The sequence below is a fragment of the Mixophyes fleayi genome, chromosome 4 (assembly GCF_038048845.1).
Source record: "Mixophyes fleayi isolate aMixFle1 chromosome 4, aMixFle1.hap1, whole genome shotgun sequence".
NCBI classification, from domain to species: Eukaryota; Metazoa; Chordata; class Amphibia; order Anura; family Limnodynastidae; genus Mixophyes; species Mixophyes fleayi.
Genome location: NC_134405.1, coordinates 343,757,968 through 343,830,056, shown reverse-complemented (window position 1 = coordinate 343,830,056; position 72,089 = coordinate 343,757,968). Strand labels below are relative to the sequence as shown.

The 72,089-nt window shown below is 44.4% G+C and overlaps 1 protein-coding gene across 1 annotated transcript; it reads right to left on the bottom strand.

Moving 5' to 3' along the window:
* Nucleotides 1-34,992: 34,992 nt before the first annotated feature.
* On the bottom strand, nucleotides 34,993-65,114 carry ST8SIA1 (ST8 alpha-N-acetyl-neuraminide alpha-2,8-sialyltransferase 1). Its single transcript, XM_075210787.1, has 5 exons — nucleotides 64,687-65,114; nucleotides 47,195-47,339; nucleotides 42,359-42,468; nucleotides 41,654-41,746; nucleotides 34,993-36,137 (listed from the first exon to the last, which is right to left on the bottom strand). The coding sequence occupies exons 1-5, from the start codon at nucleotides 64,866-64,868 to the stop codon at nucleotides 35,654-35,656; spliced, it is 1,014 nt and encodes a 337-aa protein (XP_075066888.1). The 5' UTR covers nucleotides 64,869-65,114; the 3' UTR covers nucleotides 34,993-35,653.
* Nucleotides 65,115-72,089: the final 6,975 nt, after the last annotated feature.

Genomic DNA, 72,089 nt, shown 5'->3' with positions numbered 1-72,089 from the left:
TTTATATAATGTAACAGGTAATATCATATAATTAAAAACCATTGTGAAGGGGGAGCAAACATGTAAATATCTAACTGTACAGATGTGGGATATCTTATCCAAGGGCTGGGATTTAGGGTTTTCTGGTGTTGGAGCGTATATATCCCTTAAATACATTTATCATAGATTAGGTTTATTTGTTTATTTCTATAAATGAATTTGAAAACATATATACATAACTATGTAACAATAACCTTAACCCCTGCAGTTTGTGTGATCGCTGGTACCAGCCGCTCCGCTCTTCCGTGGATAGTGAATATTTATTGTACATGTTATTTTGTTGGATTTACAAACATACTGGTAGGTTAATTGGCTGCTATCTAAATTGACCCAATCTCTGTGTCTATATTAGGGAATTTAGACTGTGAGCTCCAATGGGGCAGGGACTGATGTGAGTGAGTTCTCTGTACAGCGCTGCGGAATTTGTGGCGCTATATAAATAAGCATTGTTACCTGGACCAATATGTAATATGTATCACTTACCCTCATGTATCAGACTCACATTGTCCTATAGACTTACTGGCTATATAGATCCTGGAGGGCGGAAGAGGGCGGGGCACAGCGAATGGCATCATTTTGGTCTACCCCCACGACAAAAGTGTTGTTTTGTTGAAGGGGGGGGGGGCAAAATGACGCGATTTACCGCAAATCGCACCATTGAGGCTTTCATCAGGCAGGATGCAGGAGAATTGCCTACTCTCCCAGGAGTCTGGAAGACCTATCCGGAATTCGGGAGTCTCCCAGACATTCCAGAAGAGTAGGCAAGTATGCCTATAGATTGTAAGCTGCAGGCAGGACCCTCTTACCTCTCTGTCTATCTGTAATACCCAGTGTTGTTATATTACTGTTTGTTCCCAATTGTAAAGCGCTACAGAATCTGCAGGCGCGATATAAATAAATGATGATGATGATGATGATGAAGGATAAAGAATACATTGTAAACCTACATATGTGCACAATACGAGGGTCTTGGTTTGTCACAAAATAGATGTATTTGACATATTATAATCAGGTTTAATTTCTATTTATTTATCTCCCTTCACCAATAAAATCCAGCAGAATGAAACTATAGACACAATATCCTGGAGGAAATACGTGAGACTTGGGTACACAAAAAGTTATAGTTTCAGCTGAGAATGATAACTATCCGGTGTCACTAAGTGTAGGAAACCTCAAAGAGGGCAACATAGTGAGTTACATAACATCTATTATCTTTCCTGCTCTGCAATGTGTCCAATGTTCTTCATTAAGAAGTTTCATTCTGTGTGACGTGCCTTGTGGTCACCACTAGAGGGAGCTAGTTATATAAGAAATGAATGGGACTGGTGCTGTAACAGAGCATAATATGTAAAGTCTGCATTGCGGTGTCTGACAACTGGAAACATCATGAACAGGACAAACTTTCTACAGTCATTGGTGACTAAATATGTGTCCTGCAGTTCTGTAACATTTCTACCATCACCCAAAATGCCCTTTAAATGTCAGAAGGTATTTATGATATTGAGGGTGTCCTGCAATCAGTCTGCAGAACATTGCTCTGTTCCATCTACCCCCTGACAGATACATAGTGATATATTCTGCAGATTATTACATTACTGACCTCTCCAGAGATCTGCAGAACATTACTCTGTTCCATCTACCCCCTGACAGATACATAGTGATATATTCTGCAGATTATTACATTACTGATCTCTCTAAAGATCTGCAGAACATTACTCTGTTCCATCTACCCCCTGACAGATACATAGTGATATATTCTGCAGATTATTACATTACTGATCTCTCTAAAGATCTGCAGAACATTACTCTGTTTCATCTACCCCCTGACAGATACATAGTGATATATTCTGCAGATTATTACATTACTGACGTCTCTAAGAACAGAGGGCTGGATATAAGCTCGAGGGATAATAAAAGCTAAGGCTGTGTTGAACTGTATTGGACTCTGGGGGTTAAATGGGGTGGTCTGATCAGGAAGTCCGGATGAGTCACGGGGAGGAGTTACGGAGGTTATATATGGGATAGGTGGAGAAGAATCCATCTCTTACACTGCTGGACGTTACCCACCCTCCCTCCCTATGCATCAACAAAGATGGTCATCTGCGGTGATCCGGGACCGGTACAGTTTGGCGGTGGTGGTTATCTTGGAGTAACAGTGGCCGGAAATCGCAGTACAGTCGACGGCCAGTGGTAAGGGCACATGATGGTATCGGGCACGCTTAACCCACCTGTTTTCAAATGGAATAGGCTATTAGTCTCGGTCCAAGTACTTCCCGACCGGGTTGACTTGTGGTTGCTTCCGTTAGCCTAGAAAAGGGGAGGGTTCTGTAGTGCCCGGGGCGGTAGCCCCGTTTAGGTAGATATGTGCGCCTTGGGGTGTGTGGTTGTCCCCCGTTTGCGGATGCCCCCTGGAAGGCTTGGGGCATCCTGGTTGGCCTGGCGGATGTCGACTCGGACTGCTCCTTTCTCCACCACCATACCTGGCAATAAATCCCGTGTTACTTTCCTCATATTTAAGTTGTCGTGTCTTTATTATGGTTATGGTTAAAACGATAAGAGAATAATGTAAGGAAAGGTATCAGCCATTAAGCATTTTATAAGAACAGAGGGCTGGATATAAGCCCGAGGGATAATAAAAGCTAAGGCTGTGTTGAACTGTATTGGACTCTGGGGGATTAAAGGGGCTGGTCTGATCAGGACGTCCGGATGAGTCATGGGGAGGAGTTACGGAGGTTATATATGGGATAGGTGGAGAAGAATCCATCTCTTACACTGCTGGACGTTACCCACCCTCCCTCCCTATGCATCAACAAAGATGGTCATCTGCGGTGATCGGGGACCGGTACAGTTGGCGGTGGTGGTTATCATGGAATAACAGGGCCGGAAATCGCAGTACAGTCGACGGCCAGTGGTAAGGGCACATGATGGTATCGGGCACGCTTAACCCACCTGTTTTCAAATGGAATAGGCTATTAGTCTCGGTCCAAGTACTTCCCGACCGGGTTGACTTGTGGTTGCTTCCGTTAGCCTAGAAAAGGGGAGGGTTCTGTAGTGCCCGGGGCGGTAGCCCCGTTTAGGTAGATATGTGCGCCTTGGGGTGTGTGGTTGTCCCCCGTTTGCGGATGCCCCCTGGAAGGCTTGGGGCATCCTGGTTGGCCTGGCGGATGTCGACTCGGACTGCTCCTTTCTCCACCACCATACCTGGCAATAAATCCTGTGTTACTTTCCTCATATTTAAGTTGTCGTGTCTTTATTATGGTTATGGTTAAAACGATAAGAGAATAATGTAAGGAAAGGTATCAGCCGTTAAGCATTTTATAGAGATCTGCAGAACATTGCTCTGTCCCATCTACCCCCTGACAGATACATAGTGATATATTCTGCAGATTATTACATTACTGACATCTCTAGAGATCTGCAGAACATTGCTCTGTCCCATCTACCCCCTGACAGATACATAGTGATATATTCTGCAGATTATTACATTACTGACCTCTCTAGAGATCTGCAGAACATTGCTCCCTACGTGTTGCGGTGATCTATCGTCCCCCTGGAGCACACCAACAATTTATTGAGGATTTCTCTGCATGGCTCCCTCACTTCTTATCTTCAGACATCCCCACCATCATCATGGGTGACTTCAACATCCCCATTGATAACCCACCTTCCAAAGCTGCTTCCAAACTACTCTCTCTAACATCCTCACTTGACCTCTCCCAGTGGATTGAATCATCTACTCATAAGGATGGCCACTGCCTTGATCTTGTTTTCTCTAGACTATGCTCAGTTTCTAATTTTATTAATATACCCTTCCCCCTCTCGGATCATCACCTTATCAGCTACACTCTCACCCCCACTGCTCTAACCTCTCTACTGTCTAACTCAACCAAGCCTCCTCATACTCGTAGAAATCTTAATTCTATTAATCTTCAACAATTTTCCACCTCTCTCCAACACCTTCTCTCCCCTATCTCTACATTCTCATCCCCTGAGATGGCAGTACCTCATTTTCACCTAACCTTAGCAACGGCCCTTGATCAAGTGGCTCCAGCGACACTTCATACTACACGTCGACTTCGATGTCAACCGTGGCACACCAAAGCAACACGAAATCTTCAAAAACTGTCCCGTAAAGCAGAACGTCACTGGCGTAAATCTCGAAGCTCTAATGACTTCTTCACATATACTTCTGTCTACCACTCCTATCGAAATGCTCTGGACACTGCAAAACAAACATACTTTCAATCTCTTATCTATGCTCAGGCTTCTAACCCCAAACGCCTTTTCAATACATTTAATCATCTTCTCAATCCTCCCACCCCGAACCCTCCATCTACTATCAGTGCTCAGGATCTTGCTTCCTACTTCAAGGACAAGATTGACAAGATCAGACTAGAAATGGTATCCTCTTCCTCAACAAGCCATCAGCTCATTTCCTTCCCACTACCCTCTGACACCCTTTCTTCATTTGACCCCACAAATGAAGAGGAAATTTCTACGCTCTTCTTATCTTCCTACTCTACCTCCTGTCCTCTTGATCCTATTCCCTCGCAAATTGGTAGATCCCTGTCTTCTGTGCTCATTTCACCTCTAACTCAAATCTGTAATCTCTCACTCTCTACTGGCATCTTTCCATCACTATACAAGCATGCAGTGATTACTCCTATTCTAAAAAAACAAAACTCCGACCCAAACTCTCTCTCAAATTACCGTCCCATCTCTCAGCTCCCTTGCCCCTCCAAGCTTCTAGAGAGACTTGCCTACACTCGCCTCACACGCTTTCTTTCCGCAAACAACCTGTTGGATCCTCTTCAGTCTGGCTTTCGTTCTCAACACTCCACAGAGACTGCGCTGACCAAGGTTGTTAATGATCTGATCACTGCTAAGACTGAACGCCATTACTCTCTCCTAATTCTCCTTGATCTCTCGGCTGCATTTGACACCGTTGACCACTCTCTTCTCATACAAACGCTGCAATCCCTAGGTCTTCAAGACACAGTTCTATCCTGGTTCTCATCTTACCTCTCTAATCGCTCTTTCACTGTTAATTTCTCTGGAGCCACCTCTGCTCCGCTTCCCCTATCAGTTGGAGTACCACAAGGCTCGGTGCTAGGTCCTCTGCTGTTCTCTATCTATACCGCTTCTCTTGGAAATCTAATAAGTTCCTTTGGCTTTCAGTATCATCTCTATGCGGATGATACCCAAATCTATCTATCCTCTCCTGATATCTCGACATCTGTGTTGTCCCGTGTAACTGACTGTCTTTCTGCCATTTCATCTTGGATGTCCTCTCGTCAACTCAAACTTAATCTTTCTAAAACAGAGTTAATAATATTCCCACCCGCCAACAAGAGCATACCTGACATTTCTATCTCTGTTGATAACATGACCATAAATCCCACCCCACAAGCTCGCTGCCTAGGTGTAATCCTTGATTCACGCCTATCCTTTGTTCCCCACATTGACTCTATATCTAAATCATGTTACATACATCTAAAGAACATTTCCAGAATCCGCACATATCTCACACAAGACACTGCTAAAACCTTAATTCATGCACTAATCATCTCCCGCATTGACTATTGCAATTCCCTCCTTACTGGTCTTCCCAAAAACAGACTCAAACCCCTAAAATCTATTTTGCATGCTTCGGCAAGACTGATTTTCCTTGCAAATAGCTATTCCTCTGTTGAATCACTCTGTATGTCTCTACACTGGCTGCCTGTCTTCTACCGAATCCAATATAAAATACTTTTACTAACCTACAAGGCCATCAACAAAGCTGCACCAACATACATCTCCTCTCTTGTCTCAAAATATCTCCCAACTCGGCAACTCCGTTCTGCAAAAGATCTGCGTCTCTCATCCACCCTCATTACATCCTCCCATTCCCGGTTACAGGACTTTTTTCGGGCTGCACCCACTCTATGGAACTCTCTCCCTCGCACAATAAGACTCTCCTCTGTTCTACAAACTTTCAAGCGTTCTCTGAAAACCTACCTATTCAGACAAGCTTATAATATTCCTCAACCACCATCTTAACCTCACTACCTTTAGCCTGTTACACAATTTCACACAAGACAACTACCCCCGGACCAACATTGTTGTGTGACAGGATCATTTAGCTTATGAGTCACCCTACCTTTGCAGTCTGGCTGGGCCAAGATGCAAAATGTATACTTAACCTCATGTGTCAATCTCCCATTGTCCCATAGATTGTAAGCTTGCGAGCAGGGCCTTCTCACCTCTTTGTCTGTTTTACCCAGTTTGTTTATTAGTTTATTATGTTTGTCCCCAATTGTAAAGCGCTACGGAATATGTTGGCGCTATATAAATAAATGATGATGATGATGATGATGATCTACCCCCTGACAGATACATAGTGATATATTCTGCAGATTATTACATTACTGACCTCTCTAGAGATCTGCAGAATGTTACTATGTTCCATCTACCCCCTGACAGATACATAGTGATATATTCTGCAGATTATTACATCACTGACCTCTCTAGAGATCTGCAGAACATTGCTCTGTTCCATCTACCTCCTGACAGATACATAGTGATATATTCTGCAGATTATACATTACTGATCTCTCTAGAGATCTGCAGAACATTACTCTGTTCCATCTACCCACTGACAGATACATAGTGATATATTCTGCAGATTATTACATTACTGACCTCTCTAGAGATCTGCAGAACATTACTCTGTTCCATCTACCCACTGACAGATACATAGTGATATATTCTGCAGATTATTACATTACTGACCTCTCTAGAGATCTGCAGAAGATTGCTCTGTTCCATCAACCTCCTGACAGATACATAGTGATATATTCTGCAGATTATTACACTACTGACCTCTCTAGAGATCTGCAGAACATTGCTCTGTTGGGCAGCACGGTGGCGTAGTGGTTAGCACATCTACCTTACAGATCATGAGTTCAATTCCCGACCATGGCCTTATCTGTGAGGCGTTTGTATGTTCTCCCCGTGTTTGCGTGGGTTTTCTCCAAGTGCTTCAGTTTCCTCCCACACTCCAGAAACATACTGGTAGGTTAATTGGCTGCTAGCAAATTGAACCGTAGTCTGTGTCTGTGTGTGTGTTAGGGAATTTAGACTGTAAGCCCCGATGGGGCAGTGACTGATCGTATCGCCCTATACATAACGTGTTAGGTTTCTTTATATATCGCCCTATATATAAAACGTTTTGGGTTTTCTCCGTATCGCCCTATATATAACGTGTTGTGTTTCTCCCTATCGGCCTATATATAACGTGTTGTGTTTCTCCCTATCGGCCTATATATAACGTGTTGTGTTTCTCCCTATCGCCCTATATATAACGTGTTGGGTTTCTCCGTGTCGCCCTATATATAACGTGTTGTGTTTCTCCGTATCACCCTATATATAACGTGTTGGGTTTCTCCGTATCGCCCTATATATAACGTGTTGTGTTTCTCCGTATCGCCCTGTATATAATGTGTTGTGTTTCTCCGTATCACCCTATATATAACGTATTGGGTTTCTCTGTATCACCCTATATATAACGTGTTGTGTTTCTCCCTATCGCCCTATATATAACGTGTTGTGTTTCTCCCTATCGCCCTATATATAACGTGTTGGGTTTCTCCGTATCGCCCTATATATAACGTGTTGTGTTTCTCCGTATCACCCTATATATAACGTGTTGGGTTTCTCTGTATCGCCCTATATATAACGTGTTGGGTTTCTCCGTATCTCCCTGTATATAATGTGTTGTGTTTCTCCGTATCACCCTATATATAACGTATTGGGTTTCTCTGTATCGCCCTATATATAACGTGTTGTGTTGCTCCGTATCACCCTATATATAACGTGTTGGGTTTCTCCCTATCGGCCTATATATAACGTGTTGTGTTTCTCCGTATCGCCCTATATATAACGTGTTGGGTTTCTCCGTATCACCCTATATATAACGTGTTGGGTTTCTCCGTATCGCCCTATATATAACGTGTTGGGTTTCTCCGTATCGCTCTATATATAATGTGTTGGGTTTCTCCGTATCACCCTATATATAACGTGTTGGGTTTCTCCGTATCACCCTATATATAACGTGTTGGGTTTCTCCGTATCACCCTATATATAACGTATTGGGTTTCTCTGTATCGCCCTATATATAACGTGTTGGGTTTCTCCGTATCGCCCTATATATAACGTGTTGGGTTTCTCTGTATCGCCCTATATATAACGTGTTGGGTTTCTCCGTATCGCCCTGTATATAATGTGTTGTGTTTCTCCGTATCACCCTATATATAACGTGTTGGGTTTCTCCGTATCGCCCTATATATAACGTGTTGGGTTTCTCCGTATCGCCCTGTATATAATGTGTTGTGTTTCTCCCTATCGACCTATATATATAACGTGTTGGGTTTCTCCGTATCGCCCTATATATAACGTGTTGGGTTTCTCCGTATCACCCTATATATAACGTGTTGGGTTTCTCCGTATTGCCCTATATATAACGTGTTGGGTTTCTCCGTATCGCCCTATATATAACGTGTTGTGTTTCTCTCTATTGGTCTATATATATAACGTGTTGGGTTTCTCCGTATCGCCCTATATATAACGCATTGGGTCCGTATCGCCCTATATATAACGTGTTGGGTCAATATCGCCCTATATATAACGCGTTGGGTTTCTCCCTATCGGCCTATATATAACGTGTTGGGTTTCTCCATATCGCCCTATATATAACGTGTTGGGTTTCTCCCTATCGGCCTATATATAATGTGTTGGGTTTCTCCGTATCGCCCTATATATAACGCATTGGGTCCGTATCGCCCTATATATAATGCGTTGGGTGCATATCGCCCTATATATAACGTGTTGGGTTTCTCCCTATCGGCCTATATATAACGTGTTGGGTTTCTCCGTATCGCCCTATATATAACGTGTTGGGTTTCTCCGTATCACCCTATATATAACGTGTTGTGTTTCTCCCTATCGGCCTATATATAACGTGTTGGGTTTCTCCGTATCGCCCTATATATAACGCATTGGGTCCGTATCGGCCTATATATAACGTGTTGGGTTTCTCCGTATCGCCCTATATATAACGCATTGGGTCCGTATCGGCCTATATATAACGTGTTGGGTTTCTCCGTATCGCCCTATATATAACGGATTGGGTCCGTATCACCCTATATATAACGTGTTGTGTTTCTCCGTATCGCCCTATATATAACGTGTTGGGTTTCTCCATATCACCCTATATATAATGTGTTAGGTTTCTCCGTATCGCCCTACACATCATGAACATCGCCTACCAGCAGTACGATTCAGTGGCTGATTGCTGCATTCTTACTGTTAAAGCTGGATTTAAACAATCCTAAACGTTTAAATGTTTCTTAATAGAACTGGTCAGGTTGAATATGTTAATCTGGATTTTTTAATTCCCAAAATTGAAGTAGTCTAGAAAAGCCCCAACTCACAGGTAAATCTCTGACAGCAAAACCTCAGGGATCCCAAAGGAGCTGAATTTCTTTTCATCTTAGGAGCAGTCGATGCTTTTAAGAATCAACCTTTTAGCTTAATCAATCTGCCCTCCAACAATCTGCCCCCCAGCAATCTGCCCCCCAGCAATCTGCCCTCCAGTAATCTGCCCTCCAGCAATCTGCCCCCCAGCAATCTGCCCTCCAGCAATCTGCCCCCCAGCAATCTGCCCCCCAGCAATCTGCATCGTATGGAAGCTGCAGTGATACCGAAATGTGTGATAACCTGAGTGGTAGGAACCGTTCTATTCACAGATAAAGGAATATCAGACACTGGGGAAGAGCAGAAAGTAACAAACTGTACTAGAGCCCATCTACATAATGTACAATTATTGTGTGTTACTTGTCTAATTACCCTTCCCAGAAAGGACGCAAAAATCTCAAAATAAACATCCCATTGGGAGGCAGCAATCAAAGTAAAATTAACCTTGAAAGTGAAATCAGGACGGATTAGTAACAGGAGAAATGCAGAATTAATATTCACTTTGGCCATAAATGCGCCAGGACCAGAGAATCCAAGTAAAGTACATTTATCTGAGCACAAACTTCTCTCAGCACCGTCACTAATAGATCAGCGTCAGGATATGATAATTTAGGAATAACTTCTAACTGATGTAATAGCAAAACCAAAAGTAAAACCATTCTCCATCTGCAGCACCTTCTGTCTGTCTGGAAGATCCATTATGTCTGACGTCACCGGCGTCCTTATATCAGAAAGACTGATGTTCAGTTAGTCCTCTGTCAAATGGATTAGCTGCAAAATTGACATTTATGATCATTGCATCATAACAGTGTATGGGGACTACTCAGTAACAATATTTATCAATATCCGAAAATCAAAAAATGTCTCTTTTTTTCCATGTTTCAGCTGACGTACATTAACATAATTAAACACTTTCATTGCTGTCAGCTCTGCTCCGCACGTGTGGAGGGATCACATGACCCCTCCCTGTCACATGATTTCATTTCGTTTAGTGCACTATGGTAGGTTTGTCTGTGCGCATGTCTGAGCTTTTCAGTCTGCGCATGCGCACAGGGGATGAATGGAGCCAAGACGATCGCGATCCCCAGCGTTTGCATGGAGAGCGGTAAGTACATTTTGTACTTCACAGGGGCAGCAGTTTATCGGAGCTGCTGGTCCTGTGGAGGTTTTTTGATAAATATGAAAGATAGTTTAAACCTTATATATGTGACAAGTTAACCCGTGCATGATGCTCATGCATTCTAGTCAAATCAAGCTACTTAAGGTGTTAAAAAGGTTCTTGTCATGCATTTGGGACTAGCCCAGGCCTCCTTAGGGGAAGAGCGTTACTTCCCGCCGCAAGCGCCCTTTTTTAACGTGGTTTTGTCCACATGTCACCACCTTATCATTTTTCTCCATCACCTCATCCTTCATCTTCATCGCCACATCCTTCATCAAGCTACTTAAGGTGTTAAAAACTCCCCACTGTCACCCCCGGCAACCACCAACCACTCCCAACTGTCACTTCTCCTTCAAGAAATATATAGGTCAGTGTATATCTCTGCCCAGCAGGTGGCGCTGCAGCTTGGTTTTTTTTTTTTCGCACACGCTACTAGGCATTTATATAGTATATATAAGGATTGGAAACAATCTTTCATATTCTGCTACATAAAAAGGGGCCCATAACAGATAAGACCCCAAACTCATCTATTCCTACAGCAGGAGCAGATCCTCGGAGGCCCCAGCACAGGGGCCCCTTACCCAGCAGCCTCCCGGACCTCTTGCTGCTTCATAATAGTAGACAGGAAGCCACATCTAGGTATTGGGCCTGATTCATCAAGGAGCGCAAAACATGATATATGTGTGTTTTTTCTAAACGCACATATATCAAACATACAGACATCGGTGTTCAGCAAGGAGCAGATGTGACGATCCGTCTGGTGATGAATACGGGTCTAGGTCCGCTCTATCTAACAGACACTGCAGGATACGTCCAATATATATGTGGGATATAAAGACACAGAACGCACAGAAAAAAACAACTTTTCAAATAATGTCACCTGTTAATAATACAGTCATTGATGACAAAACATTAAAAAAGTTTTTTTCTTATTTTTTTTTTTTATGTAATCCAGTTATCAGGATGTTATTAATGTCTCCTGTACATAAAATACATTGTTACAGTTGCTGCTGATTGCAGACACATGTTCTAGCTGTATACACAGCCGTCATCACTAGTAATCAGCACTTACACCTGACCTGTAGCTGTATACACAGCCGTCATCACTAGTAATCAGCGCTTACACCTGACCTGTAGCTGTATACACAGCCGTCATCACTAGTAATCAGCACTTACACCTGACCTGTAGCTGTATACACAGCCGTCATCACTAGTAATCAGCGCTTACACCTGACCTGTAGCTGTATACACAGCCGTCATCACTAGTAATCAGCGCTTACACCTGACCTGTAGCTGTATACACAGCCGTCATCACTAGTAATCAGCACTTACACCTGACCTGTAGCTGTATACACAGCCGTCATCACTAGTAATCAGCACTTACACCTGACCTGTAGCTGTATACACAGCCGTCATCACTAGTAATCAGCACTTACACCTGACCTGTAGCTGTATACACAGCCGTCATCACTAGTAATCAGCACTTACACCTGACCTGTAGCTGTATACACAGCCGTCATCACTAGTAATCAGCACTTACACCTGACCTGTAGCTGTATACACAGCCGCCATCACTAGTAATCAGCGCTTACACCTGACCTGTAGCTGTATACACAGCCGTCATCACCAGTAATCAGCACTTACACCTGACCTGTAGCTGTATACACAGCCGTCATCACTAGTAATCAGCGCTTACACCTGACCTGTAGCTGTATACACAGCCGTCATCACTAGTAATCAGCACTTACACCTGCCCTGTAGCTGTATACACAGCTGTCATCACTAGTAATCAGCGCTTACACCTGACCTGTAGCTGTATACACAGCCGTCATCACTAGTAATCAGCACTTACACCTGACCTGTAGCTGTATACACAGCCGTCATCACTAGTAATCAGCGCTTACACCTGACCTGTAGCTGTATACACAGCCGTCATCACTAGTAATCAGCACTTACACCTGACCTGTAGCTGTATACACAGCCGCCATCACTAGTAATCAGCGCTTACACCTGACCTGTAGCTGTATACACAGCCGTCATCACTAGTAATCAGCGCTTACACCTGACCTGTAGCTGTATACACAGCCGTCATCACTAGTAATCAGCACTTACACCTGACCTGTAGCTGTATACACAGCCGTCATCACTAGTAATCAGCACTTACACCTGCCCTGTAGCTGTATACACAGCTGTCATCACTAGTAATCAGCGCTTACACCTGACCTGTAGCTGTATACACAGCCGTCATCACTAGTAATCAGCGCTTACACCTGACCTGTAGCTGTATCCACAGCCGTCATCACTAGTAATCAGCACTTACACCTGACCTGTAGCTGTATACACAGCCGTCATCACTAGTAATCAGCACTTACACCTGACCTGTAGCTGTATACACAGCCGTCATCACTAGTAATCAGCACTTACACCTGACCTGTAGCTGTATACACAGCCGTCATCACTAGTAATCAGCACTTACACCTGACCTGTAGCTGTATACACAGCCGTCATCACTAGTAATCAGCACTTACACCTGACCTGTAGCTGTATACACAGCCGTCATCACTAGTAATCAGCACTTACACCTGACCTGTAGCTGTATACACAGCCGTCATCACTAGTAATCAGCACTTACACCTGACCTGTAGCTGGTGGAAGAGATACGAGAGAACATCGTGTACCTGAGAGATACCCAAAGCTTGGATCAGACGCTGCTGCGTGCGCTGGAGCCTGGCGCCTCCTTACTGTACACTGACTACGGGCATACACCCTGACTGTACACTGACTACGGGCATACGCCCTGACTGTACACTGACCCAGGACATACACCCTGACTGTACACTGACCCAGGACATACGCCCTGACTGTACACTGACTACGGGCATACACCCTGACTGTACACTGACCCAGGACATACACCCTGACTGTACACTGACTACGGGCATACACCGTGTCCCATAATCTGTAAGGGTCCTTTGTTCTTGAAAATGTATTGGACATTGCTGCGTTCTCTGGTGTTTGGTTTAGTTCTGGGCCCAGAGCGATTTTACTCCAAATGTGACAGGTATCATCATTTACGCTTCTTAGTGAATCAGGCCCATTATTTATTAAAGTTACATTATATAAGTCGCTCCCTCGTCCCCTCTTCCCATGAATGCTTGTGGCACAGATGCCCTGAGAATCTCACCCCGTACTGAATGGATTCGTTGATGAGGACGGTGGTTTTAAATATCAATGAATGAATTCAACTGTGGTAACTGCAGTAGTGAACGGAGCGCTGATTTCATGGCCAGGGGTTAAGGATCACCCAGGTGAGAGCAGAGCTGACAGGTCACATCTTGTCATTGTCCTAGGCTGGTTTATTGTTCTAGCTGGGCTCCGATGAGTCATGTATTAGTGACTGCAGGGGGGGAGGGGGCTCCGGAGAGAATGGGGCCACTTAAGGCTTTAAATGTAATAAAGCCACGTCTGGCTATTCCTCTCAGAAACCCAGAGAAAGTGATATATGGAGAGATGAGGAGTCAGTGGATTAGTCACGTGTCTGTATCCATCACACAAGTACCAATCATCAGACATCAAACTAGATTTATTGGTCATTTAGGTTCACAATTCTGTGCAGGATATAACATACATCAGTAAATTACACTATTTTATGCCTTTGTTTAAATTTTTGCTGTGTCTCAACAAGGTGCAACCATCAAACCACATTTATTAATTTATATAGCGGCACCATAATACGTAGCGTTGTACAGAGAATATTTATCAGTCCCTGCCATATCGGCTATATAGCTTAATTTACCCAACACACAAACATTTATTTCCATCTTAATTTTTTGTCTTTATATAGATATAAAATGTTTTGGCAGGAAGAAATACATTGAGAGTGATGTATTTTCCAGGCTGTGCTGGGAACGAGATATAAAGAGATTCTGACGCGAAGCTTCGGTCTGTGATAAACCAGGTAAGTAGAATTTTCAGTTCTAAACATTCCCAGCGGCTGATTTACGAGCCGGCCCCATTCTGTAATTAGGTGCTGACCGCTATCGAGCTGGTAACTTGATTTGTTTCAGGAGAAAGGGTCAGAGGTCCAGATCTCAGCTATCCATCCTCATGTACTGACACATAGGGGATCGATGGGCGATCTCAGGGGCCGTGAGGCATATCCCGCCATCACCTCCACTTTACATGATTATCCCGTTGTATTCCCATCTGTTATCTGTATGAAACGTTTTGCAAGAACGCGGCTCCTTTAAGAATGACGGATTTACTGGACGTAAAGCTTGTAAAGGTCATTTTTACAAACGCAAAGTAGGCTGCGCAGAATCACTCCTTGTGCATCCAGGATCCAGACTCCTGCAGCTCTCCATGAAATCATTCTATATTCATCAACCCTTCTAAAAAGTGGAGGTGTTGCCCATAGCGACCAATCAGATTCCAGATATCATTTATCTAGTACATTATAGGTTATTAATCTCATTACTCGCTATGGGCAACACCTCCACTTTTCCTTTCTAATAATATATAGGAAAAGAATCTGCATCAGAATAGTCTTTATATATTGAACATTCCACTGGAAGTGAATCCCAAAACTTTATTCTACAGGGGTCTTCTTCTAGAACCAATTATAATACATCAAAAAGACAAGAAAAACAGGTTCTGGTGGTGGAGGAACATAATCTTAAACTGCCAGTTCTAGGACTCCAAATTACCTTTCAAAGTAAATACATTTTGAGTTATTAAAAAAATATTTTTTATTTCTGAAATTGTTAAAATGTGTCCAATATATAATATATAGTGTCCTGTGATCTCCAGCAAAATGCTAAAATAAAAATGTGATACATAGAAACAGAATTGTGCAGCTTAGTAACGAGAACCAGGATTAGCACCGAACAATGGGGCCTATTTATCAGCTAGTGTAATTTAACTAAAGGACACTTACAGACTCAATTTGGAGGATTCTTCAAATTTCTGATAGTTGCATTGCATCAGATATCATGGATTTCTGCTGCTTTACATTCTGCTTAGTTTTTCTGAGCAGTCACCATAAAATAGTATGGTGACTGCTCCGTAGCGCAATCTAACAAGTTCCGAAACTTATTAAGCTGGCGTACATCTTCGTAATTGGCCTTTTTGTCACTCTTCATTTGCTCTTTGGAGCAGAGCTGGACAGCGCATGTGCGGAGGGATCATGTGATCCCTCCCTGTCACATGACAACTGTTCGCTCTTCACACTAAACAGTAGGGTTCTCTGTGCGCATGCCCAATTTTTCGATGGGTGCAAGCGCACAGGGATTCAAAGCGGGAAACCAGATCGCAATCAAGGCCGCAAGTGAAGAGCCAGTGTAAAGGTGAGTGTTACACTTCACAGGAACAGACGTTTTTCGGAACGGCTGCTCCTGTGGAGATTTTTTAATAAATATGAGAAATAGTTCAATCCTTATCAATGCGATAAGGATTGAAAACTATTTTTAATTTTCTGCGGTGTTTGTTAAATATGTCCTGTGACTGGATCACTTATAGGTAACTTATGGTAAAATTTATTTAAAGGAAATAGCACAGGGCGCTTATTTTTGATATTGTGTAAGTTTTAACCTTTCTAGAGGAAATGCGTTATTTCTGATGTATATATCTGATACAATAAGCCTTTGTTTAGAAAGCCTTTTTTATATCTTGGTGTAAGGAAATGTCTTGTTTGGGGTTTACAACTTTTCTTGGGGAATTCTTTTCTTTGGAGGAAATGTGTATTCTGCAACTGTTGAAAGAAAGGACTCATGCTAATCTCATGCTAATTAGACCTTTTTATGTGTGAGGGTCATAGGAAGATGTAATTAGACTTGCTGTCAGATGTCCACTGTGTCCAAATTAAGATACAGGATATCACAGGAAGGTTTTAAGATATCACAGATAAGCATAAATATTGTTAGCTTTGCAATGCATGTAAATCTATGTTTTGGTAAACAGGTTACATTCTGATTCTAAAAATAAGCTGTAAGGCTGTGTTGAAAATACTATAAAAAAGGGTGCCCTTGTAAACTGAAATGTATCATTCTGATGTTCCATCGGACCTGACCACTGATACCTTTAATCAGTGGAACTGTCCTTGTCAGGACACTTGAGCAATAAACATCACTCTCTGCTTTAAGACCCTGCTGGACAACTTCTTCAATATTGCTGTATTCCTGTGACCTGCAGATTAGACCCTAAATCTAATCAGTTCTCCGATTGTTTCTGAGGTTTGGACCCAGCTCTCCAGTACCACCACTCTGCTGCAACCCATCAGCTCTGGTCAGTGTGATAGGCCAGGGGGATCCATCCACAGCACCCTGACCCACAGTAAGTGGTCAGGGGTACCAGCCCAGGTGTACCACCACGGGAGTACACTAACAGAGACAGTTACCCAGAAGGATCGTGGATCTGGGCGCCACAAAGGAGTCCAGTGGTGGCAGCAGGCTCCTCCTACTCTGACAGGAGGGGCGTATTCACAATAATGAAAGGGGACGGTGGGACAGTAAGCCCAGCCAGTTCCCAGCAAGAACAGACAGGGTGGCATAGGCGGTCCATCCTGTCACATGTCCCTATCACTAATGTTATTTCATTTTATGTAACATTTAATTTCTTTATGTTACTAAATGTTCCCATCTCCAACTCGTTTTATTATTGAACCGATTTGTAACGTTCAGATATATTTAACGAATCGCAGTATGTGAAACATTTCTTTTGTTTCTGTTATTTATATCTTGTTACATTGAATCTCTCTCTATATATTGTTACTTTTTATACATCTCCCGCTGACATCCCTGTGATACACTGACAGCCGGACATGGGGCTGTTACAGACAGAATGGTAGCGGATCTGGTCATCTGGGTCACAAGACCGAACCCAGTGACCTGTTCTGTATCAGATAGATGGATTGTAGCATAAACCGCACTGAGAAGGGGCAGCTGTGGTCTGTGCAGGGCCTGGATGCTAGAATTAGACAGATCAATACACATCTGACTGCCATGAATTATTAATAGAGAAAGGGGCGGCTGGGGGGGATTGTATGAATGACACCATGAATATTTTAGTAGGTGCAGCTCACACCAGCGGTGATAAATCAGCGATCTGGAGACACAGGCCAGGAAATCACAGTGGAACAAAAGGTGTAATACGGAGGAGGGGGGAGAGTATTATCTGCTGTTGTAGAAAGCCGGTCCAGCGATGTCTATAACATTATATCCAGCGGGACCATCGAGGTATATGACACATTCTGTACGATACGTTTTTAAATCACAGACTCCGTCATGAGCCTACATCACCCCCCTTCTGTCCCTCTCACTCTCCTCCTCAAACAGGTCACCCCAATTTTTCACCTCACCCGAGTGTACAGTGACCGTCACTCAAACACAAAGGACCTGATGCAGAATTGGACATGAATCCACTTGCGCCAAATAAAAATGCGAATGGCATAAAATTTGTCGCCCAACTTGGAGATCGCGTCTCAGGCGCTCACGTGTAAGTAAAAAACTATTTCAGCCATAGATTGCAGCGATAGGTGATAGAAAATCAGCTTTATCGCCACATTTTAATAAATAAAACCCTAAAACATTTAATTGTGATCCAGAATATTCACATAGACTGAACCTGTCCTGACAGTAAACATGAATTATACATTACCGCAGCTCTACAGAGGCCGCATTCCTCAGGGGAACAAGCAGATAAAATCTATGAATTTGCTCTCAGAAATTCCTAATTGAATTTTCCAGGCTGTGGTCACGAGACGGTTTCCTCTTGGAGCATTTAATAAACTATTCACAATTAAGTGAGATATGTCTGCCTGGTGGAAGGGATAATTATCCGCTCCGTGCGCTGTGTCGCGTAGTAATATCACGCTGGATAGGGCCAGGCAGGTGGAAATAAGGACTGTCGCTGTCCGTTCCACTTACCGGCCTCGTATGTGATCTATCCCAGATCGTCGGAGGTAACAATGTTACCAAATATATCTATATAACTCTGCTAAATGTGAGATGACGACACTGAGCAGTTCATAAGGAACACAGTGTGGAAGATCCAACCTGTTGCGTTACTGGAGGAAAGAGGACGATATTACATGATACGTTATAGTCTTTATTACATGGAATCTAGATTGGGTTAGATGACTATTTCTGGCAATAATATGATCCCTTAAATCATTTTTTCTGCTGCCTTTTGATTGAAAATCAAGCTTACAGAAGATGGTCTACTATACTCTCACCCACTCCTCTGCAGCAGGCGGCCCTGTGAGGAGGGAGGAGCCTCTATAACAGAGTAGACACAGAGTGACTGACAACTTTGCAAACTTAGTTTGTAGTGTGAAAATATATGAGGGCGCACATCACTGTATATGAAAAACAAATATATGATGTTTTAGTCAGGTTAAATGGAACTGTAGAAAACAAAACAGAAAAGAAAAATAAACATAGTTACTAATGTGAACTGAACAAAGAATGAGAATTAATATACTAGAATATACAACACTGAGTAAGAGTATTTGCACCAATCTAATATTGCAACAATGTTTCAATTAAAACATATTAAAAAGCACATAATAAAAGGGGTCCAACTAGAATCCGTCCGTCAAGTGAGTTATAAGTATGAGTTTGATTCCCGACCATGGTCTTATCTGTGTGGAGTTTGTATGTTCTCCCCGTGTTTGCGTGGGTTTCCTCCGGGTGCTCTGGTTTCCTCCCACACTCCAAAAACATACTGGTAGGTTAACTGACTGCTATTAAATTGTCCTTTGTCTTTCTCGGTCTGTGTGTGTATATTAGGGGATTTAGATTGTAAGCTTCGATGGGGCAGGGACTGATGTGAGTGAGTTCTCTGTACAGCGCTGCGGAATCAGTGGCGCTATATAAATAAATGTAGATGATGATGATGACAGAGAGACAGGGACACATTATTTTATTTTATTTTATGACATGCTGATAACAGAAGAGGTTTTACTGCCACGATTCTTCCTCTGTATCTTCCCCATGGAATTTGGGGGTCTCTGACAGTGTATTATATACTTATTATCAGTTATTTATGTATCGCATACATATTCCGCAGCGCTGTACAGAGATTATTTAATCACTCACATTAGTCCCTGCCCCAGTGGAGCTTACAATCTATAACACGCTGTCCGCTGTCGAGGGGTTACGTATCGGGAGGTGTAAATATAAATATAGAAAGAAGTACAAGTAAAATATATTTCTTAGCTGACAACCTTCCCTCAACTAGCAGGATTGGGGGTCTCATGCCAGACCCCCCCTAACATTTGGGAGACCGCACCCCTCACACTTGATGGCTGCCATGAGATTGGAGGGTACAAACTGCGCAGTCTCTGTCTGGACAGAGTTGGGAGACCAACATAGCAACAAAGCCCTCATAGGACAGCAGCTGGGGGCGTGTTCTAGCTGACGTGTGACCCCACATTTCGGCTTGTCTGTCATAGTAGGGGGTACAGCTGCTATCAGACCCACAGCTGGGGACACCTTACCCTCAAAAGCCCCATGTGTATGTTTTTTTCACCCTTGGGCAGTACATGGGGGCCACAAATGTCTAATTATTCTCCTGGGGAGAATTATCTTTCACCACATAAAGATGCAGACTTCAGACCTCTCATTGCGAGTTTATACTTGTGGAAAACGGGGGCGTAACATAACGTTCTCCAATCAGATGTCTTCTTTCTCTGGTGTAACGCCCCCAACTGGAAGCAAGGTTCCCATTGGTTGATGGGGGATCTGATGCGTAGATATGTTGCTGAATATTCCTGTCATTCACACTTTGCACCATATTAATATGTAAATGTCTCTGAGTGATACGATAGGTTCAGAGAACAAAACAAAGGACTTGTTAGTGTGATTGTGATAAAACAGCGAAATGTAGCGGACACAGATCCAGGACTGATACAGAGTTATCTCTGAACTGTCTATTTATTTATTTATATAGCGCCACTAATTCCGCAGCGCTGTACAGAGAACTCACTCACATCAGTCCCTGCCCCATTGGAGCTTACAATCTAAATCCCCTAACTTACACAAACAGACAGACTAGGGGCAATTTTAATAGCAGCCAATTAACCTACCAGTATGTTTTTAGAGTGTAGGAGGAAACTGGAGCACCCGGAGGAAACCCACGCAAGCATGGGGAGAACATGCAAACTCCACACAGATAAGGCCATGGTCGGGAATTGAACTCTTGACCCCAGTGCTGTGAGGCAGAAGTGCTAACAACTAAGCCACCATGCTGCCAACTTCTTATTGAATAATACATCAAATTATGTGGAAAAATACTGCTATAAATTTTTACAGGAGCAGGGTTCTTTTGAGAAACCCAAAAGGGAAATTTAAAAGGGATAAAATAAATCTGGATTTGGAACTATTACTAACTTCATATCATAACATGTTTTGTAATATGTATTAATATTTATATCATTACAAGAATTTTAAAAACGTACATAAAAGTTCTTGTATTCTTCTTGCGTTATTCCTGTGTGTTTTAAGGCACTTTTTTTATATAATGTGCAGTGTTAATCTGCAGTACTTGGTTCTATAGGAAGGAGGCAGAAAATGAACCAACAAAATGCAAGAAAAAAATGTATTGCTGCAATTTTAGATGAAGTTCTACTTCTCCCTGGAAAATAATGGGATAAAACCAAATAAAACAAAATATAACACCACATGCTGGGCATTACTGAATATGGTGAAGAGGATTTTACATTTGTAAAAGTAATAAAAACATTTCTGTATCTGCAGTTTCAGTTACAGTGGTACAATGCTCTATAAAGGCTAATAGTTTTGGTGGAAAATTCTATTAAAAAATCTATGATGGTGAGATGGCTGATATCTCTCTTCTATCGTTAGTGTGACTCCCACCCGCTACGGTGGTAGGATGGGTGGTATCTCTCTCTCTTCTATCATTAGTGTGACTCCCACCCTCTATGGTGATAGGTTGGGTGGTATATATCTCTATTCTATCGTTAGTGTGACTCCCACCCAATAAGGTGGTAGGATGGGTGGTATCTCTCTCTCTTCTATCATTAGTGTGACTCCCACCATCTACGGTGATAGGATGGGTGGTATCTCTCTCTCTTCTATTATTAGTGTGACTCCCACCCTCTACGGTGATAGAATGGATGGTATCTCTCTCTTCTATCATTTGTGTGACTCCCACCCGCTACGGTGGTAGGATGGGTGGTATCTCTCTCTCTTCTATCATTAGTGTGACTCCCACCCTCTATGGTGATAGGATGGGTGGTATCTCTCTCTCTTCTATCATTAGTGTGACTCCCACCCTCTACGGTGATAGGATGGGTGGTATATAACTCTCTTCTATCGTTAGTGTGACTCCCACCCTCTACGATAATAGGATGGGTGGTATCTCTCTCTCTTCTATCATTAGTGTGACTCCCACCCTCTACGGTGATAGGATGGGTGGTATCTCTCTCTCTTCTATCAATAGTGTGACTCCCACCCTCTACGGTGATAGGATGGGTGGTATATATCTCTCTTCTATCGTTAGTGTGACTCCCACCCTCTACGGTGATAGGATGGGTGGTATCTCTCTCTCTTCTATCATTAGTGTGACTCCCACCCTCTACGGTGATAGGATGGGTGGTATCTCTCTCTCTTCTATCATTAGTGTGACTCCCACCCTCTACAGTGATAGAAGAGAGAGAGATACCACCTATCCTATCACCGTAGAGGGTGGGAGTCACACTTATGATAGGAGAGAGATACCACCCATCCTATCATTGTAGAGGGTGGGAGTCACACTAACGATAGAAGAGAGAGAGATACCACCCATCCTATCACCGTAGAGGGTTGGAGTCACACTAATGATAGAAGAGAGAGAGATACCACCCATCCTATCACCGTAGCAGGTGGAAGTCACACTAACGATAGAAGAGAGATACCACCCATCCTACCACCGTAGAGGGTGGGAGTCACACTAACGATAGAAGAGAGAGAGATACCACCCATCCTATTATCGTTGAGGGTGGGAGTCACACTAATGATAGAAGAGAGATATATATCACCCATCCTATCACCGTAGAGGGTGGGATTCACACTAATGATAGAAGAGAGATATATACCACCCATCCTATCACCGTTGAGGGTGGGAGTCACGCTAACGATAGAAGAGAGATATATACCACCCATCCTATCACCGTTGAGGGTGGGAGTCACGCTAACGATAGAAGAGAGAGAGATACCATCTACGGTGATAGGATGGGTGGTATATATCTCTATTCTATTGTTAGTGTGACTCCCACCCTCTACGGTGATAGGATGGGTGGTATATATCTCTCTTCTATCGTTAGTGTAAATCCCACCCTCTACGGTGATAGGATGGGTGGTATATATTTCTCTTCTATCATTAGTGTGACTCACACCCTCAACGGTGATAGGATGGGTGGTATCTCTCTCTCTTCTATCATTAGTGTGACTCCCACCCTCTACGGTGATAGGATGGGTGGTATCTCTCTCTCTTCTATCGTTAGTGTGACTCCCACCCGCTACGGTGGTAGGATGGGTGGTATCTCTCTCTCTTCTATCATTAGTGTGACTCCCACCCTCTATGGTGATAGGTTGGGTGGTATATATCTCTATTCTATCGTTAGTGTGACTCCCACCCAATAAGGTGGTAGGATGGGTGGTATCTCTCTCTCTTCTATCATTCGTGTGACTCCCACCCTCTACAGTGGTAGGATGGGTGGTATCTCTCTCTCTCTTCTATCATTAGTGTGACTCCCACCATCTACGGTGATAGGATGGGTGGTATCTCTCTCTCTTCTATTATTAGTGTGACTCCCACCCTCTACGGTGATAGAATGGATGGTATCTCTCTCTTCTATCATTTGTGTGACTCCCACCCGCTACGGTGGTAGGATGGGTGGTATATCTCTCTCTTCTATCATTAGTGTGACTCCCACCCTCTATGGTGATAGGATGGGTGGTATATATCTCTATTCTATCGTTAGTGTGACTCCCACCCAATAAGGTGGTAGGATGGGTGGTATCTCTCTCTTCTATCATTCGTGTGACTCCCACCCTCTACGGTGGTAGGATGGGTGGTATCTCTCTCTCTTCTATCATTAGTGTGACTCCCACCCTCTACGGTGATAGGATGGGTGGTATATATCTCTCTTCTATCGTTAGTGTGACTCCCACCCTCTACGATGATAGGATGGGTGGTATCTCTCTCTCTTCTATCATTAGTGTGACTCCCACCCTCTACAGTGATAGAAGAGAGAGAGATACCACCCATCCTATCACCGTAGATGGTGGGAGTCACACTAATGATAGGAGAGAGATACCACCCATCCTATCATCGTAGAGGGTGGGAGTCACACTAATGATAGAAGAGAGAGAGATACCACCCATCCTATCACCGTAGAGGGTTGGAGTCACACTAATGATAGAAGAGAGAGAGATACCCCCTATCCTATCACCGTAGCAGGTGGAAGTCACACTAACGATAGAAGGGAGATACCACCCATCCTACCACCGTAGAGGGTGGGAGTCACACTAACGATAGAAGAGAGAGAGATACCACCCATCCTATCATCGTTGAGGGTGGGAGTCACACTAATGATAGAAGAGAGAGAGATACCCTCTACGGTGATAGGATGGGTGGTATATATATCTATTCTATCGTTAGTGTGACTCCCACCCTCTACGGTGATAGGATGGGTGGTATATATCTCTTTTCTATCGTTAGTGTAAATCCCACCCTCTACGGTGATAGGATGGGTGGTATATATCTCTCTTCTATCATTAGTGTGACTCACACCCTCAACGGTGATAGGATGGGTGGTATCTCTCTCTCTTCTATCATTAGTGCGGCTCCCACCCTCTACGGTGATAGGATGGGTGGCATCTCTCTTTTTTCTATCATTAGTGTGACTCCCACCCTCTATGGTGATAGGATGGGCGGTATCTCTCTCTCTTCTATCGTTAGTGTGACTCCCACCCTCTACGGTTGTAGGATGGGTGGTATCTCTCTCTCTTCTATCATTAGTGTGACTCCCACCCTCTATGGTGATAGGATGGCTGGTATATATCTCTATTCTATCGTTAGTGTGACTCCCACCCTCTACGGTGATAGGATGGGTGGTATATATATCTATTCTATCGTTAGTGTGACTCCCACCCTCTACGGTGATAGGATGGGTGGTATATATCTCTTTTCTATCGTTAGTGTAAATCCCACCCTCTACGGTGATAGGATGGGTGGTATATATCTCTCTTCTATCATTAGTGTGACTCACACCCTCAACGGTGATAGGATGGGTGGTATCTCTCTCTCTTCTATCATTAGTGCGGCTCCCACCCTCTACGGTGATAGGATGGGTGGCATCTCTCTTTTTTCTATCATTAGTGTGACTCCCACCCTCTATGGTGATAGGATGGGCGGTATCTCTCTCTCTTCTATCGTTAGTGTGACTCCCACCCTCTACGGTTGTAGGATGGGTGGTATCTCTCTCTCTTCTATCATTAGTGTGACTCCCACCCTCTATGGTGATAGGATGGCTGGTATATATCTCTATTCTATCGTTAGTGTGACTCCCACCCTCTACGGTGATAGGATGGGTGGTATCTCTCTCTCTTCTTTCGTTAGTGTGACTTCCACCCTCTACGGTGATAGGATGGGTGGTATCTCTCTCTCTTCTATCATTACTGTGACTCCCACCCTCTACGGTGATAGGATGGGTGGCATCTCTCTCTCTTCTATCATTAGTGTGACTCCCACCCTCTACGGTGATAGGATGGGCGGTATCTCTCTCTCTTCTATCATTAGTGTGACTCCCACCCTCTACGGTGATAGGATGGGCGGTATCTCTCTCTCTTCTATCGTTAGTGTGACTCCCACCCTCTACGGTTGTAGGATGGGTGGTATCTCTCTCTCTTCTATCATTAGTGTGACTCCCACCCTCTATGGTGATAGGATGGCTGGTATATATCTCTATTCTATCGTTAGTGTGACTCCCACCCTCTACGGTGATAGGATGGGTGGTATATATCTCTCTTCTATCGTTAGTGTGACTCCCACTCTCTACGGTGATAGGATGGGTAGTATCTCTCTCTCTTCTATCATTAGTGTGACTCCCACCCTCTACAGTGGTAGGATGGGTGGTATCTCTCTCTCTTCTATCAATAGTGTGACTTCCACCCTCTACGGTGATAGGATGGGTGGTATCTCTCTCTCTTCTATCATTACTGTGACTCCCACCCTCTACGGTGATAGGATGGGTGGTATCTCTCTCTCTTCTATCGTTAGTGTGACTCTCACCCTCTACGGTTGTAGGATTGGTGGTATCTCTCTCTCTTCTATCATTAGTGTGACTCCCACCCTCTATGGTGATAGGATGGCTAGTATATATCTCTCTTCTATCGTTAGTGTGACTCCCACTCTCTACGGTGATAGGATGGGTGGTATCTCTCTCTCTTCTATCATTAGTGTGACTCCCACCCTCTATGGTGATAGGATGGCTGGTATATATCTCTCTTCTATCGTTAGTGTGACTCCCACTCTCTACGGTGATAGGATGGGTGTTATATATCTCTATTCTATCGTTAACGTGCCTCCCGCCTTTCTATGATGGTGGGATGGGTGGTATCGCTTATATCGTTGGGTGGCTTCTGTCTGCATTAACAATACATATAAAGGTTTTGGTTTCAATCTTGTTTTGCTAATTTCATTATTATGTGATAAGGAATATTATATCTGCTCTATTATATAACACCTAAAAGCGAATGTGTTTTTCACTACCAAACAAACATTAACAAACTTTTCTGGTGCTTATGACCTATTTGTGTCTATGAGGAGCCAGAGCTGGACTCACGTTGAGATGACTACAACTACAATATTTTTACGAAAGGATTTTCTAAGTGTAAATTGTTCCCAATATTTGTCCAACTCGACAACATATCCCCCCAACCCCAACAACTAACTCCCTCCTTGAACCCCCCCCCCCAAGAGCAATACATTCCCCTGCAAATGTCCGTAGTCTCTCTCAAGAGAATACGCTCCGTGTACTACATTTGGGCAGTGAGTCACTGTGAAGTCAATTCATTCTGATTTGTTACCAAACTGACCTGTTTTCTCTTTGTCCGTCTTCTCTTGGTCATCTGATATACTCCTTTGACCTTCCTGCAGACGACTTCCACACCTACCTCTCCTCCCCTGATGTCTCCCCTTCTCTCTTATCCCGTGTGCCCAACTGCCTCTCTGTCGCCTCTTGGATGTCCTGACGCTATGTAAAGCTCAACATCTCCAAAACAGAGCCCATCATCCCCCCCTTAGTGACTAACCCTCTCCAGTTTACCTCCCGTGTGATAATATCACCATTTCCTGTTCACCGGGCCGGCTGATTTCTCTACGCATCCAATCCTTTTGACAGTCGTGGCGCTTCCTCCTTCTATACATTGCCAGGAAATGCCCTTTTCTCAGGAAGGATGTTATTATAGGTTCTCTCATTATCTCCCACCTTGATTACTGCAACCTCCTCCTCAGCAACCTGCCGCTCTCCAGCTCTTGTGGTACTACATGTACTAGCATGCCTTGTTAGCCAGCTGGAGAGCCGTAGGATGCTTAAGGCTGGACTAAAAAAAAAGAAAAAGTAATATAACTAAGAATAATAATCGCAATGTAACAATTAAACTCACTCAGAGGTTGGAACTAATGTAACACCCTATAACCTAATTACTTGGGGTATATATAGAGATTCTCTGCTTTAATAACCACAGTTAGCAAAGGATAAATAGTTCATCCGAAATTAGGTCATTTTTTCCCTGTACGTGTATTGAGTTTGCTGATCTAGTTTATCTATAAATGTGCGATTTATAATGAGGCATTTCCTGTATTCCCATCTCTCGTCCTCCTACAGATGTAAAGGGGGAGAACTAGTTTCTGACACAACCAAAATTAGGTCGCAGACTTTTGTCAGATTGTAACAAAAGATAATATCTGTAACTTCCTTTTCATCGCTGAGATTATTTCATTTCCAGACCCCTTTTTTTCTATGTATTTAATGCATTTATAAATCAAGGTTTTCACATCTACATCGATAATAATTATTATTTTCCCTGCATTTTAGTATATTTTGTAAATACAATATCAGTATGTATACATTTTGCCCCATAATCCTGGTAGGTGAGGTTAGATGTAGTGTTTCAGATGACCGCTCGTTTAAAACAAAAACAACAAAAAATGCCACAAACTGTTTTTGGGCCTAAAGCGGTCGTCGCCCAACGATCCGGCCATTCAGCCTGTGTCTGTCCAATGAGATCATTTCTTAAATATATGATTTCTAAACATTGTTTTTGGTTATTGTAGCAGCAACACAACACAACACAAGTAGTGAACTACCTCTGCGGAGGTTTGTGTTCATTAAAAATGGAAGCTTCCTGCAACCTGATACCAAGAATTTAATAAATAATATATTGGAGACTCTGGAATGTAGTAGTACAAAATCCATACAGTGGAAGCACATCTAATATGTCATGAAGGTCGTGAACCTGAAATTATGTAAATGGGTTTCATTCACAATAATCTGCATTTGGAATATATTAAAATAAATTTTAAGCAGATTGAAAAAAAGTTCTGTTTTTGTCTAGGCTCCTTCTTGTTCCAATGACAGCGAAAGACAGTAAGTTACTGACTTGAGCAAATTTCAGCACATATCCTATTACACAGAGTTCCTGTCTGTGTCCTGAGTTCTGGCTGTGGGACACAGGGGATCGTATGTGAGGGAGAATTCAGTCACCGACATTTATCTCCTGTTTAATGTCTCTTTGATGAGATATCGTTGGGTTGATATTATCCCCTTTCCTTGGCAGATCGCCACATTACTTGATTAAATCTTTAGTTTTTCAGTCTATTTTTTCTTCACATGGTGATAGAACTGGATTAGTCAAACTGTAATACGCTGCTGAAACAGCTGGAAGGGAGAGACGGATCTAAATAAAGCTTCCTGGCTTTTCCGACAGCAGCTTGCAAGTAATTTGCATCATGAAGCATTTTGGCAATTTGCCTTCAGGGGCAAATCCATAATTTTTAGAGGGAGTGGTGAAATGTTCAATTTCAGAACAAAAAAAATAAATGCTGAAATAACCCTTTATTTTTAATGAGTGTTATGATCTGCCTTGTTTCTTTGTGTGCATTTTACCCTGTGTTATGATTTGCCTTGTTACCCTGTGTGCACATTACCCTGCAGTATCTGTGATTCTCCAGAGGAGCTGCTGTCCGGCCGTTCCTCTATCAGGGGTTAACTAGCACTGCTAGTTAATTATCCACACCTGTCTGTGGCCTATATATGCCTGTCTTTTCCTGAAACCCTTTGCTGGTCATTGAAGTTCCTAACCAGTTTATGTGTCTGTTCCTGGATTACATGCATGTGTCTCTGTTCCTGGTTTCAGTTAAGTTTTGCTGCATTTCATTATTATTTACCTGATTGTTTGCCAAGATCTGGAAATCCATTGTTCCATTCAGCCTGAACTGTTTACTGTTTATTTTGCCTACCCTGGAATATACTTTTCTGCAAAAAACAGTTTAAAATGTTTACATCACATGTCTGGCTCCATGGCTGTAATTAAGGAATTGGTTTCGTACAGAACCCTAACAGAATGACCAGCCCAAAAAGAAAGCCTTGGAGTCATGTGGAAAAACCCTGCTTCAGATTTCTCCTGGAACTCTCATTGCAATTGATTTCATTTGTTTTCTCCCTGCAAACATGTCTGCTCTACAAATGGCTGAACAGCCTCTGCTTCAGTGTCTACAAACTGACATAATTCTGTTACGCTCTCAGCTGGCTCAATTTTCTGCTATACTTTTGGACCCACTCAGGAGACTATCAGAATCTGTTTCTCTGAAATCCAATACTGTTGATTTGCTTCAGCCAACTCTGTCTGCTGCTGAATCTGTGCTGCCAGCACCTCTTAATAGTACTATGACAAATTTGCATTTAACTAACAACTACAGTGTAACAAATGCCCGGTTCACAGGTGGTCCACGCCCCCACCTGACCGAAGTGGAGCGACGGCGCAGAATAACCAACAAACTGTGTCTCTACTGTGAAAGTAATATACACTTCTTACAAGCCTGTCCTCTCCGCAGACCACGACAGCCTACCAAACCATCTTCTGTTGTTACTTCTCCGCATTCTGGATTTGTTTACACTTCACCTGTTCTGCTCCCTGGGATGAGATCCAATCTGCCAACCCCAGTTACCAGCTCTGAGGTCACATCATCTGCCTCTAGCTCTGAGGTCACATCATCTGCCTCCAGCTCTGAGGTCACATCATCTGCCTCCAGCTCTGAGGTCACATCATCTGCCTCCAGCTCTGAGGTCACATCACCTGCCTCCAGCTCTGAGGTCACATCACCTGCCTCCAGCTTGGAGCCTGCTGCCACTGTGTCTGGTCCCGAGTCTCCTGCTGCAGCCGTTGCACCCGAGTCTCCTGCCACTGTGCTGCCCGGTTCCAAGTCTTCAGCCGCTGCCTCCAGTTCCGAGTCTTCAGCCGCTGCCTCCAGTTCCGAGTCACAAGCTGCTGTCGTTGTTCCTGAGCTACAGTCTGCTCCAGAGGGGGCGATGCCCTTCCAGTCTGCTCCAGAGGGGGCGCTGCCCTGCCAGTCTGCTCCAGAGGGGGCGCTGCCCTTCCAGTCTGCTCCTGAGGGGGCGCTGCCTTTCCAGTCTGCTCCAGAGGGGGCGCTGCCTTTCCAGTATGCTCCAGAGGGGGCGCTGCCTTTCCAGTCTGCTCCAGAGGAGGCGCTGCCCTTCCAGTCTGCTCCAGAGGGGGCGCTGCCTTTCCAGTCTTCTCCAGAGAGGGCCCTGTCCCTCCAGTCTGCTCCAGAGAGGGCCCTGTCCCTCCAGTCTGCTCCAGAGAGGGCCCTGTCCCTCAAGTCTGCTCCAGAGAGGGCCCTGTCCCTCAAGTCTGCTCCAGAGAGGGCCCTGTCCCTCAAGTCTGCTCCAGAGAGGGCCCTGTCCCTCCAGTCTGCTCCAGAGAGGGCCCTGTCCTATGCGGTTCAGCCCGAGTTGCCAGTCCATGTGGTTCAGCCCGAGTTGCCAGTCCATGCGGTTCAGCCCGAGTTACCACTTGGTGCTGTCTGCTCTGCGGCTCCTCACAGTGCTGTCTGCTCTGCGGCTCCTCACAATGCTGTACAGTCCGAGTGGTGTGCTTAGTCTGGGCTATCCGTTAGATGTGCCCAGCTTACCGTCCCAGTCGGGGACTCCTGCATTGCCGTCCCAGTCGGGGACTCCTGCTCTGCCGTCCCAGTCGGGGACTCCTGCTCTGCCGTCCCAGTCGGGGACTCCTGCTCTGCCGTCCCAGTCGGGGACTCCTGCTCTGCCGTCCCAGTGAGGGATTCTCCAGAGATTGCTGCTCAAGTTGAGGACTCCTGAGAGTTTCCTAGTGAGCCAGAATGCCCAGATGCCTCTTCCAAGTCATCAGATCCACTTCCAGTCTTCTTTGATGGAGACATCAAACAGTTTATTTCAGTTCTTCAGATTTCCATGAAACAGTTTCAAGACTCTCCAGATTACTTTGCCAACCAATTTAACCAAGTGGGTTCCATAATCATGAGCTTTAGAGGGGAGCCACAGACCTGGGCCTTCTCCCTTCTAAATTCCGATAACCCCATTATCCATAATACCATGGACTTTGTTAACGCTGTGTGCAAGAAGTACTCTCCGTCGACAATTGAGTTACCTGGTCATAGTTGTTCTGTTTCCATTCCAGCCTGTGTTTCAGCACCTAAGCTTATTCACAAATCATCGATGTCCATTGCTTCCATTGGTCAACCTATATCTTTAAAAAAATAAAAAGAACAATCACAAACAACAAACCTTGGTTACTGGCTTCATGGGCATAGCACCATCTTCTCATAAAATAAAAGGTCCTTTCCTGACTCTAGGCTGGGACTCAGACTCTGAAAGCGAATTTTTGGAGGATACTAGAGAGTTAGTGGACGAACTTGCCAATTCTTCTGCTTCTGAAGAATTGGGTCTTCTCTGTACTCCATTAGAGAAGAGCCCAATTGTGTCTCCAGGGAGATCTTATAAAAAGAAGAGGAGAAAAACCTGAAGGAAGCATGTATGGAGCATCTGGAATCCGCTCCTTAAAGGGTGGGCTATGTTATGATCTGCCTTATTTCTTTGTATGCATTTTACCCTGTGTTAGGATTTGCCTTGTTACCCTGTGTGCACATTATCCTGCAGTATCTGTGATTCTCCAGAGGAGCTGCTGTCCGGCTGTTTCTCTATCAGGGGTTAACTAGCACTGCTAGTTAATTATCCACACCTGTCTGTGGCCTATATATGCCTGTCTTTTCCTGAAACCCTTTGCTGGTCATTGAAGTTCCTAGCCTGCTCATGTGTAGGTTCCTGGATTACCTGCATGTGTCTCTGTTCCTGGTTTCAGTTAAGTTTTGCTGCATTTCATTATTATTTACCTGATTGTTTGCCAAGATCTGGAAATCCATTGTTCCATTCAGCCTGAACTGTTTACTGTTTATTTTGCCTACCCTGGAATATACTTTTCTGCAAAAAACAGTTTAAAACATTTACATCACGTGTCTGGCTCCATGGCTGTAATTAAGGAATTGGTTTCGTACAGAACCCTAACAATGAGGTTATTTTATTGTAAATAACAAATATGGTTGGGTCACAGAGTGTTGCCTATTCAGATAGCATAAGATATAATCTAATAACAAGTTTATACTGTCAGGGAGGGGGCTCAGATATCAGCTAGTGTTTCCGTCTGATTGGATATTTTTTTTTTCTTAGCCTCGTGCTCGCTGGTTACTTTAGTGTCATCCATGACTCCATCCCCAGCTTCAGTCCATACAACCAGTCCCTCGTTTCCTCCTTCAAAACACTACTAGAATACCCCCTTTCTCAGGACGTTACCAAAACACATACCTGTTCTATCATCTCCCGCCACCTCGCCCCTTTTGGCCTTTCCCACACCCGTCTGTCCCAGCACCAATCTGCCCTAAATGCCAGAACAACACTGATCTCCCTCTCTCACGGTTGCACATCTGCTGCACCACTCTGCAAATCCCTACACTGGCTCTGCATTACCTCCAGAATCCAACTGAAGCTCCTCACCCTCATCCATCTCTGACCTAGTCACTAGATGCCCTCCCTCTTACCCTCTGCCCCTCCTTTCTGATTCCCACCTCTCACTCCCACCTCCAACATGTACATGTGTCTGACAATGGAAACACCTCATGTCTGTGGTCAGACAACGTATATATACTGCTTGGAGGAAGCAGGTACGGGACTCGGAGGGAGTCAGAAAGACTGGAAAGTTGGGGAATCAATGCTCGGACTCGCCCAAGCTCCATCCTTCCTAAATCACTGAGCACACTTCTTCCTTTCTTTGGGGTGGATTCAATGACGTAGAACAGTCCGCAGAGACACATTGCGTCAGTTTCTGATAAAATCTCTGCTCATTGTGACAATAAACGGTGCCCAGATGGACATCGACAATGTCTGGTGGCACTTTGCGGCTAATTGACGCTGTCCATTAGACAATAGCTACTAAGTTACCTCCAGTAAGTGATCAGTGATTGCAGGAGAGCACAGACAGAAGAGATCCCATGTTTATAGTCAGATTCAGATTCTTGTGCGCTAATTTCCTGCCTCGACGTTCTACAGGAAGGTGCCATTCAAAGACTGAGAGAGGTTTCCATGTAAACGTACTGAGATACAGATTTATTGCAGTCTGATAGCAAAGATAAAGCAATGTGAGATATGTGAGAAATTATTAATATCTCATAAGTCAGTAATTACTAGCACAAAGTCATGAGGTCTTCTCAATGAATATTCCAGTCATGGAGTTCCAGCTGCGGGATGTGTGACACATTGATATCACAGGAAAAGGTGGAAGGAACCAAAACTAAAGTGCATCTAAATCTAAAATACAAAGTGGTTTATATAACAGGGAATTCTCATCTATATATGGAAACATGTTCATATCCTGAGAGACCTTGAGATATCTGACACTGTATTTACATTTGCTGTGCAGCTCCGTGCAGTCTATTCTTCTCTGTTATCAGCAGTTTTATGCAAAGGGCGGCTAGAGGACTGACTGCTGGTTTCTTCAATCAGATTACTGGCAGGAAGTGTGATCTGTGTAGGAAAATATCTCCCCCTCCGGGATCATAACTTTATCTCAAGTATCTCCAGTTCTGATAAGTTCTGAAGCTTCTAAGATAACTCAATATCAGCAGCATAAAGCTGTGTGATTCTAAGTGGATCGGATATCGGATCATTATCTTGTGCCATACAGACACCTATGTTTGGGCCACAGCTGGACAATGATCCCGATGTTCGGGGGTATGGCAGATCGTCAGGATCAGATTGGGTACGACCGGCATAAAATACAGAATTGTGAAGGTTATTAGTTTGTATCAGTCAACTTGTATTAAGGTTTAGTGTCCTTTAAGGCGATATTTCCATGAGGGTTGACTAAGGTCTCTATGACTTTAATGCTCAAATATGCCAAGTTCAGTCAAAGTATTTGCCAAAATAATGGCTACAAATGTGAGAGTGGAATGAATGGGACGATTGTGCTGGGATTTTTTTTTTAAAATAATTTGCGGTTAAAAACATGCAAAATATTCAACAAATCTTCAAGATCAACCACTTTCCGTTTACCAAACGCAGCTTAAATTCTGCCGTCATAAAGTCAGTTTCCAGGCTGCATATACATGAAATTATTCTGCACAAGACGTTAGTTTTTTATGTTTAGTCCAGGGAAAATACGGAGTTCCGGGAGAATGGATATTTATTTACCATTCATAATGCATTGCAAGATTAACAGATAATTCACGTTTTAAGTTTCACAATTCCAAAATATTTTCCTTCCCCCAGATTCCAGCAGTAGCGATGTCTATCTACATCCCGGCTGTATTATAATGCATGCTGGTTAACACTTATTTATAGAAGTCTCGTGCAGCTGTATTTGTTCAGATTTAAAGTGTTAATCTGCGTTTTGAGGGGTTTAGGAGCCAGATGTTGGGAAACTGGATCTCACTGTTAGATAAATTGTTACATTGTATCAGTGCATTTTAAAAGCTATTAGTTGTAACCTGCCAGAAAGATGCAACATATAACGTACAGAACAACCGTCATATAATCGCGTCATAAATAACCGAGCCACACTCACTCCGCACTCCATCAGCTAGAATAATACTCGAGATTTAATATGCTCCATACGAGATCCGGGAACACTGCGAAACAGTCATCTGCAGCTTAATAAATCTCCAGGTTCTATCCTTCAAAAAGACAAATTTTATTTCCAATTATAAATCCATTCACCGCATATACTAAACAAATAGGAACATACATGCTCCGGGCACAGATGCAGACGTGCGTTAGTTCAATCCATAGAAATTAAAATCTCAAGCACAGAACAGACTCTAAATTTAGCACAGAAGATTAAACCTAAATGTACCACAGATGGCACCATGCATTCGCTGCTTCCCCGCTGACGGGAAAGACTCTAAACTGATCAGCTGGTGTGGTACGACGCCTAATTTGCGTCAAATCAAAGTTTCAAACAGTCTGTACAATAAATAAAAAAAGCTGGTTTAGAACATGACGTTCTTTTGTTTTAAAAATACTACATTAATCTCTAAACTACTCCGCAGCCCAAAAAATATTTTGTTAAAAAAAAAAAAAGTCCACTAGGATTCTGTACATTCGCAAAGTAAAAAGGGAAGTTCAGGAGACGGACAAAATTTTGGCACTTCCTTAAGACGCTGTCCTAAAGTGCAGTGAGTGTATCAGAAGTCTCCCTTTAAATCTCTGATTGACGTACGATAAAAAAAAGCAAGGTTTTTTTTTTTGTCTGACAAAAAGTTACTAAAATGTTTTTCAGTGTACTTTGGGGGTCATAGGAACAGATATATTTTCCTTCACAGTTAATTTCATTGAGGTCTCTGATTGTATGGGGGGCATTGTTCTAACTGTACTTTTAAAACTCCCGTCTTGTGAAGTAACCAGAGTTGCAGGAACTCCTCGGGCATGGAATGGAATCTCGTCTTTGGCGGAACATCATCGTAGTAATGGTGGCTGAGAGGTTTCCCTTTCAGGTCTATCTGGAAAGGCCAAAAGCCGTAGACCGTGACCTCCTCACACAAGCTTAAGGCGGCGCTGACCATGAAGAGTCCCGTGGAGAGGCGTTTGGCGTGGACGCCCTTATTCTTCCAGAACTTGCCTACGTTGCGCAGGAAGTTGGGGTTTGCGAACAGCACGGATTGGTTGGCGCTGAAGTCCGTCAGGGTATAGTAAGCGCGCAGCGATGGGTCTGTACCGTGCTTCATGGAGAACGCAGGCATGTAGACATAGCTCGACTTGTACACCTTCAAACTTTCCACAAACGATTTTCTAGACCACAGCAAATTTTGGAACCTGGAAAAAAAAAAGAAAAAGTTGCAAAAAGTTAAAAATCATAAACCGGATACACAAATGTCATCGTTATCGGAAAGAGAGATGTGCGAGATTTCCGGATGGACATTGACTTAGTTGGCATCAGACTGAATCCGTTTACAATCTCTCCGATAGTGATTGGCACGGCTGTAAAATCTGTTTGGAGCAATATCTGACCGTGTACGTGGTTAATGTACAAACGCGTTGGGGCAAACATCCCCACTTCCGCCATAGTAACGGTCACATATATCTCTAAATGTTATTAGTATCTCTTGTTTATTATGTACTTTTCATTTTGAGATTAGTGAAAATTTAAATAATCAATTGTGTTCGACACTATAAAAAAGGACCAGTGCGCAGTTATTCGCAATCTGCGATGTTTGTCTGAATTCACAGACCCGTTACTAGCTTGTTACCCCAACCCAGACACCTAATCGCCCCTCATTCTGTATCTAATGACCCACGTTGTATACACCGCGCCGACGGCTCTCAGAGCAGCTAACATAACACAACAATAGGACAATTGTCTCACAGTTAATTCTCCTTATAATGCAGAAAGCACAATACATAAACATTTTATTTTTCTTAATTGAATTTTAATTTTTCCGGTTCTTTGGTTATGTAGATGTTATATTTCTCCTCTGCTTCCGATATGTAATGATGAGTTATGTGTTATTGAATACTTGATATTGATTGACAGTTTCAGTAAACTGAAGGTTACTGCGGAGATATTGGATTATTTTATAATGAGTTTACACAAGGGTCCGGGACAAGCAGTCAACTCATTTTTTACTCTGACCTTTAATTTTCACCTTAATAAAGACATTTACCCATTGGTCTATCCTCATAATATAGATACAAGGAGTCTGAATAGAAACTCTGCCCTGAATCTAAAGTTCTCATCTTTCCATGAACATCAGGATAACTGTCCTAGATCTTCCCCAAACTCAGGATGGGTTCTGTAAATATCTGACTATCAGTCTTTGCTTAATTGTCCTTCTCTGTCCATTTTCTACCTTAACGTCATTTGGATATTTTCTCTTCCTTTGTATATCTCATAACAGGTCCTATTCTTCTTATAAACATCCTGTTATTTCTCCAGGACACTGGTGACCTGTTCTGACATCTGAGGATGTCTCTAATCCATAACTTACACTCACAGATTGTACATAATATACCAGGAAAGATGACCAAGGAGTCTACATCTCCAATGTCTCAGGTTCCTTCTTACCACATTTGGTCTATACCAACAGCAGATGGCTCTGGGCAACTAAATGGTGTTGCGTTATGTTAATCTATTTATGGTCAAACTTCCATCAGCTGCTAAACCTTTGTCCTAGTTCTCCAATGATGACCATCTCCTGGACCCACCATAACCATTCCATCTTCAAACCACAAACCAACAGCCCTGAGCTAAGATCAGATGGATCAGCTTCTGGTCAAAACATATATGAAACCCGAGCCTGGTTCTCAGATATATCCATCTCTGTACAAACACTAAGGACCGAAGGAATCTTCCCAGTTCAATGATATCACCCTAGAATAAATGCTGGTCCAATCCAAAGAGACATAAAAATACCCAAAATAAACAGACAGCAAGATGATAAAACCATGGTGACTATTGTCACCTCCAACCCATCGCGGGATGTTCAGAGACCAACCGGCCATCTGCACACACCTACACTTCATAAAGATAACTGATCATGGGAAACGTTCCTACATTGACTGACGGCTTCCTGATGTGGGAAATATGGCGGTCGGAGGTCCCTGTTCAAAGCTGGTAACCACAGAAGATTTACACACAGCGATGGGGGTGATACATGTTGTCATTTTTCCCTCCCAAATCTTACACTTCCCCAGCCTCAACTACAAAGCTGCTACTTTATCTAATGAGGGCTTGTAACTTATAGAATTTATTAATAATGTGTTGAAGAATTATTATACAAATGTCTGCCTGGTTCTTTTTATTTATTGGCAATAACTCTCTTTTCCGAGTGTAAGTCTTTAGTATCCTGGGGTTCATCATCATCATTAACCTTTATTTATATAGCGCCAGCAAATACCGTAGCGCTTTACAATTGGGAACAAACATTAATAAAACAATACTGGGTAATACATACAGACAGAGAAGTAAGAGAACCCTGCTCGGAAGCTTACAATCTATGGGACAATGGTAGCTTGATACACAAGGGTAAGTGCTACATCATATTGCACAATGGACCAAAGGTATAAAGTATCGAGTGAGCTGTATGATCAGTCACAGCAATGTTGGTTAGAGGGTTGTTGTCTTGTGTTAGCTGTGTAGAGTGTGGTAATAGGGTAACGAGGAGATTAAGATGCTGATTGAGGAATATTATAAGCTTGTCTGAAGAGTTTTCAGTGAACGCTTGAAAGTTTGAAGACTAGAGGAAAATCTTACTGTGCGAGGGAGGGAATTCCAAAAGTCCTGTAATCGAGAATGGGAGGAAGTGATGAGAGAGGAAGAGAGACGCAGATCTTGTGCAGAAACGGAGGTGTCGAGTTGGGGGATATTTTGAGACAAGTGAGGAGATGTATGTCGGTGCAATTTTGTTGACGGCCTTGTATGTTAGTAGAAGAATTTTATATTGGACTCGTTGAAAAACAGGCAACCAGTGTAGAAACTGACAGAGTGGCTCAGCAGAGGAAGAACGGTTTACAAGGAAAATCAATCTAGCCGCTGCGTGCAAAATAGATTGTAGGGGTTCAAGTCTGACTTTGGGAAGACCAGTAAGGAGGGAATTGCAATAGTCAATGCGGGAGATGATGAGTGCATGAATTAATGTTTTTGCGGTGTCTTGTGTCAGATATGTGCATTATCTGGAAATGTTCTTTAGGTGTATGTAACATGATTTAGATATAGAGTTGATGTGGGGAATAAACGACAGCTGTGAATCATGGATTACACCTAGGCAACGAGCTTGCGGGGTGGGATTTATGGTCATGTTATCAACAGAAATAGAAATGTCAGGCAGGAAGTTTCTGTTTTTGGGTGGGAATATTATTAATTCAGTTTTTGAAAGATTGAGTGTGGGTTGGCTTGAGGACATCCAAGATGAAATGGCAGAAAGACAGTCAGTAACGCGAGACACCACAGATGGTGAAAGATCAGGAGAGGATAGATAGATTTGTGTATCATCCGCATAGAGATGATACTGAAATCCAAAGGAGCTTATTAGTTTTCCAAGAGAAGTGGTGTAGATAGAGAATAGCAGAGGACCTAGGACTGAGCCTTGTGGTCTCCAACTGATAAAGGAAGCGGAGCAGAGGTGGATCCAGAGAAATTAACACTGAAAGAGCGATTAGATAGGTAGGATGAGAACCAGGATAGGACAGTGCCTTCAAGACCTAGGGATTGTAGTGTTTGTATGAGGAGAGAGTGGTCAACAGTGTCAAATGCAGCAGAGAGATCCAGGAGAATTAGAAGAGAGTATTGGCCTTTGGTTTTTGCTGTGATCAAATCATTGACAACCTTGGTCAGCGCAGTCTCTGTGGAGTGTTAAGAACGAAAGCCTGACTGAAGAGGATCCAGTAGGTTGTTTGCTATAAGAAAGTGTGTGAGGCGAGTGTAGACAATTCTCTCGAGAAGCTTGGGGGGGCGGGAGCTGAGAGATGGGGCAGTAATTTGAGAGAGTTCGTGTCTGAATTTTGTTTTTTGAAAATAGGAGTAATCACTGCATGCTTGAATAGTGATGGAAAAATATCAGTAGAGAGAGAGAGAGAGATTACAAATTTTAGTTAGAGGTGGAATGAGCACCGGAGACAGGGATCTACCAATTTGTAAGGGAATGGGATCAAGAGGACAGGAGGTAGAGTAGGAAGATAAGAATAGAGTAGAAACTTCCTCTTCATTTGTGGGATCAAATGCAGAGAGGCTGTCAGAGGGTGCTACAAAGGAATTGAGCTAACGGCTTGTTGAGGGAGATGACACCATTTCAAGTTTGATCTTGGACAGCACGGTGGCTTACTGGCTAGCACTTCTGCCTCACAGCACTGGGGTCATGAGTTCAATTCCCAACCATGACCTTACCTGTGTGGAGTTTGTATGTTCTCCCCGTGTTTGCGTGAGTTTCCTCCCACATTCCAAAAATATATTGGTAGGTTTATTGGCTGCTTTCAAATTGACCCTAATCTCTCTCTCTCTCTCTCTCTCTGTCTATGTGTGTCTGTATGTTAGAGAATTTAGACTGTAAGCTCCAATGGGGCAGGGACTGATGTGAGTTATCTGTACAGCACTGCAGAATTAGTAGCGCTATATAAATAGCTGCTGATGATGATGATCTTATCTATTTTGTCCCTGAAGTAGGAAGCAAGATCCTGGGCACTGATGGTAGTCAGAGGATTTGGATTGGGAGGATTGAGAAGAGATTTAAATAAGTTTAAAAGGCATTTGGGGTTAGAAGCCTGAGCATAGATGATGGATTGGAAGTATGTTTGTTTTGCAGTGTCCAGAGCATTACTATAGGAGTGGTAGATACCAGTATATGTGATGAAATCATTAGAGGTACAAGATTTACACCAGTTCAGCTTTACGAGAAAGTTTTTGTAGATATCGTGTTACTGTAGTGTGCCACGTTTGGCAACGATTTCTACGCGGAGTCTGTAGAGTCGCTGGAGCCAGTTGATCAAGGGCAGATGCTAGGGTTTGGTGAAAATGGGGTACTGCCCGATCAGGGGAGGAGAATGTAGAAATTGGGGATAGAAGGTGTTTGAGAGAGGTGGAAAACTGTTGAAGATGAATAGAGTTGATATTCCTGCGGGTAAGAGGAGGCTTGGAAGACTTTGACACTAAGGAGGGTAAAGAACTGGGGCTGCATCCATCTACGTGGCACTTATCTGTGATTTACACCTAGCGCTCTGTTGCAGCTGGTTATATAATCATACACAGGGGCAAACGCAGGATTTGTAGAGGGGGGTTTCCACACCACGCCACCAGTGGGTGTGACCAGCATGCATGGGGGCATGGCTATAATATTAGACAGTGCTTGGCTGCTCTCCAACTCTTCCTATCCCTATAATATACATGGGCAATGCTGCGTGCACTACTGTCAGGTGCATGCAGCTCTCTCTTTTCAAGCAGAGCCGTGTGAAGCGGGAGTAGGGTCCAGCCACCTCAATTATACAGTTCCCCAGGCTTGGAGGGGGTTTCCAGACACTAAACCCCCCCCCCTCGGTTTGCCTATGCATACTAAGGGTGGCTGCTGATGGTTTGCACAGATTTGGTAAGAATCCAGGAGATCATATCAATTTATAGTTATCTCTTCTTGCTACCCACCAATGATATGCTCCTCGCTGGGGTTACTCATTGCCTTGATTACTGCCGCTGCATCTAAACCTGAAATGAGCTGTATTCTTTAGGCTGAAATAAAGGACTTCATTCCTGACTACAATACCACAATCATCCTTCACCCTGGATCAGCACAGTGCAATAATCACATGAAATTTCATATTAAAGCAAACACGTCTTCATGGATATTTACCTCTTATCTATAATAGACGGGTTCACAGTCACCAGCTTAGTCTTCGTACCCACGTCCGGACTGTAGTCACTGCTAAGTGGAGGCAAGTTACACCTGTAGAGACAACGTGGGTCTATGTTATTGCCCCAGAACGGGATATAGGTCACATCGGCACCAGAAATAGGGGTCAGTCACAGCCAGAAATATCTCTAGTGCAGTTCAAAGGATAGAAAATATGAGTATGGGACATAATGGAGACAATATAAGTGATATTTATTCCCATACTGGTATTATACAGAGAGACAAAGGGTAAAGGAAGATTCCCTAAGAGAACAACTGTGTTATAAAGAAAATATATATATATTTTTTCTAATGGCGCATTGACAAATGAACATGTCTTCTGTTGGCAATTTATCTGTATTAAGACGATTTTTCACATAATTTTTAAAATGTCACTTTCTTACATTTTGTCCTGTATACTCGGGGAGGGGTCACTGTGGTAAGTAACCAAATGATATACTGTAAATAAGAGACGCTTCCATTATTTCTGTAAAGCTTTGTGTTATATACAATGTTACATCTCACAGTGGACACAGGAAGCCACAATACATCAAATCACATTAACCCAGCGTGTGCTGCATAATGCAGATCAGGCTGATAAAGGTTTTTCTGGCAGCACAGACAGACGTTAAGTAAATCTCCAGGTGGTCCCGAGGCCTCTCTTACCGTATAACAAAGTCTGCTTCATCAATATGTCTCCCACATTTGCTTCCTTTCAGTATCCCACCATTCCCGACCACAGAACACTTCTTCAGGGGCAGCTTGAATGGCGTATCCTAGCAACAGAGACAAGAGTGTTTACCAGCGGAGCCCCAGTGATACAATGTTGCAGCAGTAGATCATCTGGGTACAGTTGTTAACCCGGCAGATAGATGAACGATAAGCTGAGTGTGGATCTCTTCTTTTTATCCGTTTAGTGGAATTAAGCTGGGTACACACTACAGAAAGTTTCTCCACCTACGATATCTTTAATGATTTTACCAACAACTGAAAGTCCCGATCAGCAGTCTGTTCCTGTGTACACACTGTACACTTCTCATTAAACGTCCACAGTCCAGATAATTCAGAAATACACATTAATAAACCCACGTCTGCAATGCTAAACAGTGAATGAAGCAGTTATTGTCAGTAGTAAGACCCCCGCCATATAGCACACGGTCTGTACGCTTGTTTATTACCACTGGTCATATGAGCTGACACTTTTCGGTTTACTGCTCAGTTTATGGCAGTTATGAATTGAAAAACTGTAAATGTGCAAACACTTCTAATAATCAGATTAAATGAACTTTCTGTCCAGCAGAATGTGGGGGGGGCGGGGGGGGGGGGGGTGTATTACGCAAGAGCCCAAATCAATACACCTGGTCAACGAGTACTTCCTTAATTTCTCTCATTAATACAGCATAACAGGGACCATGATATAATCCCTACATAATGTTATATGGATATTAGAAGTGACCCATGACAAGCCTGGCCTACCCGTGGATCTGTTGGTGTTGTGAAACTACAAGTCCCAGAATTCCATGCCAGCTAATGAACAGGAAAGCATGCTGGGACTAGTAGTTTCACAACACCAGGAGAGTCTCAGGTAGGCCAGGCCAGTCCTAGAATGAGGTTGTATAACGGAAGCCAGAGGAGACCTCTAATATACAGGGAGGGCGTTATACCTTATAATACACACTGAACCCATTGTATGTATATATATATATATATATATATATATATATATATATATAATATATTTAGACTAACCTCAGTTATTTGGGATAAAGCAAAATTAGTACAAATTAGTAAATTTTATTTAAACCTGAAGGAAGCATATTGTGATTGTAAGAAATGCACTAATAATGTTAATACAAATATTATCAGCTAAACAACATGGACGATAGATAGATAGATATGAGATAGATAGATATATATGTGATAGATAGATAGAAGATAGATAGAACATAGATAGATATATAGATAGATATGAGATAGATAGATAAAACATAGGAGATAGATAGATAAATAGATAGATAGGCGATAGATAGATAGATAGATAGATATGAGATAGATATGAGATAAATGAAAGTTTTGAAGAAAGAAGGGTGTCGTAGGTGCACAAATGCTCTAAGTCTTAGAAGGAGTATGGAACACTTAAGACGTAACTTTTATTACTGACATATCAGCGAAATATAAAATAAATGAAAAAGGTTAAAAACGTGATGTGTACTTAAAAGTTCGCTGGATGCTCCACTTAATCACATTGATCAATAATTACATCCTTATACTAGATCCTATTAGTATATATAACAATGTGAAATTGCCTGATGGATCAATTATCTCACCACGTCTGGTTTTGATAATATAAGTGAATGATCAAGGGTATAGTCAAAAGTTACTATAATTAGCCATTGGTTAATAGACTTCCCTTCTGATTGACTAAATATTGCCCTTAGCTGTCTAGCTATCAAAGGATCAATGAGGCACGGTAATCTAGCAAATATTCTGGGTTATTCTATATAAGGTGTATTGCTAGCTACCTAATGTAATCTCCATCTAACTTTGGGTCTAATAGGAGCATACAAAGGATCTGAAGATTTTTAAATGGATAGTGAAGGGCATCCAGCGAAACGCCGACGCGCGTTTCGCTATGTGTGCTTAGCCACGACTAAGCACACATAGCGAAACGCGCGTCGGCGTTTCGCTGGATGCCCTTCACTATCCATTTAAAAATCTTCAGATCCTTTGTATGCTCCTATTAGACCCAAAGTTAGATGGAGATTACATTAGGTAGCTAGCAATACACCTTATATAGAATAACCCAGAATATTTGCTAGATTACCGTGCCTCATTGATCCTTTGATAGCTAGACAGCTAAGGGCAATATTTAGTCAATCAGAAGGGAAGTCTATTAACCAATGGCTAATTATAGTAACTTTTGACTATACCCTTGATCATTCACTTATATTATCAAAACCAGACGTGGTGAGATAATTGATCCATCAGGCAATTTCACATTGTTATATATACTAATAGGATCTAGTATAAGGATGTAATTATTGATCAATGTGATTAAGTGGAGCATCCAGCGAACTTTTAAGTACACATCACGTTTTTAACCTTTTTCATTTATTTTATATTTCGCTGATATGTCAGTAATAAAAGTTACGTCTTAAGTGTTCCATACTCCTTCTAAGACTTAGAGCATTTGTGCACCTACGACACCCTTCTTTCTTCAAAACTTTCATTTGCCTCTTTAAGGAATGGTAGCACCCCGTATCTAATAAAATATAACAATTTAAATTACACGGGATATGCTCTATCACTAGTGCGACTTACGTAGGCCCATTTTTCTCCCCGTCCCTTTACCCTTTGAAATATAGATATGAGATAGATAGATAGATAGAACATAGATAGATAGATAAATAGATAGATAGGAGATAGATAGATAGATATGAGATAGATAGATAGATAGATAGATAAATACATAGATAAAAAAGTGCTGTGCATAGTCCCAGTATAGTTATACTCAATTGTTCAAGTAAAATGAACAGATCAGGAAACCAGAATACAAAAATACAAAAGAATTTTAATAGGGAAATAAAAAGTCCAAAAAAATCAAATAAAATGATACATTACAAAACATTTTCTGCCCAACGATCAGTTCATTTCCGTTCATTACCGTGTTAGCCAGAAAAATCTATGTGATGTTAACCCAAAAAAATATTATTATATTTGCTGCTTTCAGAGCACAGAGGCCCCTTCATCAGGCTTCTTAACTAAAGTTTTTTTTGTCTAGCCAATAAAAGTATCACTCCTATAATACTTTTGTCTTTTTTGACACGAAAGTATTTAACATCACATTGATTTTTCTGGCTAACACGGTAATGAACGGAAATGAACTGATCGTTGGGCAGGAAATGTTTTGTAATGTATCATTTTATTTGAACAATTGAGGATATATATTTAAAATAAAGTACACACAAAGATACAACAGAGGTGTTGTAAGATCAGCTCTGCCAACAATAAATACGAAATGTTATTGTCCAAGGTTCCCTTAAATCAAGGAATAGAACCATAATAGAAACAAGGATCAACGCCGCTCGGTTCTATACGTGGTAGTAATGGAGGGACAGGCACTAGGAGGAATCACCATAGGAAGCTGCAAGAGACGATTTAGGGCTAATTAATCAGAGTATATGCACTTACAGCTGTGCTAGATCAGAGGCGTCTTATGTCTGATTGCACCGCAGGACGGTACTTGGATACAGGTGAGCTGGCCCCAATGTCCTCTACAACCAGGACAGGGGAACAAGTTACCCAGAGAGGGGACAGCCCAAAGACCGCTGCATATAGCACAATTATAAGTGAATACACTTTATTCTTTGTCCTTCATTCTGATACAGAAGTTATTGGCGAGTAGAAATACCAAATGTTAATGTATGATAATAAGGCAGAAAGTCAAAGGAGACCGGACCACGGCACAATCTCTGGACAAACATTGGAGATTGTTTGTAAGTTCTATTCTATAACCAGCTACCTGGAAATCAACAAGATCAACATTATGATTAATGCGATATAAATCCCTGACGTTAAAGGATTATTATGATATAATATGTTAGGTATTTATAACGTTTTTCCTTCATCCAATATATCTTTGACATTTAATACTGGCAGAGACTCTGACTTATCCATTTCGTTATTAAATTTTGAAATTAAAAAATAAATGTCAATTTTAATGTCTATTTTGGGTAATTATTATGAATTCTCTGCTTCATTCTAAGTAAGATCTTGGGTCAGATGCATCAGACAATGTCTGGCTACAATTCACTTCTCTCAGTCTAGATTAGATTTGACCGATGTCGCTATAATGATTGTTTATTTATATAGCACCACCAATTCCGTAGCGCTGTACAGTGAGAATATTGAATGATTCCCTTCAGCCCCAGTGAAGCACATACAACGGTTTATTATTGAAGATAGTTTTATGCTTGTGTGATTTCACAGAACAAGCCCTCCCAATACGTCAGACAGAAACAACACACGGCTTGTAAAGGGGTCACGTAGGTGACATCCCGTGTTGGAATAGCTTTTCCTGCCCTTTTTAATGTCTAGTACGTTCATGGCGGGAAAAAAACAACGTGCTCCAGTTTTGTGAATCTATTAAAAATCTTTTATGAATGGTTACAACAAAAAAGTTATTTAAAAATATGTTTTAACGGTATAAAAATCATTTTAAATGTACACATTTGTCCCATTTTCCAGTTTTGGTTACTTTTCGAAAAAAGAAAATACAATTAGTTGTTTCAAGATGATTGATCTGCCCTGAATTAGAAATCTTTTCTCAGTAGGACCTGAGGCTGTTATCTATAGGGACGCTGGTGACCGTGGATGTGTGGGGTGGATCCTTCATGTCCCGATAGGTGAAACACGTTTTTAAGTATCAGCAAGTGATTGAAAAGTAATTTCTATACGATATATTACAAACATTTTATTCACCACCTGCAGCTAACGACTGACCTGCGGGAAGAGATTGTATGTTGCGTTGTCGATAATTAACGAATATAAGAATTCCCCATCAAACCAGAGGTTCTCGCCCAACGGGGTGTTCACTTTTGTCATGGAAAAGAGTTGCCCGGGTTCACAGCAATTATTTATCAGTTTCCTGAAAGAGACAAAGAGAAGGTTACTTCCTCCATCTAGTGATACATTGTAACCGGATAAGGTGAGTGATACATACGCCACAGCTACAGTATTCTGCATGGGACATGGCCACGCCTCCTCTGGAAAGAGGGCGTGGTCGTGTAGTGGGTGTTACTAATTCTCCTCATTCCATGTGGCCCCTCCCCTTCTCCACTTGTTACAATATGTCTCTGGCGTGTTCTGTAACGTGTGTAATGTTTGTATTGTATCACGCTTATTATTTTACATATTACGCTGAATTTCTCCCGCTTATGTTTCCTGAATATTTAGCATTTCGCTTGTTCTGTGTCTATCTATATATTATTTCCTATGTCTTCCCTCTGTACTCATTGTCAGGGCTGCCAAGAAGAATTCAGGGCCCGGGTACAACAAATTCATGGGGCCCCCCTCATAGTCAAATAAGCCCCAAAATTTTTTTGCGCCGCCTTGAGGCGGCGCAAAAAAATTTAGATGTATGGTCATGCATTCAGGGGCGTAGCTAGCCAAACGGCGGTGCAAAAATTTTGGGAGGTGTGGTCATGCATTTTGGGGCGTGGCAAACGTGCCATTGGGGCGTGGCTAACATAAAAACCACTAGGCTCTCAATTCGCCGGAGCGTCACATATGTTCAAGCACTCCTGACTTTCAGGACATCTACCACCACAGTGTAGTATACAAACAATGCAGTGTGTACACAAACAGTTCAGTCTTGGCCTACACCTTACATTGGGCACAACATTCACCAAAAATTGGTATTGTCCCTACTAGAATCACAACATTTCACACACTGTGCTGCTCTCTCCTACCTGTTCTTCTCACTTTCTCCACCTGTGGCTGCTGGTTTCTTTAGTTGTGGCTTGTCCGGATCCAGAAATGTTGAAGGACCTATTTTGAAAAAAAAATGGCTACATTTAGAAAATTACAGCCAGCCCCGGCGTTAAATCAATAGCACCCACGATTAATAATTAGGCCTTCCTCCAGCCCCAACATTAAAATAATACTATTTACATTTAATAAATAAACCTATTTCACTTCCTGCAAACAGCCCCAGCAATACCTATTTCCCGCAACCATCACTGCCATTAAATAATTCATAGTCACATTTAATAAATAGACCTCATTCTCCCTAAACTCACCCCAAGATTCAATAGCCCCCAAACCACCCCATCTTAAATTAATAGTCCCTACTATTAAATTGCCTCACCATCACCCTACAAACAAAATAGCGCCCATTAATTAGCTGGCACCTACCTCACACACACTACATTGCAACAAGCCCCCTGTGCCATCACACACACAATACTGTGCCCCTTCATCACAACTACACTGTACCCCCTTATGCTCACACTGCGACCTCCATGCTGCTTTTCCCCCTTCTTTTTTACTTTGTGCCTCTCTCCCACTTTTTTTATTCCTCTGTTCCTCTCTCCCACTTTTTTCCTCCTCTGTTCCTCTCTCCCACTTTTTTTTCCTCCTCTGTTCCTCTCTCCCACTTTTTTTTCCTCCTCTGTTCCTCTCTCCCACTTTTTTTCCCTCCTCTGTTCCTCTCTCCCACTTTTTTTCCCTCCTCTGTTCCTCTCTCCCCAATTTTTTTTTATTCCTCTGTGGCTCTCTCCTTTTTTTCCTCCTCTGTTCCTCTCTCCCACTTTTTTTCCCTCCTCTGTTCCTCTCTCCCCAATTTTTTTTTATTCCCCTGTGGCTCTCTCCTTTTTTTCCTCCTCTGTTCCTCTCTCCCACTTTTTTTTCCTCCTCTGTTCCTCTCTCCCACTTTTTTTCCCTCCTCTGTTCCTCTCTCCCCAATTTTTTTTTATTCCCCTGTGGCTCTCTCCTTCTTTTCCTCCTCTGTTCCTCTCTCCCACTTTTTTTTCCTCCTCTGTTCCTCTCTCCCACTTTTTTTTCCTCCTCTGTTCCTCTCTCCCACTTTTTTTTCCTCCTCTGTTCCTCTCTCCCACTTTTTTTCCCTCCTCTGTTCCTCTCTCCCCAATTTTTTTTTATTCCCCTGTGGCTCTCTCCTTTTTTTCCTCCTCTGTTCCTCTCTCCCACTTTTTTTTCCTCCTCTGTTCCTCTCTCCCACTTTTTTTCCCTCCTCTGTTCCTCTCTCCCCAATTTTTTTTTATTCCCCTGTGGCTCTCTCCTTTTTTTCCTCCTCTGTTCCTCTCTCCCACTTTTTTTTCCTCCTCTGTTCCTCTCTCCCACTTTTTTTTCCTCCTCTGTTCCTCTCTCCCACTTTTTTTCCCTCCTCTGTTCCTCTCTCCCTAATTTTTTTTTATTCCCCTGTGGCTCTCTCCTTTTTTTCCTCCTCTGTTCCTCTCTCCCACTTTTTTTTTTATTACTCTGTGGCTCTCTCCTTTTTTTCCTCCTCTGTTTCTCTGTCCCCTTTCTTTATAGTACTGTCCCTCCCTGTTTTCCTCCCCTTGCCTCTCCGTTTCTTTACTTACCTTTTGTCAACTTCTTTCTTTTCTTTTCTGCTCTTCTGTCTCCTCTTCTGTCTTCTTTCTTCCTGCTGGCTGCGGCGCTCCTCACTGACTGACAGGCGTGACTTGATGACGTCACGCCCGGCAGTCAGTGTGAATGGAGGAGAGGAGGGACACGGCGCCGCGCGATCACGTGAGTATTTTTTTTTTTTATTTTTTTTTTTTTTCTTCCAGCTCCCATGAACCCCCCCCCCCCCCCCCCCCGCGGGAAAAAAAAATAAAAAAAGTTTTAAAAAAAATAGCGCAACAGAGAAAAATAATAAAAAAATAAAAATAAATTTAATTAGCAGCGAGGGCCCGGCCCGGGCCCCCTGGCATGGCCGGGCCCGGGTAAACTGTACCCGCTCCCCCCCCCCTCTTGGCGGCCCTGCTCATTGTACAGTGGCTGATGACACCACAGAGCTGCCCCTTATTGTAAAATAAAAATAGATTTGAGGGGCAAATTGTTGCTTAAATCTGATTTATAAACACCACACGTACGGCAGGTACCTGGCTCTGTGTGTCAGACACTAAATCACCCTAACCTGTCCTATCAGAGACCAGTTCATACAACAGATTGTACAGTCAGGTCTCTTCCTGGATTAGTGTTGGAATTACCTTGTGTGGGGCGAACACTTTTACTAGAGCTGCCTACAGCCTTGCAACTGTGTATTATTAATATACCTCATTAACAACCGGCCAGCGAGATCCACAGCGCTGTAGCGTTGATATTTCACTTACTGTCTCGCTATCGCTTTCTGTACTTATAATGGACACATATGGATCTGGCTAATAGCAAAACGAACTTTGCTCCACAAATTCTGCACCGAAAGGGATCCTACAACACATTCATAAAAGTGACTTCTGTAGAGCAACAAACATAATGGTCAGATGGATGAGGGTAGTATCCCGCCATTAATGCTGGCACCGGGTGTGTGTAAGGTAGCGGTATAGCCGAAAATCAGCCACACAGAGAAGTTTGGGAGATAACTTTGAAACATATTCAGTTAGCTTTGTGTTCTACCATCACGCGCGGCTGCACAAGTTCCGTCACTGCAACACCGTGGATTTGCCTGCGGCTCCCATATGGTTGCAAAGGGAAATCCACGACGTTGCGGTACCGTATTGTCACTGTACGCACGCAGCCGCGCGGAATCACGGACTGCAAAGCTAATTGAATATGCCTCATTATTACAACAATCAGCATTAGTGGGTGGAGTCATGTGACTTTCCCTGCTAAGGTAAAAATCAAATACAATGCACTGTGAAAAAGTATAGTGCCCCCTAGTGGTCTGATTATAGGACAGTGCCCCCTAGTGGTCTGATTATAGGATAGTGCCCCCTAGTGGTCTGATTATAGGATAGTGCCCCCTAGTGGTCTGATTATAGGATAGTGCCCCTTAGTGGCCTGATTGTATTGTGTCAATAACATAATGCTTGATTCGCCTCACCTAACAATCTGAGCCCTTCAGAGAACACTGCGTTCTCACCAGCTCTTCCGTGGGCCACTGAATACTTTTGCCCCCCCCCCCCTGTAGATGCCACTTTCCAGTATAGAGTCTGCCCATGATGCATTTTCCCTGTGGGGGGCAGCATTCTTGTCTTTTTATAAATGAGCTCTGGTGACCCCAGTGGAACAGCCCCTGCACTGGTCCTTTACCAGGTAATAAGAGATAGGTGCGGATGCTTTGTTCACAAGTTACTGCTTGGGGAACACACAAGGATGTGACTCATTTATGAAGCAGGAAAAATGCGCAGTTGCAGCGCAAAAACCTTTTCCTCTTCATTGGTGACATCATCATGCGCTTCTTTCTGTGCCTCGGGCCGTTGGCATTTCCATTGGCGATCAGCAGACCTAACCCTAACCCTAACCCTAATAACCCTAACCCTAATAACCCTAACCCTAACCCTAACCCTAATAACCCTAACCCTAACCCTAACCCTAATAACCCTAACCCTAACCCAATAATGGTCTCATGATCAGAGAGTGAAAAAGGAAATGTCTGTTCTGTAAAATCACAGACTAGTGTGATCGCTGCTCACATGGGGGGGATTCAGGGCCACTCACATGGGGGGGATTCAGGGCCACTCACATGGGGGGGGGGGATTTAGGGCCGCTTATATGGTGGGGGGTGGGTTTAGGGCCGCTCAAATGGGGGGTGATGTAAAGCCGCTTACATGGGGGGGTGTATAGGCCACTCAGATGGGGGGAGGGTATAGGGCCGCTCGTATGGGGGGGGGTATAGGGCCGCTCAGATGGGGGGGTATAGGGCCGCTCACACGGGGGGTGGGGGGGTATAGGGCCGCTCACACACCAATTGTCAGTTGGCGTCTTATGCCATTTTAATTACCAGTTTTCCAGTCTGCAACCACAGAACATTTCTCACGCACATTAAACACAAAATGTCTCTTTTGTCGGCTACAAAACCCAGTTATTACAATGTTCCCATTCATCGCAAGTTTTGTGCTCCAGTTAATGTTCAGTTTACGTCTATTATGTAACGGCTCCTCTTTAAAACATTTCTCTCTCTCTTTCTCTATTACACAGCCAGTTTCTCATATGTGTGTGTAAGATTCAGTCTGAAGATACTTCATGTGTCTGAGTGATGTCTGTGGGTTACACCTATCCGCAGCGGTTACACATATATATCACTCAGAGGGTTTGATTTATTTTTTGATTGATTTCTTTTTTTACTTCTTTAAATTTTGTTAAATTTACATTTTGGATTTACTCCTTGATACAGAATCGAGAGCACTGGAATCTGGAAAATTAACCCAGCATTTCTAAGACGGATGTTGGGGGTATTTTATGTCCGTAAATATATCGTGATCTCTGCGGTATTCAGTGTTCGACAAAATAAATGTCCTGGTAACATGTTTCTCCCTGAGGGACCTATAGGATCGGTTCGTTATCACGTTGTCCTGTCTTTTGAAGGGGCGACCACAGGAGAGGACACCGGCTCCCCTCTGCTCATGTACCCCAAGTACCGGCACGTTACCAAAACATCAGCATTTAAAAATGCTTTATTATTGAAAACAGCTTTATATATCTCCTTCCATCCACGCGTGTAGCCAGACTCGGGGGACCCAAACTACGGACAGCACCATTATATAATTAGGGGCCTATTTATTAAATATGGAAAAGAGCTATGTTTCTCCCTATCTGTAAAGACTACGGCTGGTCTATGGCTGCCAGAAGCCTCCGCCGGCGAACAAGGACGGCGGTGGAACAATTCCTCCACAATTCTCCTCTTGCTGTCGCCATGACGTTGATAGCAGTAGAATGAAAGGGTAAAATACTTTATTATTTAAATAAGATATTTTTTCAAAGGTAAAATAAATATATCTTTTTATGAAGTCTTAATTATCATATAGCTGTTAGCAGTCTGTTCTACTTAACGATTCACCTGTACTGGGACAGCAGATATATAATATTTGCCTACACTCCCGGAATTTTCGGGAGGCTCCCAAATAGAGTAGGCAAACCTCCCGGACCCTGTAAAATGCCGAAATTCACGGTATTGAATAGCAGGGGATCGGGGGTTAATCGCGTCATTAAGCCCCGCTTTAGTGACGTAATGACACCACGCCCCCTCCTACCCTCTGTCACATGATCTGTACTCCGATCTCCCGGAGTACAGATTTAATAAGTAGGCAAGTATGGGATATATTTAACATATAACCTGGTTGACAGACAACAGATCACAGGGGCTGGATGCCGGGACATCTGGCTGATTATCATATAACAGTGCAGATATCAGCGATCACAGTATACACTTATAATTATATATAATTTACCCTATTGGTGTCCTTTATATTATTACCCTGCAGGAAACCACTGAATATTATGTAGGATAACATCAGATATAGAGAGAGCAGATGGAGGGATAGAGGCCAAATATCACCAGTACCTCTGGTACTGTCTCGTATATAGCAGGGTCTCTCTCTGTCTCACACCTCTCCCAGACGCTCTCTATCAGGACCTAAGAGAGAGAGAGAGACAGAGAGAAAGGGAGAGAGATAGAAAGGGGGAGAGAGTGAGAGAGGAAGGGGGGAGAGAGTGAGAGTGAGTGAGAGAGAGGGAGGGAGGGGGAAGAGAAAAAGGGGATAGAAAAAGAGAGAGAGGGGAGAAGAGAGAGTAAGAGAAAGAGGGAGAGAGAGGGAGAAAGAGAGAGGGAGGGAGACAGAAAAAGAGAGGTAGAAAGAGAGAGAGGGAGGGAGAAAGAGAGAGAGGGAGACAGAGAGAGAGGAGAGAGAGGGGGAAAGAGAGAGAGGGAGAGATAGAGAGTAGACTCTAATAGTATGATTATCACAAACTCTCAAACTCTTTCCTTGTCACTGGACTCCGTTTACTTCATGTGGGAACAGTCACTGGGTCACGTTACTGCTCTCTGCCCCAGCCTGATCCAGCACAAACCAGGGACTTGGCGCAGAGTAATGGGAGATCCGCAGAGCGCATTATACGTGTATGGACCGTGCGTATTCACGGACACTAAACCAGTTTATTATAATATAATATCTTGTTATCGCTGCTGCAATTTCAACCATAAGAAGTATAGTAATATGTAAGTCGCTGAATATCATTCACGTAACGTCGCAAACCTACCGCGCTGCGCTCACTATATCAGGTTTAACAAAGCCCGATCCTGTCCCTCCTCAGCCCACATCTGCACTGTGCTGTACACATGCCCAGTTATAATGTGGAGGGCAGAGCTGGCATCCTGCCATGTTGTACCCACTCTGTGGAATCCCCTCTCTCGTACGAGACTTTCCCTAGTCTCCAAATCTTCACATGTTCACCTCAATTTCCCGAACCACCATCCGAACCCCCCCAGACTATTCTATAGCTTCCCCATCACCTGTACTGGCATTTTACTTGTTCTGTTATCGCTATTTCAGGATGACAATAATAGAAGAAAATTAATTAAATAAAATGTTTTGAACCTATTTTTCACTATTTTACTAAATGGAACTGACGGTCACACTGCGCTTACAGTGCGCTTACGGGAACCGGCTAGACGCCTCGCTCATGCACGTATGTAAAGAGACCGAAGTGGTAATTAACCATTATCACCCCACGCCAGAATCGCAGAGGCAGCGGACTATCACTCAGCGTCCTTAGTGAGATTATATTGATAAATTGCAGCGATAACAGATTAACGTTAATCATTATCGCCACTTTCCCCAGTGCTTGCTAATAATATTCCTGTCTGGGGATCAGTAGTTGGTTTATTAATACCTGTGGCCGGGTCCAAATCACCTCCCACCTTCACAGGATGGCTGCAGCTGCATCACATGGGTAAATACCCGATGCTGCTGTGCCGAATGGGTAAATACCCGATGCTCCTGTGCTGAATGGTAAATAACCGATGCTGCTGTGCCCAATGGGTAAATACCCGATGCTGCTGTGCTGAATGGGTAAATACCCGATGCTGCTGTGCTGAATGGGTAAATACCCGATGCTGCTGTGCCCAATGGGTAAATACCCGATGCTGCTGTGCTGAATGGGTAAATACCCGATGCTGCTGTGCTGAATGGGTAAATACCCGATGCTGCTGTGCCGAATGGGTAAATACCCGATGCTGCTGTGCCCAATGGGTAAATACCCGATGCTGCTGTGCCCAGCATTTCTGTATTTACCCATTGGGCACAGCAGCATCGGGTATTTATGTATGAGCTCTGTAGCGCCGGTTAGTAACAAGTCCTGGTGCTGGGAGTGTAACTGTATGTATTGTTTGTGTATTGATGTATTATGAGATTTTGAAGGCAAATTGGTTCTGTAACTGTCTGAAGAAAGGAAACCACGTGCTAATAAAGCCTTTTCATCTGAGAGTGACCAGCACTTCTTTTTAGCCTAAATACATTGCAGAGGGTCATTATCCTGTGTGTGTCCTGTTAAGAGAGATAGGGGAATTATCTGAATAAGGAAACAGTAAGTAATTTGGGAAATCACAAATTGATGTAAACTTTGTTACGTTTAAATTGCGTTAAATCCAAGTTCCAGAGAATATATATCATCCTGATGCTAAACATCCGATGTAATATCTCAGACATTGTGGTGCCAGATATGGGCACCACAATGGATTAGCCCCTGCCAACATATGTCTCAGAAACTGTAAGAGCTGTATTCTGCACTTCAATTAGTATATACCATCTGTACTTCTGGATGATCACTAGTACCTCTAACTAATGTGTAATCGTCCTTATAAGGACCCTTTCTGAGTAATAAACATCACTGCTTCAAGATCCTGCTTTGGTGCCTAGTTACCTGCTGTAATTCCTGTGACCTACAGATTAAACCAATCTAATCTGTTATCCGGCTGTTCTGAGGTTTGGACCCAGCATCCAGTACCAACGCTCTGCCCGCTACCTGCTTCTCTGACCACTGTGAAAGGCCAGGGGGAACCATCCACACCAACCCTAATCTGAAGGAAGAGGTCAGGGGTACCAGCCCAGGTGCCCAGCGAGGGAGTACACTAGCAGTGAGTTACCCAGAAGGAAGTGGTTCTAGGAGCCTAGTGGTGGCAGCAGGCACCTCCTACTGCATTTAGAGGAGCCCGATTGGGATAAAGAAAGAGGACAGTGGCAAGACAAGCCCAGTCGGTCCCCAGCAACACGGCAGGGTCCCTCCTGTCACAATACCCTTCATATGAAGTCCTCAACAATCACCGTTTATTCCTTCAGTACCAATCATTAATGCTTTAAGGGTACATTAAAGTTTATCTACAAGAGATGCATTGTTGGGTTGTGTTGGGGTGGACACTAATATAATGTTTTCTGTAGACAGAAAATTAAACTTTAAACAGCTGTAATACTTAGCAGAAGTGGTGTTATATAAATTCAGAGATAAACTCTCTGATCACACGCCAACGTCCAATCCAAACACGGAAACTAAGAATTATCTGAGAAAGGTGGATTGGATCGGTCACAGGTACAAATGGCGTTTCTTAAAGTTATAGAAATCGGGATGATAAAATGAGAGATCTTGTCGAATTGGAGCTGGGTTTATAGTTAGTATTTAATCTTTATTAAGGTCAAGGATGACACATTAAAATTAAGATTATGGATAACTTTGCAGTTCGGACTTGTTTCTGTGACTCCATCGCTCCAAAGATTGTTTACAATATTAAATAGGTGACTTCCCCTTCAGTACGTCTTCAGAACCACAGAATTGTAATAGAGATGTTATGTTATTGTGGTCTCTTTTTATATAAACGGAAACAGATAACGGAAATCACATTGTGGCTCTTACATCTCCTGAAGCTTCATCACGTACAAAATAGGGAAGAATTTTTAGTTTCAGTCGCTCCTATTTCCTCCTTCTCTCGAAGGCCTGATCAATGCACGAATCGCCCTCTCTACTCACCAGAGTGAGGGTGGGAGACAGGGACAGTGGGGGTCCAGAAGAAATCTGCTTGAATCCCGCACGAACATACATACATACTATATATATATATATATATATATATATACACACACACAATATATTTGTATATGTGTCTATTTAATGGAACTACAGACATTCTGTTTTCTGCAGCCCTGTCTAGTTCTGTACGCTGGGTGTGATTCTCACTGTGTGTTCTTATTATATGTACAGACAGCTACACAGTATCACTTCTCTTGTTCTGCATACTGGGAGTAATTCTCAGTGTCTCTGAGCTCATGTTGGGGGTGTAAAGCTCTGCCCCCACCAGACTGGAAGCATTGCACGATGCACACGGCTGGCTACAATGTAGCTGTGATAAAATCGCCCACACGACAAGAGTCACAATGTCACCCCCAGGTGCGGAGCGCAGGAAGCTCAGCTGTAAACGTGTCCTGAACTCACACTGAGACACAAATATCCTGTTACATTGTACAATATAATATTTAGACAGATAATTGGATAGTAAATACCACTAGTAAAGCTGCTTAATGTAATGTCCGTCCTGCTCTGGGAATGTAAAACATTCAGGTGGATGAAACTCGAATTTCCTGATGATGACGCATATGCCGCTGGTGCGGAAACGGGCGCATCCATAGATCTATACGCCTTCTGCAAATGGCCGGAGACGCTATCTTGTTTTGCTCATCCCTTTAGAGTCATTCACTCGCATCTTGCTACAGTCCCTGTATCTGTGGACCGGTAAGAATCAAGTTTCTCAGCTCATCTCAGATAAAATGTGATTTACCCCAGAAAAGGTTTTTGTTACGTACAGCTCAGCGGGATCAGGGTGAGGAATGTGAATAGAGGTTCTTGAAGGTCATATTATATTTCAGAGGCAGATAATATATTCAGCCATATTATATTAGACCTCTTCAGGAAGTCACTCTGCGGATAGTATCAATCCCGCTGGCCCCAAGGATTTCATAACATTTCATTTTAAGCTTAGCACGTATCATTTATAAAGTATCAACATATAGTGTAGCGCTGTACATCAGTATAAAGAGGGAATTACATGAGAGGTGTAAGACGGCCACACACATATACAAAATTGTCATATTTAAGGCTATGTGTGACGATCACTGCACCTGAACTAAATAATGCTGGCAAAAACGGGTGACACAGCGCTGACGCCAGCGACGGCCCCAAGTAACGCGGCAGCACTTCTACCCTCGCACTACTTGTTCTGTAGTCTTGAAAATCTTTATTAATTAATTTGAGTTCTACCCCTTTCACTAAATAAAACTTCTTCTTCAAACCGTTCCTGAACAATATTTTGCAGTGTGACAGGGCGCATGATCCTGCTGAAAGAGGCCACTGCCATGAACGAGTGTACTTGGCCTGTAACAATGTTTAGGTAGGTGGTACGTGTCAAAGTAACATCCACATGAATGCCAGGACCTAAGGTCTCCCAGCAGAACATTGCCCAGAGCATCACACTGCCTCCGCCGGCTGCCTTCTTCCCATAGTGCATCCTGGTGCCATCTCTTCCCCAGGTAAACAACGCACACAACCAGGAAATGTAAAAGAAAACGTGATTCATCAGACGACCAGGCCAACTTCTTCCATTGCTCCATGGTCCAGTTCTGGTGCTCATGTGCCCATTGTAGGCACTTTCAGTGGTGGACAGGGGTCAGCATGGGCTCTCTGACCGGTCTGTGGCTGCGCAGCCCCATACCCAGCAAGCTGCGATGCTCTGTGTGGTCTGACACCTTCTATCACAGGCAGCAGTAACTTTCTCAGCAATTTGTGCTACAGTAGCTCTTCTGTGGGATTGGACCAGACGGGCTAGCCTCCGATCCCATGCGCATCAATGAGCCCTGAGCGCCGGTTCACTGGTTGTCCTTCCTTGGACCACTTTAGGTAGGTACTAGCCACTGCACACTGGGAACACCCCACAAGACCTGTTGCTTTGGAGATGCTCTGACCCAGTCGTCTAACCATCACAATTTGACCCTTGTCAAAGTCGCTCAGATCCTTACGTTGCCCATTTTTCCTGCTTCCAACACATCAACTTCAAGAACTACCTGGTCACTTGCTGCCTAATATATCCCCCCCCCTTGTCAGGTGTCATTGTAACCAGATAATAAGTGTTATTGACTTGTCAGTGACTTAAAGGTTGTGGCTGATCAGTGTTTGTCCTCTTCATCTCTAAGTTCAGCACACACACAATATGATGACACAAATTATAGTTTCATAGCAGGAAGGAAATTCAGCCGCAGATTACTGCACCCACCTAAGCTGTAAAGAAACTTTTCAGTTTTCTACACAACTATTATTCTATGAGATATTAGTAATGGCGATATATAAGCTTCTGTAAATATCATCTGTATGAGCATCGCTATGTCAGTATTCTATATGTGTGTGTTATTTTTCCATTCGTTGAGTTATCCATTGTTCATGCCCTTGGATACAACGCAGCTGCGCAGACCTTGCTCTATATACAAACTTCAACAGCACGCGGGAGCTGCTGGTTACAGGTGATCCGTGGATATAAAAAATATTTTGCTTTATTTAAAATTAATAATAATTTCTATGCATATGATTAAATTCATAGAAGCTTTTGTTAAAAACATGTGAGCTCACACAAATCTAGATATATACAGAAACAGATCAGCGATAAAATAGAGGAAATAACGACAAACGTTAAAACGGGCAGATAACACCACCATATAAACCAACCCACGTAACAAACAATCTCCCAGAAATATATAATCGCATCGGTGGAAACAGTATATGCTGCAGAACGTTCTATTCTGAGTAACACAGAGAGTTCACTCCTGGAAAATATCTGCAAGTGAAGAGCATTATTAATGCACCAAATGCTATTTCCACCGGACATAGCCGGACCCTATTTGCGGGATAAACTTGTGGGTGCTGTTTGCTAATAATTAACCATTGTTCCGTTGGTTGGTTTAGACTCTGCGGGTTTATTTTAACCTGTAATCTATTGGAAAAACCTTCAGTTTTAACAGATTATATTTCCCCTTATCAATTATCTCTTTCTGTACATATCTAGGTTCATGTGAGCTCACAGGTTTAACAAAAAACTTGTGTGGATTGAAACGTATGAATACAAATCATTATTCATTTGAATTAAAGCAAACATTCTTTATATCCTCGGCATAGAGGTTACCTGTTACTAGCGATGTTGGAGTTTGTGTGAGAATTGCAGGGTCCCTTCAACAGCTGCTGGGAGTAACTTCTGTGCCCAGCGCTCTCCAGGGACCTCTGTGTACATAATCATCATCCTCATTTATTTATATAGCGCCAACATATTCTGTACCACTTTACAATTGAGGACAAACACATTTCTAATCTCCTGATCTCTTTATAATGGATGTAACGGTATGCAGGGAGCAGTCCTGTGTCATATACCGACACATCATATATCGAATACTCAGCCTGATGATGTAAACACCTTGCTGAAAACAGCAGGAGGCCAGGTTGATAAATCAATGTATTTGATAAATAAGGAAGAAGGATGAGCCGATCAGCATCTCAAGGTGAACGCTCTCTTTATACCGGACACTGCAATATATAGATATTATATCACAGAGGAGTCCTGTCATTATACCTGCTCTGGTGGGACAATACATTTAGTTTATTATTATTCCCCAATTTAACAATCCTCATGTAATTAAACATGAGCAGAATAATATAATGTCTGTACTCTAATATTCTTATATAAGATTGATAAAGCTGCTTAAATGTCACAGAAATCCCATTTATTACAATATATGACAACTGTTGGTTACACACTGGGCGGCTACAGTCACTGACAATGCTGCCGTCTCTTCATCTCCTAATACCAACGTTACAGTGTATATTGTGACGGGGGCGATGTTTGTTAGGATAGGAAGAGAAATATTCATATGTAAGTTATAATGTTCCCACTACTGTGAACTATAAGGATATTATTATAAGTCACTGATGAGTTCTGAGTGGGTTTGATCCGGGTGACGGGGTCATGGATAACTTCTAACATCTGTGTCACATTTCTTATAACACTGAATTGATGACATCACAAATCGTTGATTATAAGCAATGACATCAGAACTTTCTCGTTATACCTATATTACACCAATATTATTTACTGGAGATTATACATATATTAGCAGCCTATTTATATTACATTTATAGATTACGTGTTTGTATCACAGAATAAGCAGGGAGTGGGGAGAGGAAGAGAGAGAGGTGGGGGGGGGGGATAGAGACAGAGGTGATGGGAGAATGGGGGAGACGGACAGAGAAAAGAGGGGTGTAACAAGGAGGGAGAGAGAGAGACACCCCAGCAGACATTCCAATTAGGAGAGAAGACAAAGACATGACAAAGGGTTAATAGAGGAGAAGACCTTCTGACATCTCTGTATCTCTACATTACGCCCCTCCTCCGACCTCTAGTATTAATGATCGTACACGGGTACAATGGTGGTGGGAAGGGACAATGGGAGAGGGGTGAGGTTTATCTGGGAGGGGTCTTGGCTGAGGAGGGGACAAGTCTGCATGTATAGAGTCAGGGCTGGGGGATGAGGCTGGTGTCACTCAGGTCTGTGTTGGGTACCACTATAGGGGCTGCTGTGTAATAGGCCACAGAGATAAGGGACACTGAGGTGTCTTCATAAAGGTAGATCTGGGGGCGGTTGTGGGAGGGGGCGACAGGGCCTGAAAGAAGAATAGAGATGAAGGGTGAAGGTACTGACTGGTGTTAGCTCCTGGGAGGGGGGTCGGGGATAGATGTGATACTGGGTCACCAGCAGTCATTAGATATATCAGCTACAAACGTTGTAGTACAGTGAGAGGGTACGTTAGATGGGGGTGGAGGGTACGTTAGATGGGGGTGGAGGGTACGTTAGATGGGGGTGGAGGGTACGTTAGATGTCGATGGAGGGTACGTTAGATGGGGGTGGAGGGTACGTTAGATGGGGGTGGAGGGTACGTTAGATGGGGGTGGAGGGTACGTTAGATGGGGTGGAGGGTACGTTAGATGGGGTGGAGGGTACGTTAGATGGGGGTGGAGAGTACGTTAGATGGGGTGGAGGGTACGTTAGATGGGGGTGGAGGGTACGTTAGATGGGGGTGGAGGGTACGTTAGATGGGGTGGAGGGTACGTTAGATGGGGTGGAGGGTACGTTAGATGGGGGTGGTAGTAAGTACTAGAGACAGAGGAATAATGGTGTATTAGGGGCACCAGTGATGGAGATGGCAGTAGGGCAGGGGTGGGCAAACCTGTCCTCAAGGGCCATATCCAGTTCATGTTTTTAGGATTTCTGTCTGTAGAAACAGGTGGGATAATTACTGACCCAGCCAAATAGATTAACTCAGCTGTGCATGATTAAAGAAATCCTAAAAACATGAACTTGATATGGCCCTTGAGGACAGGTTTGCCCACCCCTGCAGTAGGGTATGAAGAGGCAGCAGCAGAGTATTAGTGGGGTATCAGGAGAGAATGAGAAGGTGTCTGTGGGCAGCAGTGGGGTATGAGGGGTATTGTGAGGCAGCAGTGGGGTAAGAGGGACATAGTGGGCGATCAGGAGAGAATGAGGGGGTATCAGAGACACAGTGCCGTTATGAGAGGTATCAGGGGCACAGTGCCGGGTATGAGGGGGTATAATGAGGGAGTATCAGGGGCAGAGTGGGGTATAATGAGGGGGTATCAGTATCAGACGCAGAGTGGGGTATAATGCAGGAGTATCAGGGGCAGAGTGGGCTGTAATCAGGGGGTATCAGGGACCGAGTGGGGTATAATCAGGGGTTTCATGGGCACAATGCCGGGTAAATTGAGGTGGTATCAGGGGGGCACAATAATAGGGGGTATTAGGGGCACAGTGGGGTGTAATGGGGGCATATTAGTGGCAGAGTGGGGTATAAAGAGGGGTTATGGGGGCAGAGTGTGGTATCAGGGGAAGAATGGGGTATAATGAGATGGTATGCAGCAGTGGGGTATAAAGAGGAGGTATCAGGGGCAGAGTGGGGTACAATGAAGGGATACGCAGCAGTGGGGTATAATGAGGGGTATCAGGGGCACAGTGGGGTACAATGAGGAGGTATCAGGAGCAGAGGGGGGTACAATAAGGAGGTATCAGGGGCAGAGTGGGGTACAATGAGGAGGTATCGGGCAGAGTGGGGTATAATGAGGGGGTATCAGGGGCAGAGTGGGGTACAATGAGGAGGTAACAGGGGCAGAGTGGGGTATAATGAGGGGATAACAGGGGCAGAGTGGGGTACAATGAAGGGATATGCAGCAGTGGGGTATAATGAGGGAGTATCAGGGTCAGAGTGGGGTATAAAGAGCGGGTATCAGGGGCACAGTAGGGTATAATGAGGAGGTATCAGGGGCAGAGTGGGGTACAATAAAGGGATATGCAGCAGTGGGGTATAATGAGGGGGTATCAGGGGCACAGTAGGGTATAATGTGGAGGTATCGGGGGCACAGTAGGGTATAATGTGGAGGTATCGGGCACAGTGGGGTATAATGAAGAGGTATCAGGGTCAGAGTGGGGTACAATGGGGGGGGTATCAGGGTCAGAGTGGAGTACAATGAGGGGGTAACAGGGGCAGAGTGGGATATAAAGAGGCGATATCAGGGGCACAGTAGGGTACAATGAGGGGGTATCAGGGGCACAGTAGGGTACAATGAGGGGGTATCAGGGGCACAGTGGGGTACAATGAGGGGGTATTAGGGGCACAGTGGGGTACAATGAGGAGGTATCAGGGGCACAGTGGGGTACAATGAGGGGGTATTAGGGGCACAGTGGGGTACAATGAGGAGGTATCAGGGGCACAGTAGGGTACAATGAGGGGGTATCAGGGGCACAGTAGGGTACAATGAGGGGGTATCAGGGGCACAGTGGGGTACAATGAGGGGGTATTAGGGGCACAGTGGGGTACAATGAGGAGGTATCAGGGGCAGAGTGGGGTACAATGAGGGTGTATCAGGGGCACAGAGGGGTACAATGAGCAGGTATCAGGGGCACAGTAGGGTACAATGAGGAGGTAACAGGGGCAGAGTGGGGTATAAAGAGGGGGTATAAGGGGCACAGAGGGGTACAATGAGGGTGTATCAGGGGCACAGAGGGGTACAATGAGCAGGTATCAGGGGCACAGTGGGGTACAATGAGGAGCTAACAGGGGCAGAGTGGGGTATAAAGAGGGGGTATAAGGGGCACAGAGGGGTACAATGAGGGTGTATCAGGGGCACAGAGGGGTACAATGAGGGTGTATGAGGGGCACAGAGGGGTACAATGAGCAGGTATCAGGGGCACAGTAGGGTACAATGAGGGGGTAACAGGGGCAGAGTGGGGTATAAAGAGGGGGTATAAGGGGCACAGAGGGGTACAATGAGCAGGTATCAGGGGCACAGTAGGGTACAATGAGGGGGTAACAGGGGCAGAGTGGGGTATAAAGAGGGGGTATAAGGGCACAGAGGGGTAATATGGGGGTATGACGGGTACCTGAAGCCCTGCACCGCGCTCTCATTCCTCCTCCAGCCCCGGCCATGCTGCAGCACCTCCCGCACCATCTCCTTCTCATCCGGCAGCCGCTCCGCCGGGAAGATGTACAACCAGCACAGCACGAACACTGCCAGGGCGCTGGCACCCACCGGGAAGCGGGTACGGGGGCACTTCCACCACATCCTGCCTTCACCCGGGGGGGCCGTGCCACATGCCGATACCCGGGGCCCCCGGGGCCCTACTCCGTCCTAGCTGGGTGCAGTGCGCAGAGTGGGGGCTGCAGCATCCTAGAGGTGCCCCCCAGTCCTCTCTCCCTCCCCCAGATGGGCAGCTGTCTGTCGGTCCCTCTGTCCCTTTGTCTCCGGATGGAGCTCAATGTGCTGCAATGCTGCAAACTGCTCCGACCCCCGATCTCACCCCCTCCCCTGTGTCCCCCCCGGCAGCACCGGCTCCAGGCTCCTTATTCAGCTGCTTCTGGTGCATCGGATTCACCCTCATCAGTGGCAGATTCTCCTATTGTACTAAAGTCTCCTCCCCCTGATGTATAAGTCAATCACTGCCCCTGTGCCCCCCACCCTGCATAGGAGGGTCCTACCTATATACTACTGGTACCATGCCCCCTGTGCCCTCCCCACCCTGCATAGGAGGGTCCTACCTATATACTACTGGTACCATTCCCCCTGTGCCCCCAACCTGCATAGGAGGGTCCTACCTATATACTACTGATACCATGCCCCTGTGCCCCCCACCCTGCATAGGAGGGTCCTACCTATATACTACTGATACCATGCCCCTGTGCCCTGCACCCTGCATAGGAGGGTCCTACCTATATACTACTGGTACCATTCCCCCTGTGCCCCCACCCTGCATAGGAGGGTCCTACCTATATACTACTGGTACCATTCCCCCTGTGCCCCCACCCTGCATAGGAGGGTCCTACCTATATACTACTGATACCATGCCCCTGTGCCCCCACCCTGCATAGGAGGGTCCTACCTATATACTACTGGTACCATGCCCCCTGTGCCCTCCCCACCCTGCATAGGAGGGTCCTACCTATATACTACTGGTACCATTCCCCCTGTGCCCCCACCCTGCATAGGAGGGTCCTACCTATATACTACTGGTACCATTCCCCCTGTGCCCCCACCCTGCATAGGAGGGTCCTACCTATATACTACTGATACCATGCCCCCTGTGCCCTCCCCCAACCTGCATAGGAGGGTCCTACCTATATACTACTGATACCATGCCCCTGTGCCCCCTACCCTGCATAGGACTGTCCTACCTATATACTACTGATACCATGCCCCTGTGCCCCGCACCCTGCATAGGAGGGTCCTACCTATATACTACTGATACCATGCCCCCTGTGCCCCCACCCTGCATAGGAGGGTCCTACCTATATACTACTGGTACCATTCCCCCTGTGCCCCCCACCCTGCATAGGAGGGTCCTACCTATATACTACTGATACCATGCCCCTGTGCCCCCTACCCTGCATAGGAGGGTCCTACCTATATACTACTGATACCATGCCCCTGTGCCCCGCACCCTGCATAGGAGGGTCCTACCTATATACTACTGGTACCATGCCCCCTGTGCCCCCCACCCTACCTAGGAGGGTCCTACCTATATACACCTGGTACCATGCCCCCTGTGCCCCCACCCTGCATAGGAGGGTCCTACCTATATACTACTGGTACCATGCTCCCTGTGCCCCCACCCTGCATAGGAGGGTCCTACCTATATACTATTGATACCATGCCCCTGTGCCCCCTACCCTGCATAGGAGGGTCCTACCTATATACTACTGGTACCATTCCCCCTGTGCCCCCACCCTGCATAGGAGGGTCCTACCTATATACTACTGGTACCATTCCCCCTGTGCCCCCACCCTGCATAGGAGGGTCCTACCTATATACTACTGATACCATGCCCCCTGTGCCCTCCCCCAACCTGCATAGGAGGGTCCCACCTATATACTACTGATACCATGCCCCTGTGCCCCCTACCCTGCATAGGAGGGTCCTACCTATATACTACTGATACCATGCCCCTGTGCCCCGCACCCTGCATAGGAGGGTCCTACCTATATACTACTGGTACCATTCCCCCTGTGCCCCCCACCCTGCATAGGAGGGTCCTACCTATATACTACTGATACCATGCCCCCTGTGCCCTCCCCCAACCTGCATAGGAGGGTCCTACCTATATACTACTGATACCATGCCCCTGTGCCCCCTACCCTGCATAGGAGGGTCCTACCTATATACTACAGATACCATGCCCCTGTGCCCCGCACCCTGCATAGGAGGGTCCTACCTATATACTACTGATACCATGCCCCTGTGCCCCCTACCCTGCATAGGAGGGTCCTACCTATATACTACTGACACCATGCCCCCTGTGCCCCCCACCCTACCTAGGAGGGTCCTACCTATATACACCTGGTACCATGCCCCCTGTGCCCCCCCCCCCCCCCACCCTGCATAGGAGAGTCCTACCTATATACTACTGGTACCATTCCCCCTGTGCCCCCCACCCTGCATAGGATGGTCCTACCTATATACTACTGGTACCATGCTCCCTGTGCCCCCACCCTGCATAGGAGGGTCCTACCTATATACTACTGGTACCATGCCCCTGTGCCCCCCACCCTGCATAGGAGGGTCCTACCTATATACTACTGGTACCATGCAACCTGTGCCCTCCCCACCCTGCATAGGATGGTCCTACCTATATACTACTGATACCATGCCCCTGTGCCCCCCACCCTGCATAGGAGGGTCCTACCAATATATACTGGTACCATGCCCCCTGTGCCCTCCCCCACCCTGCATAGGATGGTCCTACCTATATACTACTGATACCATTCCCCCTGTGCCCCCACCCTGCATAGGAGGGTCCTACCAATATATACTGGTACCATGCCCCCTGTGCCCTCCCCACCCTGCATAGGAGGGTCCTACCTATATACTTCTGGTACCAATCCCCCTGTGCCCCCCACCCTGCATAAGATGGTCCTACCTATATACTACTGGTACCATGCCCCCTGTGCCCCCCACCCTACCTAGGAGGGTCCTACCTATATACACCTGGTACCATGCCCCCTGTGCCCCCCCCCCCACCCTGCATAGGAGAGTCCTACCTATATACTACTGGTACCATTCCCCCTGTGCCCCCCACCCTGCATAGGATGGTCCTACCTATATACTACTGGTACCATGCCCCTGTGCTCCCACCCTGCATAGGAGGGTCCTACCTATATACTACTGGTACCATTCCCCCTGTGCCCCCCACCCTGCATAGGATGGTCCTACCTATATACTACTGGTACCATGCCCCCTGTGCCCCCCACCCTGCATAGGATGGTCCTACCTATATAATACTGGTACCATGCCCCTGTGCCCCCACCCTGCATAGGAGGGTCCTACCTATATACTACTGGTACCATGCCCCCTGTGCCCCCCACCCTACATAGGAGGGTCCTACCTATATACTACTGGTACCATTCCCCCTGTGCCCCCCACCCTGCATAGGAATGTCCTACCTATATACTACTGGTACCCTGCCCCCTGTGCCCCCCACCCTGCATAGGAATCTCCTACCTATATACTACTGGTACCATGACCCCTGTGCCCCCCACCCTACCTAGGAGGGTCCTACTTATATACTACTGGTACCATGCTCCCTGTGCCGCCACCCTGCATAGGAGCCCCGCCTACTGTCACTATCAATTGACACCACGTAAGTGATGTCACTCAGGCGTTATGAGACCATGTACGGTCCAGCCTAGGCAGCCTGGAGCTTGTTCTGGCATGTGGGCATCAGAACAAGGACCTTCTGCCCTACCTTAAACACCCTGGCATGTACACCCTCATCATACCAAGTCTTCTTTTTCGCTTGCGCCTCCACTAGGTTAGCCTGCGTGAGTCCCATGAGATTCTCTAACCGATCTCTGAGCTTCAACACATACTCCACCACAGAGACATCCTGGGTGGGTAGCTCCCATTACTAAGATTCCAAGAACCATATAGTTGACCATATAGTTGTTCAAAGGGGGAGAAACTGGTAGACTCTTGTGGCTCCTCCCGATAAGAAAACAGGAAGTGCAGCAGGTAGCGTTCCCAGTCCTCCCCCCCTCCGAAGTTACAAATGTCCGTAGCATGTGTTTCAGAGTGCCATTGAACTGCTCGCACAGTCAGTTAGTCTGAGGATGGTAGGGGGCAGTATGGAGTTGCCACACTCCGCACTTTGCCCAGCGACACTGGACCAGTTCGCTCATGAACTGTGTCCCTTGATCGGTTAGGGTCTCACTAGGGTATGCTACTCTGCTAAATACTCCTAGCAGCGGGTCTGCTACCTTTTCTGCAGTTATGGAGGACAGAGCTACATCCTCTGGATACCGGGTAGCGTAGTCCACCACTGTGAGGATGTAGCTCTTTCCCGATCTAGGTTGGGAGGCCATCCATAGCGGCAACATCTCGCAACTCCTGGCCATCTCCCCAGTCCAGATACACCCTTGCAACAGGCACATGCTTCTCTAGTCCATCTGCCATAGTAACTTTGACAGTACGACCCTGCAATACTGCAGCAGGATCAATAAGATGTAGCTCACAACAGTAATTGAGGCCCCTTAGTCTGTAAGTCCTTCACCCTGCAGGGATCCCACTTGGACCGGCTGCAGGTTCCTCCACATGCCTTTGGGGGTTTTTGGACAAACAAGTGAATCTCTCCGCTGAGTCAACTTCATCCGTCGGTGAAACTGTTCATGGCACATTAAGTCTATTACCTCCTCCACAATCTGGGCACCTGCTCCGGGCACCCACTTCCTAGCAGACTCCTGCAGCAGGTTGGCAAACTCCTCATGGGTGGCATGGAGGTTCTTGGTAAGGCCCCGGAACTTCAGACGATAGGTCTCTGGGGTAATAGTGTACCGTTTCAGGAGAGCCCTTTTCACTATATCATAGTTCGCACAGTCCTCTGAGGGCATCCCACGGTAGGCCTCCACTGCACATCTTTGCAGTGTGGGCCCCAGATGCCATGCCTCGATGACCTGTGCCCGGTCAGCTGCAGTCGCATTGTCCTCTAAGGCCGCCAGCTGGATCTTTAGCCCGGTCGGCCCTGCGTTCATCATAGGACAGATGGGCTGGTTGTGCGGGTACAGTCTGTTCAGAAGAGGTTGCTGCTATCTGGGGCCACTGCCTTGGCCACCATGAGTTTCCTCTGACTGTGTACCATGCAGTAGGTGCCATTCTTTCAGCAAATCTCTCATCTCCACCCTGTTCGGTGAATGGCTGAGGTCAGTGCCATTGCCACTGAACAGAGTCTCAAGATCCACCCTGGATACGTTGGTGTAATCAGACATCCTGTGCGTTCTCCTGGCTGCAGTTATTCCTCTCCTGAATAACTCGGCTCTCCTGACTGGTGCACGAAAATCCGCCTGGGGTTATCCCGCCGCTTGCCACCAGAAATCTGTGACAGGATGGACCGCCTATGCCACCCAGTCTGTTGTTGCTGGGAACCGGCTGTGCTTACTTTGCCACTGGTACATTTCATTATCCCAAATGCGCCCTCTAACCGCAGTAGGAGGGGCTTACAAATGCTGCCACCACTGGACTCCTTACCGGCATCCAGAACCGGGTTCCTTCTGGGTAACTGTCACTGCTAGCGTACCCCGTTATTGGGACACCTGGTCTGGTACCCCTGACCTCTTACTATAGATCAGGGTGCTGTGGATGGATTACCCCTGGCCTATCCCACTGGCCATAGCTGCTGGGTAACGGGTAGAGCGGTGGTGCTGGGAAGCTGGGTCCAAACCACAGACAGCCGAGAACAGATTATATTTTGGGTCTAAACTGTAGGTCACAGGATTTTCAGCATTGAGAAGTTCTCAAGCAGGTATTTGAAGCAAGTGATGTTTATTTGCTTTTACATTGGTCACATGGAACAAGAATGATACATTCAGTACAAACCAGTGCTGCTTTATACGGTTTTGGACACAGCCTACAGGGGCGAACGGAGGATTGTGGGGGGGGGGGGGGGGGTTTCCCCCCAACCCCAAAAAAAAAAACAGCCACTGCAGGGGGGGGGGGTTTCTGGAGACTCAGAAACCCCCCCTGCGTGCGCCACTGGCCTAAAAGGGTAAGCCAGCCCCCTGAGGTCTGAGTTATTTTTAGTAGCAGGATGCAATATCTTTTCCCAAACATGGATTTAAATGCTATTTACACTTTTCTGCAATAGTCCCACTGATCAGATATTTCCTTTCACTTTAACCAGGATACAGACAACGACTCCCTGCCGTGCATTCAAGTGTCACTCACATTGAATAGATTTATTTAGCATCTCCTGCTATCCGCAGACAGACCTCCTCCTCACATATGCCTAATTGGAGATTTCCTCCAGCAAAGTTACAAAACCCCAAACAAGAAATTTCCTCTACCAAAATACACAAAAGACTTCCTCAACAAATGCTTATTGCATGAGAAATTAATACATCAGAAATAAATGCCATTCCTCTACATAGTGCCACATGATATAGTAAAATCAGTACATTGCAATGTTATAAATACGCACCCTGCGCTATTTCCTTTAAATAAATTTACCCCATAAGTTATTTATAAGTGATCCAGTCACGCCAGCCTTCTGCCCTCACACATTATATACCAGCCTTGTACTCACACACATTATATACCAGCCCTGTGCCCTCACACATTATATACCCACCTTGTGCCCTCACACATTATATACCAACCCTGTGCCCTCACACATTATATACCCACCTTGTACCCTCACACATTATATACCAACCCTGTGCCCTCACACATTATATACCAACCCTGTGCCCTCACACATTATATACCAGCCTTGTACTCACACACATTATATACCAGCCTTGTACTCACATACATTATATACCAGCCCTGTGCCCTCACACATTATATACCCACCTTGTGCCCTCACACATTATATACCCACCTTGTACCCTCACACATTATATACCAACCCTGTGCCCTCACACATTATATACCAGCCTTGAGGTCTATTGCTGAAATCCTAATATACCAGTCCTTGCAGTCTTTTTTTCTGCATTTGCACTAATAAGTCTAGGATCTAATATACACCCAAAGAGAAGAGCTGCGTTGGTAATTTTTCTTCATCTACAAGTCCTTGCAGGCTTTTTTTCTGAATTTGCACCAAAAAGTGTAGGGTGTTATCAAAATGGATTCACAGCAGTACACAGAAGAGCAGGAGCAGCAAGCAGCTGCTGGCACCAGTCCTGATAGTTATCCCTGTACGTCATCTGGTAAAGCCTATGAAAAAGTACATAGTCTTTGAAGTCAGGGGAAAAAAAACCAAAAACACCTTTTACCGTGTTGAAGAAAAAAAGAGCTGTAATC

Bases quoted from the DNA above. Each gene is read 5' to 3' on its own strand.
- ST8SIA1 (XM_075210787.1), bottom strand. From the start codon at position 64,868: ATGTGGTGGAAGTGCCCCCGTACCCGCTTCCCGGTGGGTGCCAGCGCC. The intron at 47,340-64,686 runs GTACCCGTCATA...TGTCTCTTTCAG, and splicing joins AGCGCGGTGCAGGGCTTCAG to GAAACTGATAAATAATTGCT. The intron at 41,747-42,358 runs GTAAGAGAGGCC...TTGTCTCTACAG, and splicing joins GAAGCAGACTTTGTTATACG to GTGTAACTTGCCTCCACTTA.